Here is a 70,984-nt window from a genome sequence, read left to right as displayed (position 1 = left end):
GGGTTAGATTCACTTGGTGGAACAACAGTGAGAAGAAATGCTCGTGTTCACTCTCATCGCTGCCATTCACGCCCTGCTCATGTTCCCTGCCTTTATCACTGCTGATACTGGACATGAATGTTCCTCTGGCACGTGGGACATATCCTTTTCTATCTCTGCTGCCTTGCAGCCCACTGTGTGGGACACAACCCTGCTGTGACTACCGGCAGAACAGAAAATGGGGCAATCCTGCCACCTTTTTGCTTGTTTGTTGGTCAAGGGTTTTTGTTCTCTCTTAGGATAAGTACCCAGGAGTATTCAAGCTAAAGGGTGAGTAAACTCCTTAGAAAAAGCCATCATCAGTTTTGTTTGCAACATCTTCTATGTGCTGTCTCTGAATATTAAGAAACATAATAAAAATTTCCTGATTTGCAAAACTTTGATAGATACCCCACTGCATCAAAATAGTATCAATTAATGGCTTTAGGCACCTGGTAACTCTGTCTTGGATGTGGAGCAGAATCATCCAGGTAATCATCTAAACCCCTCAGTGGAGCTCAGCCTGAGAGTCCTCAACTGGAGAGAGAGAAACCTCCTGAAACAGCAGTGTTAACCTGCTGAGTTGTAACACGGATTCAATGCGCTTCACTTTTGTGCTTGTGCTTCACTTGTTCCGTGGCTCTGGATGAGTAGAAGTCCCTTGGAGCTCCTCAGTCTCCTCCTCCAGCACCATGTAAGGCAGTCTTCTTTTCCTCTAATGTAAATCATTATAGATAATTTCGAATTTGAGAAATCTAGTGGAATGGCACCAGCATAAAATTATTCCCCACATTTAGAGTCAGCAAGGTCAAGTTGTTAAGAAAATGTTATGTCTTTGTTGGACTAAGACATCACTGAAAACCAAAGAGATAATATTTTCAATATCTACATTCTTCCTAATTGCTTCCCAGAGAGCAAAAAGTTCAAGCTTCAAAACGTTCACAAGCAATATACTTTGCAGATAGCTTCTTAAGAAAATAAGGGATGTGAAGCCAAGAACACTACAAAAATGGGGGCAAAACCATAAAGACATGTTATGCAGGGGTTGAGAGGACTATTAGTTTCATGCATGTGACATAAATCTCTTTTAGGCTAGGTTTAATTTGAGTTTTCTGCAGTTCACTTTGTTCAGCATCCTGCAAGCATTCCTTCCATGTGGTCTGGCAGATCAAGGTTGCTTCTACACAGTCAGGAAGTTTCAATCAGTATTTTACAGCATTTCCTGAACTTTTAGAGGTGTTTAAAGTTATGTTTTTACTTCCTGAGAAGGCAGCCAGATGACACTTGCTCTCCTTTGTCATGAAAGGATAAACAGCTGTAAAAACTGTTTCTTCCTTCCAACCTGATGTGCTTTACGTCACAAAGAGAACTTGGAAGGGAGAGTGAAACTGTATTATGCAATTTAAAATATAGTGTCTGTGCATTTTAAGACCTTCACCTATTCTATTCTATTCTATTCTATTCTATTCTATTCTATTCTATTCTATTCTATTCTATTCTATTCTATTCTATTCTATTCTATTCTATTCTATTCTATTCTATTCTATTCCCATACTTATCTAATCCTAGGCATGATGACCTGCTCTGGTAAGGCACACCAGCTGAGCAAAACTTACTGGGGGGGGACACTTCACCCTCACATGAGCAGTCATGTGAGCTCTCAGTGTTTCTTTCTCTTCCTCTGTTTAACCTGAAACCTCTCTGATTCAGAAATGCAGAACTTTTGAGGTACTTTATATCAAAGAGGATACACATAGCACAGAAGCACCTTCAGCCACTGGGACCTGTACCTGGATGAACATAATTCTGACACTCCTCAGGCAGCCAGTTTAATTAAAGGTACTTGTGCTCTGTTCTGACTTTCTTGTTCTCTTCTTTCTCTGATATTTATGGGTAAGCAACATTTTTAAGTGTTTTGCCCAGAGGAATAGTCAATTTACACAAAGACTTCACGTTCTACTGGTAAAATTTTCCAAAACCCTTACTGCCACCTGTTCATTGCATACATTGCTTAATTTTATATATTTTTTTAAACTCTGGTCTTACAATCCTTTTGTAGAAAAGTCAAAAAAAATTTTCCCAGAAGTGGTAGCAGTACAGAGTGTATTAAAAAGTAATATTGTGATTTCTGCTGCTCTGTAGGGGAAAGCTGCTATAGAATTAGGGTTTATATGTCATTTATCCAGAGAGTGTACACAGCAAGTTGAGTGGGACAGGTGAAGAAAGAGATGATTCAGACAAGAAATCCCCGTCTTTTAGGCAAGCACAAACAGATGAAAATTCTGAGAGGTAACCTGTGTCACCCACAAAATGCATAATTCTGAAATATTAAATATGGCACACCCACTGCAATTCAGCATCTTTCACTCTTTAATAACCAAACGAGTTGGGCATTACAAGGAAAGCCAGGACCAAGTGCATCACTTTAACAGTGTCTCATTTTTAAACTCTATCTCCTTTTTTCAAACTTTCTAAGTTAATGCCTTTCCAGTTTATGCATTGCAAAATATGAAACCAGGACAATTTACATACTGACATGGGCCATAAAATAGTCACTGAATAACAATGAAGTGATAGCAAAGGGGAGCTGGAGCACATCCCTTGTCAGATGCTTTAACTTTGTATCTGCATCACTCGGCCCTTCTGCCCTAACATGAACATCTACTTGGCTTTTCTGTAAACAACATCCTTGAGTCCATCAATCACCAGGGAGTGGACAGCTTTTACAAGCTCATGATGGATTTTTCCAGGCTGACAAATGGGTCATGCACTGCTTTTCACTGAAAGTGCATTTTACAGGCTAAGGAATTAGCTGATAAAGTGGTTAGCAGTGGCTTTGCATAATGAAAGCCAGCAACTTTAGAAGGCTTGAACTTTCATTAAAGTAATTTTAGGAAAAGCCTATTTCTGCAAAAGCATTCTGTTTGGCAGGATTTCTGCTTTTATCTTTCCTGTTTTTCTTGATTTCTTTTCTTTTTGCAAATACAGAAGCTTCTGTCTGATTTTTTTGCTAGTTACTCACAAACTTGATGTTACTTAGGATTCTTGCCTTCAACAGCAAGCTGATGTACCTCAGTGATGATGCAGCCCTAAAAATTTGCAGTGTCCCTTATATATTCCCCTGGGATTGTGTTGTGAGTGTGAAGTAAGCAGTAACATATGAATTAAGACTGAGTGAACAAGGCAGTTTCAGTTCAATGCACTCACAGTAAGGTTTTCCACTGAAAATTGCAGGGTTTTGGTCACACCAGGCTTCTGCCATACTTTCTGTGGCATAGTGTGACATGTTTTATGTGGATTTACTCTTGAAAACCTGACTCCTTATTTCCTTTCCTTCTTCCCTGGTAAAATGTTAACTCTTTTTAGCAATGCCACGTCTCACAGGTAACTTCAATTATGGAGAGTTACGAAAGGCAGCACGGGTTTCGGCACAGATCCTGGTGATGTTCATACAATTGGGATAGTGCAGTGAAACTGTTTGTTGAGTACAGCAATCACAGGGAAGCTGATCAGCAGCTGGGGTTGTTGGTGGTGTTAATTCTTGTGTCAAGTGTTCTGCAAGATACATAAATACTCCAGACTGTGTTCTTGATTATTTGAATATCTGAGGACCGATTTTTCTTTGTTTCTAGAACTGGCTGCTTGATATACATTAAAAAAACACTCTGCCTTTGAGTCCAAAACAGAAAAAAAGAAGAAGACCATGTCCTGTGAGACAGTCTGGCTTTGTAATTTCTGCTTGTAGAGAAAGAAAAATGGGTGAATGAAGTGCTGTGATCACAGTTTTCACAAAGCACTGAATCACTCCGTCAGAAGCCAGTAAAATGTTTAGCTAAAGTGTGCTCTGCATAGTGAGTATCTTCCCTTTGCCTTGGGGCACGTTTACAAAAGTGCTTTGGGAAAGATGTGTTTTCAAGTTTTCTAACCACACTCACAGCTTCTTGCTTCCTTAGATTCTGAAATAAAAGGTTATAGCACTGTAGGCTACCAGATATTTTGAGGCAGAGAATCCTATGTTTTATCTGTTAATAAGTTTTTGAGGCCAGACAGTCTAATTAGATAACCTATTCTAACCTCTTTGGTAGAAATATCACGACAGAGGCAGTGTAAGTGCACTTACAGCAACGACAAGAGAAAGAATAATTTCTCTTCTGTCAAATATTTACATCTCTTTAATGTTCAAACATTGCACAGTAAAGATTCAGAATGGATTTCCAATTGAAAATAACAAAATGGGAAATGGAAACAAGAAATAGTAAATAGGAACAGCATTTTCTTCTCTGTATTTCCAAGTTAAATGGAAACTGAATAGGACATGCAGGCGTGAGATGCAGATGAGATGGGAAAGGGATAACTAGAATTGAAGATGGTCAATTGAGCAGGCCATTCATGTGCAGAGCTCCTTTTTCTGTAACTGTGAGAGGTGAGCATGCCTTCAATGTAAAGCATTTTGTTGCTTCCTGTGATAGACATTTATCTCATTTTTTTATTGGGAAAACCACTACTCAAGCCAATCTTACTACAGTAATGTACAATATATATGCACTATACTAACATGTAATAACTATATTTATACATATAAATACAAAATGTAGTAATGTATAATATAATGGGGAGTCTTTATTCTGTATCTACCAAATGCAGAGGAGTATTGTTTCTGTCTCACCTCACTTTAAAAAAAACACCAAAACAAACAACCATTTACACTGTTAAATAATAATAATAATGACTATTATTAGCACAATAATAAATTTAACACCCTTCTTGATCTGGACTTATGAGATTACTTTGCTCTCCAAGAGAATTTCCCGTTTATTTTTATACTATCTTGAAAGTGAACTTTTTCCAATCAGAAACCTCTTTTTTCCCAACTACTGTAAATATAATGGAATTTTACTTAGAGGAGGAGAAAGTCAGTAGTTCTGCTCCTGGGAACAATATCTGACAGCAGCACTTCCTTTTGTAGAGCTGTCCACCTGTTTTAGAGAATCTGAGACTGACATAACACAAGGGAAAGCAGCAAGTTTCAGTTTCTGTTTCACAGAGTTTAGCAAGCGATGCACAGGAAAATATAAAATAGAGAAAACCCTAGGAGCTCATTTTACCATTGAGTTCCACTGCCCTTCCTCTCCAACAGCTGCACTTGATCCTGCACTGCCTTTCCAGCACAAGCTCAGCAGAGTGGTTTCAATACTATAATTCTCAGCAGTGTATTTGGCCTCAGTGTGTAACTGCTGAAGAGAAGCCAGAACAATAAGGTGAATCACACGATCTGTGAGTCAGCACTGAGCCTGCCGTGGCTTCCGACCAAACGACGGGAGTTAAAAATGGGAGCAAATGTCTGACTTGTCACAATGGGCAAGAACTGCCAGAAACAAAATGGGAGCCTTCAGAAGGTGAATGTTAGCACCAAGGCTGGCTCAGAGGCAGCCCCTTGCAGCCCACTTGGACTGGTTTGTAGAGATGTGAGCGATGCTGGTCCTGGAGCAGCCCAAGGCCGTGGTGGTTTGTGTTCCAGAGCCTGTCCAGGCCAAGGGTTCTGAAAATGCTGTTGTGTGTTGCTGTAAATCTAATCTTTAGTGGCAATGTGGGATGGAATAGTTCTCTTTTAAAAGGGCTTTGGATTTAATCCTCTGCAGTTAGAGTGATCAGCAACAGATTAGGAGAAAGAAACAAAGAAAAGTTCATGGATTTTAAGACTCAAAGGTGCTTTTTACTGTACTGCCAAAAATGCAGCTGACAAAAACATACAGAGTATTATTGAAGTTTCTGTGAAGCCTACAGCCTGTTTTGCTGTCCTAAACTCGCAGTTTGGCCCATCATTTGCAGTTAAGTAACTGTGAATTTAAGAAGCCAGTGGGGAAGTCCCACATGACACGACACTTGGCTCACATGGTGGTAAAGTTGGATTGTCTGTGCTGAAGGCAGCAAATTAAACCTTCCAGATTCTGAACAATAAATTCTGAATTCCTTCAATGCTCTCCATCAGTGTTTTCATGCTGAAGAGTGCTCGTGGAGTACCACTGCTTCACTTGCCAGCCACCTGATGCTTCATGTTCCAGGCAGTAGCTCGTGTCAGGGTAAATTTTCACACTTTATCACTGAAAATTTGTAAATTTTGCCTTCTGTTTGAAAACATGGTTAGTAATTTTATAAGATTTTATGTGTTTCTAATGTTTTCCACCCTCCTGGAAAAACCTGGCTTTCCATCCCTGTATGCCCAGGACTTCTCAGGAGGTAGAACTTCTCTGTAGTAGGATCTCATGGGATCGATCTCATGGGAAAGAAGGGGAAACAGAAGAGCCCAAACCTAGCCCTAACCAGGCTAGTGAGCCCAAGGCTGCCGAAGGCCTTTATGGGGCTGTTGTCAGGAGGGGTTGTCAGGATGCTGTGCAAAAGGAAGGAATTTGGGTGTTCCCATGTCAGACTCAGCAGCACATTCCAAACCTTGGTCAGTTCATACTGAGCTGGAGCCTCTTCAAGTCTGTTTACTGACGTTAAAATGCACATTTTCCTTCACATTTTTGCTTTTTTTTCCTCCCACTTTAATGACACCATTTACTCAAATTGTTAAAGTATGGAATCATAAAATCATAGAATACTCTGAGTTGGGAGGGATCCACGAGGAAAGTCTAACTCCCAGCCCTGCACAGAACAACTGAAAGAATCCCACTTTGTGGGCCCAAAAGAATCAAGGTTCATAAAAATGTCCTTAGTGGATGAAGGAAGAATGTTAATTATCCATTTTGCATTGATTATTGGAATAAATATGAAGCTCACTTCAACCAGTCTTACTTGATAACAGGAATGTATTTGTATCTTTTTTCTTTTCTTTTCTTTTCTCTTTTCTTTTCTTTTCTTTTCTTTTCTTTTCTTTTCTTTTCTTTTCTTTTCTTTTCTTTTCTTTTCTTTTCTTTTCTTTTCTTTTCTTTTCCTTTTCTTTTCCTTTCCTTTTCTTTTCTCTTCTTTTTTCTTTTCTTTTCTTTTTTTCTTTTCTTTTTTCTTTTTCTTTTCTTCTCTTTTCCTCTCTTTTCTCTTTTCGTCTCTTTTTTCTCTTTTCTCTTTTCGTCTCTTTTTTCTCTTTTCTCTTTTCTTTTCCTTTCTCTTTCTCTTTCTCACTTTGATTCGTAAATAATTGTTCTTTTTGCTGATTTTCAACATTTACTGGTCAGAATGATATAACTCTGTCCTTACAGCAGTCTGACTCCAGCTAATCCATTACATGTCTGTCCTTGAATCTTCACTGCCAGAATTTGCACCAAAGGACCAAAGAAAAGACAGCAAGATAACTTAAGACACTCATCTTACTAAAAATTCAACATTCTAAATTTTGAGAATCAAATTAGTACCATTTATTGATAAAATGCAGACTTAGGAAAATAAAAAAGGAGGAGAAGGTCAAATAGCGGAACTTCTTTTCTAATTTTAAAAGAAATACATTTGTCATGCCATTCCTTTTGACATAAAGTCTCTTATTTTGAAAGAAAACAAAACAAAATGAGCATCAACAGGAAAACTAAGAACTATGAAAAGGTGTTAGAAAAGTAAAGTTAATTTTCCCAAGCTGTGTAGGGAGCAGAGACTTCTATAAAATATGTAAACACTATGTGTCTCTGAGGAGTTGAATTTCCAAAAATTAAGTTTTATTTCCTTTCACTGAAAAAAAAGCTGTTGTGCTGTCAGCTGCACAAGGAAAAACTACTGCTAAGCCATCTGTTCAGTTACATTTCTTGGTGTTGAGGGTAATGGACTAGTTGCAATTCATTGCTTAGCAGATAATTAAGCATCAGGTTATTTAATTATTAATATCAGTTTCTATAATTATTGAAATTAGATGTAGATTTTAATTCTCATACAGGGCTTCCTGTAAGGTATGCGATGGATTTACTGGTGTTGCAAAACCAGCTGTTTGTGGCAGACACGATGTGCAGCAAATGTTTAACAACTACAGAAACTGTGCTGTAGCCCTCAGGGGAGCACCCACAGAAAGTACAATGGGAGTCTCCACCAACAGCTCAGAAATTTTGATCTTTATGGCTACAGGGAGCAAAGGACAACTGAAATATCCCCATATTTCATTTTCACTTAGAACAGGTTGCTCTTCCAGCAATTCATCATCTCCAGCAAAATACTAATCACAACAGCTGTGGCTCCTTCTCAGCACCCTGCACCTCTTCTGGACCAAAACTCTGTTGACTCCAGAAGCTTTTCTGCATTCAGAATCAGCCCCACCAGCTCACTTTTTGAGCTGTGTAACACAAATAGTGTATACTGATAAGGCACTGACATTTATTATGCTGCACTGGTTAATTTGCAAGAACACGTATTTTTGGCTATCTCCCTTGTCCAGCCAACCCCAGCAATTTTATAAAAAGTCACCATGTGCATAGGTTCATTCGAAATGCAGTTGAATATTTTCATGCCATGTCATGAATCTGCTTATTTTTTCCTGTTCCTCGTCCTGCTGGGGTAGCACAGGCTGCCTGAGTGGTTCTCCTGTGCTCTGTGGTTCTCCTCTCTTTCTCTTTTCTGTTGCTCCTCTTTTACCACTTTTGTCCTTTACACCTGGAGGGCAAAAAAACTCGAAATAACATGCAAAAACTCCATTAAAACCAGGAAAACAGAGAGCCTTAGAAAGCCTGTGGCACTCTCAGATTCTCTGCATTGTGAAAGGACTTAAAGCATTTGTCAAACAGAAGAGACACACAGTCCATGCTCCTGTCCCCACTTCCCAAAAGGTGATGACCAGATGGAATCTTGGTTTAAGACAGTTTAAGGAGAGCACTCTGGAATGAGGAAAGAGAACAAGGAAAAGGAAAGGAAGCTTTAAATAAAGGCACACGTGTTTTCTCCACAAGCCCTGCTCACTGGTGGGGCCTGGATCTCCCTCACTGCCAGCAGCTGTGGGCTCCTGTTCCACAGGTGCTTTGTTCTGCAGCAGTTACTGAGGTCAGCTTTCCCAGCTTAAAAAAATCCATCCACATCTTCTTGCAAGCAAATATTTTCCTTTCAATCAAGCTGACAGATACAAACATTAATGTCATCACTTCTAAGGAAGTAACTCACACATGCCACTCTTCTCCTAGGACATGAGGGAGCCAGGGATCAGGTGCTCTTGTCTGAAGCACAGGTAAACCAAATGAAGCACATGGGCTGTAGCTGCAGTCATCTTACAAAAGAAATTCAACATCTTTCTTAAATTAGTATGATTTAAAGTACTGATGTGCTTTCAAAGTGTGACCCTCAAGCCTCCCTTTCCCTAGCAGTGGCTTAGTGGCAAATGAAAGCAATTATTCAGTTGATGGAACTGAAAATGTTGTCAAATTTATTGAGTAAATTATACAAGAAGTTGACCACACATTTGAGCTCGGGTGTCATCCTTTAATGTCAAGTGAAGACACAATATCAAAATATCAGATTTTTCTTAATAACCAGCAAAGATATGTAATTCAGTGTTGGCTGGGAAGCCAGCACAGTCAGAGAAGGTTTTCATGTAATGCTTCACAAGTGGCTTTGCCGGAATTACCAGTAGCATGCTGCTCCTGTAACAAGTGCAGGGAGTTTGCAGAATGTTTTCTCCTTGCAAAGGCAGAGTGTTCACAATCTGCCCAGCGATCTCTGGAGCGAGGAATCAGGCAGAGCCCCCAGGAAGGTGAACAAAACTCTGCTGCTGAGGCAGAGCTGCCCAGCAGGTCCCCAGAGCCACCTGGAGCTCGGGCAGCACCGACACAGCGTGGTGTCACCACTGCAGAGAGAGGCCATGGAAATCTGCTCTGCCTCAAACTGTCTCATCTTCCTTCTGTTTGCCCCAGCAGAGGGATGTCCCCAGAGTGGCCCTTTCTGCAGCCCTCCACACCACTGCTATGGCCACGACCATTAATCCCCGTGGACTCAACGTAAAAAACTCTTACATCAGTCAGAAACAAAAAGAGAAGGGAAGGGAGAGGAGAGGAGAGGAGAGGAGAGGAGAGGAGAGGAGAGGAGAGGAGAGGAGAGGAGAGGAGAGGAGAGGAGAGGAGAGGAGAGGAGAGGAGAGGAGAGGAGAGGAGAGGAGAGGAGAGGAGAGGAGAGGAGAGGAGAGGAGAGGAGAGGAGAGGAGAGGAGAGGAGAGGAGAGGAGAGGAGAGGAGAGGAGAGGAGAGGAGAGGAGAGGAGAGGAGAGGAGAGGAGAGGAGAGGAGAGGAGAGGAGAGGAGAGGAGAGGAGAGGAGAGGAGAGGAGAGGAGAGGAGAGGAGAGGAGAGGAGAGGAGAGGAGAGGAGAGGAGAGGAGAGGAGAGGAGAGGAGAGGAGAGGAGAGGAGAGGAGAGGAGAGGAGAGGAGAGGAGAGGAGAGGAGAGGAGAGGAGAGGAGAGGAGAGGAGAGGAGAGGAGAGGAGAGGAGAGGAGAGGAGAGGAGAGGAGAGGAGAGGAGAGGAGAGGAGAGGAGAGGAGAGGAGAGGAGAGGAGAGGGGAGAGGAGAGGAGAGGAGAGGAGAGGAGAGGAGAGGAGAGGAGAGGAGAGGAGAGGAGAGGAGAGGAGAGGAGAGGAGAGGAGAGGAAAAAATGTCCAATTTCTTCATTAGCTGACTTAAATTTCACAAATGCAAGAAGAAAGCAAATTAAAGATTCTTTCTCCCTCAAGCAGGGAAAGCAATGGAAGCAGATGTAGTTTTTGTTACAGGGTTTGCAGTACAGAAGGACTTGGTTTCTACTCCAAAATCCCATTAATTCTTTCTGCATTAACTCTGTGCCTTCAGTCATAGGAATAAAGGCAGCACAAGCCCCAGCACGAGCCTTGGGAGTGAGAAGGTGTGAAGGTGGTTGGAAATGATCCAGCTAAAGGTACCTCTGCAAATCTGTGAGCAGTTTTGCACCACAGGCACCATTGACAAAGCAGACCTTTCGCCAGGCAGGTACAGGGGCTGCAGAGAGAGCAGTGTTCTCCTGAAATCCACCAGTCCCTCTCCCCAGTGAGCCTTCCTGATCTGCTCTTCTTCCCAGCAGAGCCTCCCTTCACCCAAACACCACTTTGCAGGGACAATCAGAGCTCTGTGGCTGCTCACAGCACTCTCAGAGCAGATTCACAGAGGCAAAAGAAAGCAGTGTGCTTGATGTTCCTTGCGGAGATGCACTCCCATGGAGGCAGTGCTCCATTAAAGACTCTCCTTAGCTGACCAGCCCTGAGGAACTGCCCAGTGTCCTTCTTGGGAGAATGCTTTTTCATTAGAGAAAAATGAGAAAAATATTTAAGAGTGAAAAAGTCATTTTTTCCACAAAGTAAAACACAGCATAAAGGATAAAGCCATGCCCAGGAAGGGTAAAAGAGCACTCAAATAGCATCTGCAGCTCAGCCAGACACATCAGGCAAAGGGCCTCACTGCTGCCTCCAGCTCTGTAGTGAGCTGTCAGTTACTGAGCTCAGCCCTTGGCAAAGGCAGGCCACGGCTCTGGGATTGAGCACTCAGCTGCAAAGATGCTCTGCTACTGCTGCAGTGCTGCCAGTGCCCAGCTGTGTGTGAGGCAGAACCCAAAGCAGGCTCACAGAGGGAGTGAAGCCCAGAATGTGCCAAAACATGCCAAAATGTGCCAAACCATGCCACCTCTTCACAACCTGCAACACAAGAAGGGCAGCAGAAGTGGGAACTCCGGAAAGACAGAAGGGGTGCAGTGAAGGAAACAGCAAATGGAGTAAACAAAGCACATGGTAAGAAGGAATAAGGAGAGACTTGTGTCAAATCTTGAGAGAAAAAACTGGGGAGAAAGCAACAAAAAAGGCACATCTTGCTTATGACAGAAAGGTACAGCCAGAAGTGAGGGCTGAAGATGTGAGAGCTGCTGGGGGTTTGTGATCTCCAGGGCAATCCATCCCACATCTGTCTCTGAAGGCCCCACAGTGCAAAGGGGACATTTCCTCAGTCCCTTGTCGGAGCTGATTGACCATGTCCTGGCACAGGAAAAATCAATGGGTCTCAGCTACGTCAGGTGACAACTCTGCTTCTGAAATCTCCTTTCAGTGGGAAACTGCAGCAAGGAAGGCAAAAGACATAAAAGTTCCCATCCTAACTGGGCATGAGGGTTATGAGAGCTGACGAGGGGTGGTGACACTGCCAGTTGCAATGAGCCTTTGGAGAAACTGTTCTGTTTCCTTCTGTTCTGACTGCAGAGAGGACAAAGGGAGTCAGGCAGAGCTCACCAGCTGAATTCAAAGGCCAAAGTTGGTCAGACTAAAGAAAAAGACACTGGTACTGCCTACTTGATTACCTACCAGTTATCTGTGTCTAATACACTCCCTGATACAAAGCACAAGTGTTCCCCTTGGAGTCTGTCACAGAGCTCAATTCCACCTGGTTTTTCTCCTGTTTATGCAGGAAATGTCAGCTTGCTCAGCAGTTTACCTACAGCAAAACAAAACATGTGAAAGGAATCCCCACCAACAACAGATCCAGCTGAGAGGGACTTGTCCAGGCCAAAGCACTTGTATGGGATCCACCTCTATTCACCAAGTGGGAATATGCCTAATTGGAAAATTAGCTGGACAGTAACATCCAGGCACTATTTATGCCAACTTATATTTTCTCCATGCTGGCCTTGGTTCAGCTCAGTTTCCAAGGCTGCCTGTAAACACTTGCTTCCAAAGAAAAGCACTTTGTTTGACTGCAGTTCCCTCTCTCTTTATCGCTGTGTTTTCCTTTCTTCTCTTGGTTTTTAATTGCAGACTCACCAGTATCACCTCCTGCCTGTGTTAGCTCCCATCAGCAATGCTGGACTGGCTGCTATGGCTGATCTGCTTTCTGGCAGCTCCATCCTCACCCACACACATCCCTCTGCTGCCTGCTGGCCTCAGCCTGTGCTTGGCTGTCTCGAGGCTGTCCCCAGCCTGTGCTCCAGTGACTGCTCTTCACCGCAGCTCTTCCTGTCTCCAGTGCTGCTTCCATGGAATTCACACTCTGGTTCTCTGCCAAAGGCCCACCATAACCCCTGCAGGTCTGTCAGTGTCCCTACACCCTCTTCTTCACTCTGGGTGGCTTTGCTTCTTTACTTTGGTCTTCAGCTTCCGCTGATATACACGCACTCCTGTAACTCACCACACTTCTTCCCCCTTGAAGCTATGTCCATTTTTCTGCTCCAGTAGCAACCTCTCCCTTTCTTTGCTGAATTGACCTTGATGTGAATTATGTGCTTGTTTAATTCTTATTGTCTAAAGGAAACATTCTGGTTGCTAAGCAATAGTTGTGTCCTTACTAAAAACTCAGAACAATTCTGATTTACAAATTTAGTCAGTGATCGTTTCTGAGCAAGTCAAAAGAAGGTGCTTTTCCTTCTGCTAACAAACAGCAACTGGGTGTCTGTCCAGCTTTGATAATGTTTTGTTCCTTACAAAGTAGAATTTAATCCAGCTGCTGCCTGTTTTAGCACCACTGTATTGCTACAAACAAGAGCAAGTTTACCTGATAGAGGAATTGGGATGTCACCTGGTCTGGGGCTCTCTGGATGTGCCCTGGAGTTGTTCTTACTGTAATATCTGGAGATAGGTGTAAATGTAATGCCAAGCTGTGCCAGAACTGAGCCTCAAACTGACTTTGGTCTAAAAAAAGGAAAAGTTACATAGCTTGGCCTTCCTAGCTGGAAATCAGGACCAAGCAGCGTAGGTTTCTCTTCTGAGATGAGATTCTCTTTATGTCAGACCCACAAAAACTCCAAGCTAACTGGGCCCTCTCCACTACAGTGAAATGAGACTAGAAAAAGTGATCATGACAAAATCCCTATATAAATGCCTCTAAACCTTCCCTTTCCTCAGAAATAACCAAGTCCTACCCTCCCCTTCCCCTGTGCTTGTTTCTATAACCATTCCTGAGACACTGCTCAAAGGTTCAAAGAAATCTTGTTACACATTGACTCATCACATGCCAGCAGTCTGGATCAGACAACGCAAAGGGAACAGAAATTTCCATTTCTCCAGGCAGAAAATGTCCCACAGGCAGAGAAAAGGGAAGCTCTGAAGGGAGAATGCCCAAGGGTCAGAATTCAGGCTCTGGAGTTGCAGCTGAAGGCCCTAAGGCTGTAGTAATTTGCTCATCTTGGAAGTTACACTGGGGCTGAGTCCATCAGAAACCAGATGTCACTTCAGTCTGTCCTGTCAGTGCTAAACTCAACAGGGATGCAGAACAGCTGGGATGAGCATCAGCAGATTCCAGGGCCTGTGAGGAATCCCAGCTTAATGTGAACACTTTGTGTGCTTTGAGGTGGCTCTGCATTTCTCTCCCACCACTCAGGAATGCTGAGCTTTTTCTCTCATAGCACTTCCCAATGGTTTTATTTACCTTATTTTAATTTTAATGCAGATCACTGTTTCTCATAAGGGCAGTGAACTTGAGCAAATACTTTGTTATTTATGAGACAGTCCTTCGTGTCCTTTTGCAACTCCTTCCTATGTCACTTGACAAGGTCACGTGCATAAACCACCTCTGTCACATCTCTACTTCATAAAACAGCTTCAGAAGGAGCAGAAACTATGATCAGAGGAAAGCCATGCTATGGAAAGTATATTGCAATTTCCTGCACTGGACAAACAGGGGCTTTCTCTGGGGATGAGGGACCTGCTTTTGAGTTAACCTTCTCCCCACCCCTCCTTTTTCTCCTGTTCCCGACTTCCCTCCCTCCTTCCCACAAGTAGCCACAGGGGGACAGGGAAGGGGGCTGTGGTCAGTTCATCACACACTGTCTGTGCTGCTCCTTTCCCCTCATGTTCCTCCCTGCTCCATTGTGGTCTACAGTCCATGAACTCTCCGGTGTGGGTCCTTCCCACAGGCTGCAGTTCCCCATTAATTGCTCCAGCATGGGTCCTTTCCATGGGGTCACAGGTCCTGCCAGAAAACCTGCTCCTGCACAGGCTCCTCTCCATGGATCTCAGCTCCTGCCAGGAGCCTGCTCCAGCACAGGCTCTCCAAGGGCCACAGCTTCCTTCAGGGGCACATCCCCTTGCTCCAGCATGGGGTCCTCAAGGTGGTTGTCAGCTCCATCATGGACCTCCCTGGGCAGCTGAGGACAGCCTGCCTCCCCATGCTCTTCCTCATGGATTGTAGGGGAATCAGCTCAGGCCTCTGGAACAGAGACTTGGCTCTTCTTTGACCTTGGTGCTTGTTCCTTGTAGGAGCTTGGGTGGGTTGGACGGTCGGGACGGACGGAGACGAGAGATCTCTGAAGTCAGATCTTGGAACATGTGGTTTATTGCAAAGGGCGTGGGTACAGGGGCACTGCTTGGAGCTGCCAGCTGCAGCTCGGAGCAGGCCCAAGAGAGCAAGAATGTAAAGTAAGAGCAAGTAGGTAAGAGCGGAGTAAGAGTGAGCGAAGAGGAAGTAAGTAAGGGAGAGAGAGAGAGAGAGAGAGAGAGACCGAAGTCCTCTTTACAATACAATAAATCATCTTCTGTACTGAATATTCTAATTCTCACTAGCCAATCTAATACAAGATACAAATCCTATAGCATTTACATACAGCCTATAAGAGTTATTACAGTACCATAGAGTGTTACATTTTAACTCCTAAAAACTACTCTTTGGACCCCTTCACTAGGGTCTGCTCTGACCCTTGGACCTGTCTGCAAGCAGAGCATATTGTTCAATCAAGAGGGGATTACCTTCAGTCGGCCAAACCATTGTTTTCCAGTTGTTCAGTAACTAAGACTTGGTATCTCAAAGGTGGCTTTCATTTCGATGTCACTTATAGTTTTCATATTCCCAAAATCTTTTGTCAGGCAATCATATTTATAAGGCTTTCCTGTTTCATCTTCCCCAACATTCCTCTCATGTATTCTCTCTCCCAGTTGCTGCTCAGTAATTTTTGTCCTTTCCTAAACTGGTGATCCACCCCAACAAACCTTGCCATGTAAACCAAGTTCATGGTGTTAATAAGAAGATTTTGAAAACAAGCTCAGAGTAAAACTATAATTTGGCCACAGTACAAGTTCAGGTGCCATTTTCATAATCCTCTTACTAGGTGTATTTATGGAGTATGAAAGACAAGGGAACATCCAAGATGTAATGATTTTTCTGGACTTTTACCACCCTAGTGAATGTTGAAGACACTTGTGGCTTCAGAGATTTGTCTATGAGGTTTCAGGCTCTGCAGTACAGTCAGTAAGAGAACAAGAATGAATCATTTCTTCTGAAAGTCGGCTCTTCTAAAATCATATCCATAGAAGTATCTTGTTCACTTTCATTTCCAGTGTCCCTCTTTCTCTTCCCAGCCTTTGTCACCTGTCAGTAAAAAGAAGAAGAACTGTGCAATGTGCATCACTTAAAAACTCTCCTTTCGGGGGGAGAGCTGCAAGTTTCAGTCACTCTACCAATCCATGGATACACCCATTATCTCTTAGGGAGAAGCTACACACTGGTTAATTAGCTACACACTGGCACAATTAGCATGTAATATTGGATTTTTAGCACAAAGAAAGTAATTTTCTTTTAAGTGCATCACAGTGCTCGTTTATGAACAACTCAATTTAAAATGTAAGCTAGCTGGCATGTAAGAGAAATATGAATTAGAATACCAGTTCCAGGCAACTCATCCTGAGAGCAAGAGATTCAGTAGGATGGCATCTAATCCATCGAGAGAAGACATTCAGAGTGGCAAAAACAAATCACTGGGTTTTGGCCAGTGCGTTGCTTTCCAAAGAAAGCAGAGCCACAACAAACACCTTTATCCCTCTTTGGCAATTTTACTGATCTTTGTCAGGATAAGACTTTCCAGATACACTTTCTGGTTAGAAACACAGAATCACAGAATATTTTGGGTTGGAAGGGACCTCAAAGACCAGTCCCAACCCCTGCCATAGGCAGGGACACCTTCCACTATCCCAGGTTGTTCCAAGTCCCATCCAACCTGGCCTTTGGACACTTCCAGGGATCCAGGGGCAGTCACAGCTTCTTGGGACAACCTGTGCCAGGGCCTCACCTCTCTCATCATAAAAATTTTCTTCCCTAGGTCCAATCTAAATCTACCTGCTCTTGGTTTAGAACTTTTGACCCTTGTCCTGTTATTACGGGCCCCAGTAGAAGTACTAGTAACCTCAGTCTTTTGGGGTTTTTTGGGTTTTTTTCTTTCTTTCTTTTCTCTTTTCTTTGCCTTTACTTGAGTTTTCACACATACTTGAGTCTTTCCACTGGAATCGCATTGCAGCTCTACACTCACCATTTCAGAGGGGGGTCAGCAGCACTGTGTCATAGCTTTTCTAGTCCATGAACTTCATTAATAGTGACCACTCTCATTACTTTTCACACATTTTTATTTTGTGTCTTGCCTGTTGTATTTTTCTGTTCTCCTAACCCCATCAATTAACATCACATTCATTTGGTTAAGTGACCAAGTATTTGAAATGTGCATTCACATTCACTACACTGAACGTCCACCATTCTTCCTGCTTCCCCTTGAATTGTTTACTTGCTATGTTGATTTCAGAGATAAAAAGGTTGCATGCAAATAAAAAAAAAGGCAAGGTAAAACTCTAATAGCTAAAGAACATTGTAATCATTATTAAAGATATTCAGAAACTAAGAGCAAGAACCCAAGGCTAATTCTCAGGGCAGTATCTGTGACAAACTGGTAACTATAACCCCCAAGATTCAGTGAGGTGAGTAAATGTGAGCTCTGTTACTGTAAAATGCTAAAAAGCTGCTGTCACTTCAATAAAATAAAAAACACCCCTTAGTTTTAACAAAAATCTTGCTTATTCTGATGCAGTTTGAATTTTTCTCAATGCCTTCTACCCATCCAGTGCCCACCACATCCCCACTGTGCTACAACACTTAATTAACTGCAGCAATCAAAGATAAGCATGGACAAGTTTGTCATAAAACTCAGCCTTCTGAAAGAATGATTTCTGTTAAAGATCCATCAGCGCTTTCTGATTCAATCTCTCTCTTCTATTAATTCCAAGTTCTCACAAATACTACACAAATTCATCCTTAATGCAGGGCCTTGTGCTGACTGTCAGTTCTTGTCATGGTGAATGTGTTTCTTTATCTTGTTCTTGATTGAGTTGATTCTGAATTCTGCCTATTCATTTGTCCTACTTTCTCTTCATTTTCAGACTTCTCAGTGATAACTACAGTGCCACAACACAGTGTTCCTGACTCCATTTTGCCAAATTTCAGATGTGTTTTCAAAGATCAGTTCTGCATCTTTCACTTCACCTTTACTGCCTCACATTCAAATGACAGATGAACTTTTATCAGCCTTGCAAAATTGTAAAATCAGCTCTTCAGGAAGAAATCAATTACAAGCCTTTTCTGTATTTCCAACCTTCTTTTTGTAGCCTCTACATCACACATTCCACCTTTCAGGTTTGGAGAACAAAGTATTTTGAGAGTACAGCTTCAGAGGTGGGCTCCTCCCTCTGTTTTAACATGTAATAAATACAGATAAAAAGTACAGCAAACACTTCAACTGGCTTTCTATGGTGATCTGCAAAGACACAGATGGAAATGGTATTTGAAATTTCTTCCAATTACCTCTCTGCTTCTGTGGTTTCAGCTCAGGCACACCTGGTGCTGTTTAGCCTGTTCAGGGGATTAGTGCTTTTATATTTTACCTTTCTACCATAAAATGCTCAGGAATGACCACAGGGCACCCACTGATGCACACCCATTTTATTTGTCTCTAACCCAGCTGCCTTTTTCCAGCTCTGTCTTGTTCCTTCTTTACTTCCTGAGAGCCTCTTAAATAAAATCCTCAGCAAGGTGATTACAGCCCTTTGTTCAATCAAAAGCTTAGCAGGTCTTGAGGGCTGAGGCCCCGGGCTGGAGAGCCATGAGCCATCATAAACTGAAATGAGGAGCCACCAGCATCTCAGCAGAAAACACCTTCACTTCCCAAGGCAGCTGCCAAAGGGCTGAGCTTTCACTGAGCTCATTAGGATCCACTGTGGAAACAGCCTGAAAGATTCTTGACCACATTCAGGATTCCTAGGAAAAGCAGTTAAAATCTGTACAAACTGGGAGCAATAGAGTCCTTCTGAGAGAGGACACCAGGTCAAACACCAGGAAATAATGACCATGAGGAAGAGATGTGCAGCTGGAGCTCAGGAGAATCAGTGCCACAGCCTGGCTGCATTCACAGAGGCCTCTGCCAAACCCTTCTACACTCATTTCCACATTGGATGGATGGCACTTTGGATGTATTTCTTCCACTTCCTTTTTTTCCTATTTTCTTTTGAAAGAGAGAATTAGAAAAACAATAACAAATGTAAAACTTACCTTTTCTGATAAACCAAACACCACAACAAAATGAGTCTCTTGTTTTGCTTCAATTTTCACCCTTTTTAAGCCTGCAGGAATTGTTAGCAGTAAAAATCAGTGCTGGACACCTATTTTTAAGCAAATGAATGCTTGGCTTTATATCTGAAAAACAGTGCAAAAACAGAAAGATTAGTACAAAATCTCTTCTCAAAACCATGGATAATTGTGTAGATAAATTGATGCACATAAAAGCTGTTGTTCTTCATGTTTCAAATATGTTATATACAAGTGCAATACAATTCTATATTAGCCCCTGTCCAGTAGAAAATGAAATAAAAGAAATACACATATTAGCTGCATATACAATGACGACAGACATCCAATGTCTAGTTCTAAAAGGATGAAGTATGAAAATCATACAGTAACACCTCAGTTGCACATTGTCCTGAAGCAAAAGAAGTATTTCAGGAAATTAACATTACTTCAGGAAATAAGCAGTATTTCAGGAAAGCAATAAAGCAGAGATTAGACTTGGGGACACAAATATTTGTGCTAATATTATTAAAATACTTAAATCCACTTTGTTTACCCAATTCATAGGTGCTTGTCCATACCCTCCCCAAAATTTGCCAAAATGAAAGCACTGAAAGCACCAGAATTCAGCTGAACTCTGTGTGGGGAGAACCTGTCATTAAGGACCAACCCAACAAGCAACTCAAAATCATTTCTGACTTAATTTTGGTTACTCAGTCAGCTTCTTTTCTGATAGGTTTTCTTTAACTGATCTAAGATTCAATTTGCAAATCATTTTTGTGCTCCTCAGACTGTATTGCTTGGTCAGTAAGACTTTTATTCTACTGAAAAGGTAATTTAAGAAACAAAAGGAAAATACTTACACTAACTTACCATTTAAATTAAAAAGTGACATTTTGTGTGCAACTCTCAAATCTGACAGGATGAAATGAGCAGATAGTTGACAGTCCAGTGCAGCACCAGAATGTCCACATGGGAACAGGTTCCCAGAGCTGTTCTGCCACCATTGCCCATGCACGCAAGCAAACATAAACATGGAAAGACACGGCCACAGCACATCACAAAAGGAATATTCCTCACCACTTCACCTCTGTCCTTCATGAGAGCATTCTGAGGCACCACAGCTTGGATCGGGTGAAGAGAGCTAATGCCACAGGCACCTAAGAGGGCTTACTGAAATCATGACAAATTAATTCCCCGTTTGGGACTCTGGAATTCATTCCGACTTCCTGGACAGCAAAGAAAGATTCATCACTTGAGAGAGCAGTACCAGTAGCATAAAGCAAATAGGATGTGACAGGGAAGGTGTACTGAGGAAATGAATCAGCAGGTTCAGAATATAAAACGGATTGTTGGAATCAAAAAGGGCTCAGATGCAGTTTGGATTTCAGGGAAACAAATTCCTTGCTCAAAAAGAGTGAGAGAGGAATGTTTTCTTGGAGTTTTTGTGCACACACCCCACATGCACAGGGATATTGTCCAAGCTGAAAATAACTGCAAATGATTCCGTAGATTAGGTGTTGATTGTCCAGACAAAGGGAAATCTTTTTCTGGAATCAGAGAATTAGAAAACCAGAGAATCATTAAGTTCGGAAAAGACCTCCAAGATTATGGAGTCCAACCTTTGACTGATCACCACCTTGTCAACTAAACCACAGCATTAATTGCCACATCCAGTTGTATCTTGAACACTTCCAGGGATGGTGATTCCACTACTGCCCTGGGCAGCCCATTCCAATGCTTGACAACCCTTTCAAGGAACAAATTCTTTGTGACATCCAACCTGGACCTCTGCAGGTGCAGCTTGAGGCTGTGTCCTCTTGTCCTGTCACTGCCCGGCGGAAGAGGCCGATCCCCTCCTGGCTACAACCTCCTTTCAGGTAGCTGATCTTGCTGCTGTCATGGTCACTGGCATTGCAATAACCATAACAGAAGGAGAAAAATTTTCATCTGACCTTTGAAGAGGTAAAGGATGACAGAGTCTCTGGTCATGCTGACAAAATACTGGCAGATCCCCTTCAAGCCTTTTCGTATCTGTTCCTTAACACAAATGGGCTTGCTGCTGTTGGCAGTCAGCACGTTGGAAGTGGTTAACATAAATAGCTTGAGAGACCAGGAGGCTCTTGCCCCACCAGACCAGCAGGAGATATGTAATCTGTCCTCTGGGCTCTCATATCCTCAGTGTGTATTGTTTTGTCATAAATTGCTGGAAGACCTAATTTATACCACGACTTGGGGGTTTTTTAGCAACATAAGGAAGGGAAAGCAAATCAAAAATGTTGCGGTGGACATATCTGTAAGTCCCACCAAACAAAAAGGTCTGACCCTGCTCTGTCAAGGCTTGCCAGAGTAGTTTTCCTTATTCCCTGGAAGCAAACTGTAACCCAGCATCATGTACTGCAGAATGTCTGTAGGATGTTCCCTTGGAAAACTGCTGACAACCAGTTCATCTGAAATAAAAAGTTAAAAGGGACATTTTTCTGTAGGACCAGTTTTACTGGCTGGTACCGTCCTTCTCTCTTACATGTGTAAGTGATACAGGGTATTACAGAATAAAAATCCAAATACATAAAAGTCTCAGTTCCCTTCTCTGTGGCTGTCCTAGCTGTGCTCAGTAAATGTTACTTTACACTTTGCTAATTAGTAAATGACTCCTAATTTTCTGCATCACACACAATTTCATACATCACACAGGCTCTCCTGGCGTGCCCTTTCTCGTACACGAATTTCCAAGTACCAGATACCGGCCCAGGACTGCCAGCTGTGGGTGGTTCCTCCTCGTGCAAACGCAAGGAAGTCACTTAAATCAAATGTCCATCTGCCAACACTTTCAGTTGTGAGAGAGCTACAGAAGCTGCAGCCCACAGGGGAAAAATCAATGGAGTGTGCATTCAAAGCACGGAATCACAGAATGTTTGTTGTCAAACAGAAGTGTTTGCTGTCAAACACGTGCTAAAATATTGTGGAGAACTGTGGCTGCATTCACTAGACAGACTGGACTAGTATGTGCAGGCTTTGAACAAGGCACAAAGGGAAGAACTACCAGTCCCACTGAATGAGGCACTGAATATTCATCACCCCAGGATATGATAATATAGAACAACAGAATCATTTACACTGAAAAAGACCCTTAAGGCTGATAAGCAACTATTAGAGCATTGGCTTTCACAGGTAGTGAAATGTAAGAAATATTATGTATTAGAATATGTTAGGAAATATGTGCAAATATGTTAAGCATAGCTTTGCTATGCAGATATTAACTAGTTAACATTATAACTGGGGTCAAAGTTACAAGATGCTCATATAGCTTGAGTTATAAGATACCAATATAACCTGAATCATAACTTTCTATACAACGTAATAGCTAGTATATGGTTAACTAATCACTTAATGCTTAAATAAACAGAAACTCGCCAGGTGAATAATCTCAAAAATAGAAAAGTATAGCTAGATAGGGAAGCAGCAGGATGTACTAATGAGAAGTTGGCAACAGTGGAACCAATTAGCCACAAAGTAAAGAATTTAAACCAGTTGGATCCAGAAAGACCTAGGAACACCATAACTGCGCATGCTCCAAAGACAAAGTTGAAAAGTTCAAGATGTGAGGAAAACCTGAGCCTTCATCTGAAAAGACCCCCAAAGACCCTCATGATCACATTACACATGCTCTAAAAGGCAGATCAGGGGAGGAACTATGTTAATCTCTTCTAAAAAAAATGTAAATTAGTTCTCAGGGAAACTATGCACATACACTCTGGTTTATTAATATGCATAATGTTAAAGCATATAAACAGGAAGTTTGTGTAAGTGTGCGTGCCTCTGGCTATGAGCTATGCAGCCAGTGCTGTCCACTTGCTTTAAGTGACCTTTGTCCCCTATTAAATTTATAAAACCCCAAAAAGAGGAGTGGGCTTTGTTTCTCACAAGGCCAAGTTCAACCATAAAACAAATGTCTTGTTTTAAGTGTAAATCCAGTTATTTAAAGCTCAAAGTCTCCTTGAGGGAGGGAAAACACACTGCTTTCAAAGGTACAGGACAAATGCCCGTCGAAATGGCAAGCCAGCCGGTGCTGCTGCTGGCCATGGTCCTCAAGGTGAGTCCTCCTGAGCTGCAGCTGCAGCGGCTCCTGCCTGGGCCACCGTGCTCCAAGGCTCACCGGCAGCCCTTGGCATTGCAGGACTTCCTGCGAAGCATCCCCAGCAAGCTCCTCGTCACCGACCTCTACGAGGACTGGACGGCTGCGATGCAGATGGCCAGCAGGGAGGACAAGATCTGTCAGCTCAAAGAGTAAACGTGGGCAGCAGCTTCCAGCTCTGCAGCAGGCACTGCTGGAAGCCTGGCACTCTCCTGAAAGGGGACACTCTCCTGAAGGGGCTGTGTTTTCGGACAGCTCGCTCTTGCTGGCTGGCAGTCTGATTTTGGGGCAATGCACGGGGAGCGTTCCCTTGCGTGGGCTCGGGGGAAATCAGGAGCTGGGCAGCAACGCCCTGCATCCTTCCCGCGGGAGCGCTGGAGCCCTGAGCGCTGGCCGAGAGCGCCTGCGGAGCTCCAAGTGAGCTACTCTGGATATGTGGCCAAAAAGCCTATTCAAAGTTACCACCAAGATGGCGTGGAAGTTGCACCCTAGGGGCAATCCAACCAGGTTTTTTCCTGATATTGGAAGAAGCAGGACAAAATCTGGGAATTCCCCTTTACAATGAATTAAAAAGAACCAAAAGATACGCCATTGGAGGAACACAAAGGTGGGGTAATGAAGAATGGCCACCTGAGTGAATTTCAGAAACGTATGGACCGGCCACTTGGGACCAAGACAGAAGCTGGGGGTACAGAACTCCCATCTATATGCTAAATAGAACAATACGGCCACAGGCACTTATCGAAATAATTACCAACCAAACCTCTTCAGCTTGAGAGTTAGTGAGCACATAACAAAGTCAAACTAGAACTGCTATATATCAAAACCGACTTGCATTGGATTATTTACTAGCCAAAGATGGTGGAGTATGTGGTGAGTTTAACAACTCTGATGGCTGCCTGCACATAGATGATCATGGAGAGACTGTATTAAATGGAGCAAAGAATATCCGGAAAATCGCTCATGTTCCTGTCCAAAAATGGCACTCAATTACTACCGCCGAGTGGTGGGAAAATCTTTTTAGTGGCAAATGGTGGAAAAGGCATTAGTTATTATTGGATTCTCACTATTAGGCCTCATTTTTCTTCCCTGTCTAATCCCTTGTTTTATACAATTAATAACCTCTGTTGTCCAAAATATGCCTTTAATTCAAGACCTCCAAGCCAATCTTCCACCCCCAAAACCAGATAGATAGATATTAAACATCAAAGAAAAGAGAATGGACAGGAAAACTGCTGAAAAAGCAAAACAAATGTATGATAATTTCAGACATCTTAATACTATCCAAGAAGAATTATCAACCTTTGCCTAATGCAAAAGCCAATCAACCATGGCTAAAAGGGGGGAGTTGTTATAAATAAAAGTTGGAAAAGTTGGCTTTTGCATTAATGAATAATAGTTAAGTAGTTTGTGTTATTAATTAAAATTGCATAATTAAACAATTAATTTGAATTATAAAAGTTAAACTCTCTGAGTTTTATTATTGTTACACTTTTCAAATGTTCATGTTAAAGTTAAGCATTAATCAAATGTTCAGGTTAAACCGAAAAGTTCAGAATGTGCTATAAAGTTATATTCCTTTAACTAATCTATGAATTAAGTTGTGCTTCAGTAGAAAAGAAAACTCAAGAGGGATTTTCCAGCCAGCTGTATTTAGAAACCAACTGTTGGCCTGTCAGCAAGCTCCATAGCAATGCTGAATTTTAATGAGGAACTTTCCCGCCGAAACCCTGACAGCCTGATGACTCCACCCTGAGGAGGGAGGACCAAGAGACTGACACCCCTAGAAATGGACGAGTGATTGGACAAAGAGACTTTACTAGTGGAGTACCTCGAAACATCATTCCTAAACTTGAACCAATTAAACAGACTCTTACATGGATCCCACCAATCACTTCGGACCTCAAGGGAGGAAGAGTGGGCAGTGATGGGAGGGGCCATGAGGTGATAAAACCCCGTGTCACAGACTGAAGAGGTGTGCTCCTGCTCGGGACTAGCTGCAGGAATGTGTAGTGTTGCGGGTGCTGTACCTTGGGTTCATAGCTGAATTAGCTTAAAGTGTCTCTAATTGCTGTAACCCAGATGAGTAATTTCAATAAGGGAATTTGGCCTGTGACTTTAATAAATTAAATTATAAAGTTTAAATTGAGTGTGGCCTCATTCCTGACACCACACAAGTATCAATCTGCTTACATAAATACCCCTACACCTCTAATTATCCAACTCTACAGATCTATAAACAGAACTAAATCAGGAGGGACTGCAGACGCCGATGTTCCCAGGCTCTCCCTCTGTCTCTTCCTCCCGTGCAGAGCAGCTCTCCTGGACAGCAACAGCAGATGGGACATCTGGGAAGCAAAGGGAACACTGAGTCAGGATCGGGACGTTTCCCTTGGCAGCAGCTGCACTTCCATCGGGGAAGAGAAATCTCAGAGCCTCCCCAGGAGGCTTAGAAAGCAAAACCAGGCCCAGCGGGCCAGGCTGTGGCGAGCGCAGCCCCGGCGGGACCGTCCCGCAGCCCCCGGCAGCGCGGCACAGCCGGCACCGCTCCCGGGCCCTGCCGGCACAGCTGCCTTGCCCAAGGACAGCCCCTGTGCCGCCCGGGGCAGCCGCGCTGAGCGGCCCCAGCACGGGCAGGGCCCGCTCCTGCCCAGCCGGCCAGTGCCCGCGGCCAAAGCCCACGCCAGCCTCACGCCCACCCTGCCTCAGCGGCCCTGGGGCCTCACCCAGGCTCTCGGGCGGCAGCAGCAGGTCCCCGTTCGCTGCTCTTGCTGGCGGCCTTCAGCTTCTCCCTGCTGGCTCCCGTCACTCTCCGGCTCTTCTCAACGACTTCAGGGCAGCTGTGGCAAAAGTGGAGGCTTTGGAATTGGTTCCACAGCCTGGCAGAATCACAGTCCCAGACCCCTCTGTGCTCCCTGCTGGCCCCCTCCATCCCCTCAGCCCTGCCATGCCCTCAGCAAACCCCCAGTCCTGCCAGTTCCTGCAGGCCCTCAAATTTTTCTCACCCCCCCTCACTCCCTTCAGACCCATCGAGTCCCCTTAGGCCTGGCACCCCCTTCAGCCTGTGCCACTTCCCTCGCGGGACTTCTACCCCTCAGTCCCACCATTCATTCGCCACTTTTCCCAATTCCCTCAGCCCCACTGTTCCCCTCAGCTCCCTCTAGAGCCCTCGGTTCCTGCCACCCTGCTCAGTCCTCCCAGTTCCCTCAGTCCTAATGCCTCCCTTAGTCTGTGCCACTTCCCTGTCCCCTCAGTCCCCATCATCCCCACCCAGCAGCTCCTCCACACCTCTCTGCTCCACCATTCCCTTCAGCTCTCCCAGTCCCTTCCATCCTGACCACTGCCCTCTGCTCCCCCACACCCCTCAGCCCCACCAGCACCTCAACGTCACCGTCCCTTCAGTGTCACCTCTCCCCAGCCCCCTCTGGCTCACCGCCCTCCAGCAGCTCCTCAGGGCACAGTGCCTGCGGCCGCCGGCAGCTCCCACCGCTCCAGGGACACCGGGGCTGCAGCTGCTGCTCCGCCCGGCCCGGCCGCCAGCTCGGAGCCAGCACAGAAAGAGGGGACAGAGGGGGCACAGGGGCAAAAGGAGGAGGTGAGAGAGGAACCAGAGCAGGGAAAGAGCTTAAAAAGCTGCCTATATTTATTCAAAAATCAACCTATCTATCTAAAGTTCCATATACCTACAGACATATAAATATAACTGTGACCATTTATAACGTAATTAAACTTCTATAAATGCAACTGTGCACATCTATAAATACTACACATATAAAAAACAACTACAACTACTACAACAAATATACATCTACAACTGCCTATATCAATTTAACTACTCAGATCTATTAGTACAACTATATAGACATAGAAATACAACTATATAAATCTATAAATACAACTACATAGATACATAAATATAACTGTACACATCTGTAAGTGGAACTACAGAGGGATTGCACCTGCCTGATCTCACAGGCTCTCCCTCTGTCTCTTCTTCCCACTCAGGACAGCCCTCCTGGAAATGTCAATCAGATGGAATCTGGGAAGCAAAGGGAACACTGAGTCAATATCGGCCCTCATGCACGTTTCCCTTGGGCAGCAATGGTCCTTCTTCTGAGGGACTGTTAAAGATGGCCTCAAGGCAGACTCTCACTTGGGAATTTGAAGGTTGCTCTTTAAAGAACAGGGATCCTTTCAAGTTTTCAAAACCTCCAAAGGTTTGAAGTGTCCCAATAGAGTCTCAGCACGCGCAGTGCAAATGGCACCCACGAGAGCTTGAAGCACAGACAGTCCCAGCTCCCACACAGAAGCCCAGCCTTGTTCCTCCTCTGTGCTGACAGAGACACCTCAGTCCTCACTGAAATGGCTGAAGCTGACGGGTGCTGTGAGCTGAGTTACGAACCAGCACCGTTCCCTGCCATCTACAAACTGCCCTCTGCAGTGAGCAACAGCGGCTCCAACTCGACCATCAGCTCTGGCAGGAAGAGCTGGGAGGGAAAGAGCTCCCCACGAGGCCTGCAGGCAGCACCAGCTTGGCTAAGGAATGGATCCAAAGTGCTCCCTCTCTCCTCTTAGGTCCTGCTGATCTGGGGTCATTCAGGGTTTTCCTTTTGTGACTGGATTTGTGATTTTTCAATGGGTTGGCCTCTGATGTTCAGCTCCTTGTTTTTCTTGTGTCTCAGGACAGATACCAGCAGACTGGTACTACCTTCAGTCAGTGATTTGAGACCAAACGTTTGGACTCCCAGCCTGACTTTTTGCCCTTTTATTTCCCCTGTTCCTTCAAGAGTCCCTTGGCCCAGCCTCTACCCTGCAGCAAATTCATCCAAGGACTTCAGCGCAAAATTGGGACAGCCAGGTTGGTGACACAGCTCCCACAGGCTGGGTTTATTCACTGCTCTCTGGCCACAGCACAGCACTCGGTGTCAGTGCCTCTGGAGAAGCGTGGAGGGCAGGGCTCGGGGAGGCTGTGCCAGGGCAGGATTTGACCTAAAGGCACCAGGAAGCACCAACCCTGCAGACAAGAACTCAGCTCTTCTCATCTCCCTTCCTGCCAGAGGCAGGCTCAGAGCAGCCACCTCAGAGCTCTCTAAAGCAGTGGGGGCTCTCTCCTTACCAGGCTCCTCAGGCTCTGGGGAACTGTTCCCGCAGCTCTCGGTGCCCGGCAAAGCTCCCTCTGCTGCAGCCCTGTTCCCGGCCTCCCCTCCTGAAGACTCGGCAGCAACATTAGCATTCCCCTTGGAAGAGAGCCAGAAAGAAAGAAACCCAAAGATCACTCACTGTTTTCTTGGAATGACTTCAGGGATACGTCAGAGCCTGCCACATTTCCTTCTCTTGAGGAGGAAAATGCTTTTGAAAACTGCTGTGTGTGAGTTTCCAGAAGACAGAAATTCATCACACTTGGCAATGAGATAGTGGGGATCCCAAAAAAATCCCACTCACCACCTTGACTCTGCCCTTCCTGGCTAATAAATCTGCAGTGGGTCTGCAAATTAAACAAAACAGAGAAATTCTTTGGCAAAGTTGCATAATAATGCACAAAAAGGCCTGTGCCAGCACAGAAACTGAAAAGTCCAGACACGTCTGGGAAGAGGCAAGAGTTCAGAGCAAGGGGATTCCTAATCCAAAGAGGGAATCTGTCAAACACGAGGACTCATGGTCCCTGACTGCTTTTCCACACAGAAGAAGCCCCTGGGCTTAAAGGAGTCCTTAACTCTTTCATGTCCAGCATCATCATTTTCCTGCTCACCAATCACACAAGTCATGGGGCCTCAAAACAAACACATCTGCCCCCTAAAAGCTCCACTGCTCACACACTTTCATCCCTTGTTCCTAACAGTAAGTCTGGTCCCCAAAGGCCTTCAACAGTGGAGAAGACTGACTTCTCAAACACAGTCCAAAAGCTGCCAAAGCTTCCACTTCATCACCACAAATGCCCCTGCACCAGGGATTCTTCCCAGCAAAAGGAGCACCCAAACGTGGCCACCACAGGCTCACACCTCTCATCCTCACTAAGGGGGGAGACTTTGTTATCCCTCTTCTTTTAGAAATCTTGCTTGATCAACAAGAATTCAATCACTAAATAATCATGAAATCAACTAAAGAAGCCTTTGCAGCAACGTTCAAAAGCTCTCAGCCCAGCCCCTTCATTCCCATCCAGTGGGGTTACCTGAGCAAAGGGAGACCTTTCAGCCACGGATCTCCTGATCTCCTGAATCATTGCCTCGACCTGAAGGCCCAGATCCGCTGAAGGCAATTCCTCTTGCCCAGGTGCATTCCGTGTCTCGCTGGAGGCCGTCGATGCTGCACAAGCAGCACTGCCAGCTGGAGCACTGGAGGCTGAACTGCCCGGTGTGGCTGCAGGAATCCAAACACATTGGTCAGGCTCCAGAATGTGGCTTTGGGACACAGAGCTCTACTGCTGCCTTGCAGTAAACATCACAGGAAGCACACAGCAAACTCAATTCCAGAAATGTATTCCAACTTCCCAGGGGATTGGAAGACTGATTTCTTCCTCTCAAATAATGTTTCTTCTAATTGATGGGTATGTATATTAAAGGATGGATTGTAAAACTGATCTACACACACACACACACAAAGACTTCATAATCACAGCCTTTTCCATTTCCCCAGCAGCTTTTGGATGTGGCTGCTTCTGAGTTTCTCATCACAACCGACCACAGAAAGTGGATTCAGGAAGAGCCCAGATCTGCAGACACACATGCTAAAATTCAACTGTGATTGTATCGTAAAAAGCAACCTTGTGGGTGAGGCTGTATTCTGCAGCTGCAGCAGTTCTGGGGAGGCACAGAGCTCACTGAAATTTAATAGCCTTCTTTGCAGGAGAGACAGTCTGTAAGCTCTGCAATATCCTATCAGCATCCTAGTTTGGGCTTCATTCAGTGAAAGATGGGAGTTCACCTAACACTGAGCAGTTGTGGACAAATGCTTTTTGCCTCACCACTGGCAGTTCCTTCCATTCCCATCAGTTGTGGGCAGCCAGGACCTGGGGCTGAATGTGCTGCTTGGCCCGGCCCGGCCTGGCCCGGCTACCTGCCCAGAGTCTAGTATGGCCAGAGGGGACAGAGGCAGCAGAGTGGGGACAGAGGTGGCAGAGCAGCAGATGCCTCGACAGGTACCAAGAGACGTACCTAATTATCCATTGACATAGAACATGTGAAAGAGCGGCCTCTAGAATGAAAACCTTAGCTTGATAGGTGTCACTATAAACATCTACAAGCGGAACTAGAGGGAGAGAGGTTCCAGCTGCCCCACCTTCACAGCCTCTCTGTTGCTATCTCGAGCTCTGCAGCTTCTGTGCCGGAGCACAAGGGGTTGTGATCTCTTAAAAGCATCTTCAAAGCGAAGCGGCTCAGCAGGATCAGCTACACACTCACACGCGTGCACGCACAAACGCACGGATAGCTTCAGTAATAAGGGTCGACGGCAAAGAGGCAGGAAGAATCTTTGTGTAGAGTTCCACAGGAGCAGTTCATTGCTTCCACACTGTGAAGAATTCCAGAGGCCACGATGAGAACAATGGAAAGCTCAAGTTTAAGTACGGGAGTGGGGCAAGCGCCAGAAACCAATGGTCTGTGGGCATGGAGGCAGTACAAAGGCGGGACTAGGGAATGGAGACTAATAGTGAAGCTCTGGGGGAGTGGTGAGGGGCAGAGGCCAATGGGGGGAACCTGGAGTGGAGAGCTTCCTATGGAACAGGTAAGGCAGCAAGGGGGCGGAGCAGCCAACAGCCAACCGGGGAAGCAGAACTGGGGTAGATGACCGTAACAGAACAAAGCATTTTGGGAAAGGCTTCTCTTCTCACCCTAACTGGTCTCTGGTACTAGGGACTGTCTTACTCTAGAACTCTCTTTGTCCTTTGTGCCACAGGCTAACTGGCCACCACAGCTTTCCCTGGGCTGCCCCGCCCAGAGCTGTCCTCCTGCAGAGGTTCAGCACGTGGGCATGGAGGAAGCCAAGGGCTGCAGAGCCCCTGCACAGCTGCCATGGAGCTCTTGCCAAGCCCTGCCCAGCACCAGCCCCTGCCAGCCCTTGCCAGTGCCTTGGGCTGACTCAGGGCGGTGTGGAGAGGAAGGTGGGCAGCAGAGCCTGGCACATCCATACCTGGGCTTCTTGGGCTGCCGGAGCTTCCTGCGTTTCTCCAGTCTTCTTTGGTGTGTCCTCCTCCTTTTCTTTTCCAGCTGGTATTCCCTGTCTACTGGCCAGGCCTCTGCTCGCTCTCTTTTCCTTCTCTTTTTCTCTTCCTGGGGCTGGCAGCCTACAAGCCTTTAGCCACAAAGTTGGATTAGAGAGGCAAAGGCGGGAGGCACGAGCGCAGCCCCTTCTTGTTGGAACCAATGTGGGCTCCTTTTACCTTCCTGACACAGAAAGGCTTGTCAGGGCTTCAGCCTTGGCCAGCGACTCTGGGGAGCTCTGGTGGGTGTTTGGAGACAAAGCTGGAGGTGCTGGAAGCAGAAATTCTGGAGGTGAGAGGTGGCAAGGGACAGCCTGGAGGAGGAAGGGAGTGATTTCCAAATGGCCCCCTTAGCTCCACAGAGAAGATGCTGCTTTGCATCAGCCCCCTCTGGCACAGTGCAACTGCCCCCAAAGAGACTGGAGGGAGCTAGGATGAGCTGGGGTCTGAGCAAAAGGCCTCTCAAGTGACAGCTCTCCCCCTGCCACTTTAATTTGCAAGTATTTTGTACATTGATGAAGCACGTGCCTAAGGCTGGGGGGCAAGCAACGTGTGGAGTTTTCGTTAGCATGTGCCAGTGTGGGGGGCAGGAGGGAGGGAGGGAGGGAGGAAAGGAAGGGATGAATGGAGGGAGGGAGGAAAGGAAGAAGGGAAGAAGGGAGGGGGAAGGGAGGGAGGGAGTGTGCCAGTTTGGCCAAATTTAGAAATACAACCTCTGAGAGAAGGCTGGTTATAAACCACCCCTCCCTCACCAGGTTCAGGAAAAAAAGAAACTTTTTCCTTGAAGGAAAATGAAAGAGATAAAAACTATTTATTTAACAAACACACAGGAAAAGGATAATACTGCTAAATAATATAATCTCTCACTGTGGAGAAAAACCTGGGAAAATTTTAGAGTCCTCCCTTTGGTCTCCCTCCTCCTCGGAGCTGGGACTTGGCCCAGGGCCAGGCCCTCTGTGCTCGGTGGAAACTCCTCCCGCTGTGTTCTGATATTGAAGCAGTCCAGCAGAAAAAGGGAAAAAATCAAAAATTCCCGGAAAAACAAAGTTCAACTCTCTGGAGGGGAAAAAAAGAAAAAAGAAAAATGGCTGAACAAGCAAGCAGGGTCCTTTCTCCGCTCCCACTCTCCCAGCCACAGAACACAGAAGCCAAAAAAAAAAAAAAAATGCTGAGAATGAGAGTGTGCTATCTCTGTCTGCATCCTTGAGGGTTTTTTTTCTTCTCTCTCTGCTCAGGCTCAGTTTAAAAGCATAGAAAGGTATATACACCAATTTCTGGGCATAATGCAGCCCAGATAGGGAATACAACATCAAGTCACTCCAAGACAGGACGGACGGACGGAAGGAAGGAAGGGAGGAAGGCCAAAGGCTGCAGAGCTGCGCTGTCAGGAGGAGGCACAGCAGCTCCTTGGCCCCATGACAAACTGCCCTCCTCTCTGGGACGCGTTGTGCCAGGCTTTGTGCAGCTGCCATAACCTCTGTTCTTTGGGCCTCCAGCACCGTGACCTCTTCTCCATCTCCCTGCCGGGTTGCAGGCAGAGAGGGGGGTGCATCCAGATTGCTTTCTGCCTGGGGCTTGTTGTCTTCTCTTCCTACAGCGCCACTTTCGTGTTCCTGGTGCATCTCTAGAAAGCAAAAGCACGTGCAGCAAAGTGACGACTTGGAAGACAAGAACAAAGAAACCAAAACCCACAGGCAAGCCCTACACTGCTTGGCCTCTTGATGCTGAGATTTCTGGGCCCCCGAGTCCCAGGCTGCGACAAGGCTCTGTTCCTGCTCCTACCTGTGCATAGCTCTGTGGGTGCTGGTGACTCGTTGGGGCCAGCCACCTCTTCCCCAAAGACATCACCTGAGTCCTCCAGCGTGATGTCCACCAGAGCATTCGCCTGCACACAGGAAAGCCTTGCTCTCAGCTCAGAGGCCCGAGAGCGTGCCAAGCAGCCCTGGCCATCACGGCTGAGCCTTGCCTCTGCACAGAAGGAAGGCGCTGGCTGGGGGGCAGCTCTTGCAGGCAGCTCCCGCAGCAGCCTTGGCTGGACACAGGGGGCCGCCAGGCACAGGCACCTCTGGGCAGCCAAGTTGCCTTTGGCCAGCAAGGCTGCAGCCGGCTGCTGAAGCCAGCCTTACCTGCTTGTTCTCGGCCAGCATGGCCTCGAGCTCCAGCTGCTCCTCCTGCGGTGGGCTCAGCAGCTTTGGCCCCAGGCAGACGGCCAGGCTGCTGCAGGTCATTCTGCTGCTGGACACGTGCTGGCCGATGAGTCGCAGCAGTGCCAGCAGCTGCCTGAGGAGGAGCAGCTTTGCTGCGGGCAACTTCTTGGCCCCCCTGAGGGAACAGGAAGGCAGCGTCCATCAGCAGGCCCACGTTGCCCACGCCCGCCCCCAGAGCTGGCCCCAGGCAGGGGGCAGAACCAGGTTGTATGTTTGTTATAGAGGTTCAGTATTTAGATATCTGGGGAAGAACAATGTAAGGTTGACTTTTGTTTCCCAGCATTGGTGTAATTGTTCTGTTGGGTGTATGATACAGTTTTTTCCTCATAATTTTTCTTGTGACCAATAGAGTTCCAGTTCCTTTGGAATCCACCTACTTTAGAGCCATCAGTAACAATCATCCATCGTGTATGTCACAACTGTCCTTCAGTTTGCATTTTATTATCCTTTTCTTCCTTTGCTTGTTCCTCCTTCACATCCTCCCCAATGCTGCTTGTTCCTTTCTCACAACCTTCCCATGGACTTTTTCCCCTGTGTACGTGCTCAAGTCCTTCTGTCTTACGTGCTCTGGTTCTTCTATTTTATGGCTGGTTCACGATATGTCCATTTTCTAGTAAAAACATGGTTTCCACATTTCCCCCTTTCTTTCCTTGAACCAGCCATATGCTATGTATTGATTTCTGCACCATTCTAGAAATGCAAGTGATTAAACATGGCAAAACAATCAATAAACAAATAAACACACCCCCTATAGTGAGGATTTGTTTGACAATATCTTTCAACCACCCAGTAAGCCCGAATCCTTCCAACCATGTGTCTAGTCCGTGTCCTGTCGTGATCTTTTTCATGTTCTCCTGTATTTCATTAAGCCTTCTATGGATGGATACACAATGATCAGATAAATTCATACAATATGTTCCTTCAAAGTCCTCACAACCATGTCCCTGTGCTAGCAGCAAAAAGTCAATAGCAGCCCTGTTCTGTAATAATGCATGCTTACACTGTCTACATCAACTGACACGTCAGTGATAATGTTCGATGTGATGTTTTAATTGCTTGGCTGTCCAGCAAGCCAGCTTTTCTAGGTTATGTAAGGCTCTGGCTGCAGCGACACCTGGTGTTAAGAAGGAAGTAATAACCCATGATGGTGTTGACCAAAACTGAATCTTTCCATTACATTCCGGACCTAACTGAGACACACACTTCGTCGTGACCATTCTTTGTAGGTTCTTTGTAAAGTTCCATACAGTGTGATTTAGTAAGTCTGTCTTGGAAGGTGTGAACAAAGTAAGTTTTCCCAAACAACATGGTCCTCCTATCACTCATGATGGTATCCCTTGCCATGGCCGATCCCCACCAATTAAAAATATGCCAGGTGGTAGCTGTTTAGCTGTATCATTGTTCCAAAGAGCAGCAGATGGATTGTTTAGTTCATGCACAAATCGGTGTGGGCAAAACAAATACTCATTCTGCTGGCACCCTATTTTCCGAGTTTGATATGGAACACATTGATGGTGCTTTGGGTGAGATGTTTTGGAAATAGCCATAATTTATTTCCTGGTCTTGCTGGCTGGTTCTATTAAAATGTGCCAGGACACCGTAAACATAACCAAATTCAACATAGCTGCCATTCTTTCCCATTGAACCTAACAGTGTAAGCTCTTGGGGCTCTATTGAAGTTGCATTACGTGCCAAAAGCAAGTCCTTCGTACAATTAGCTATGGCTCCTGCTGCTTGGGAACCAGCCGATAACGTAGCATGAAGCATTGTAGCATTACAGGCAGCAGGAATTGGTCTATTTATATATCCCTTAAATTGTTCAGGGTTAAAGTCAGGTATGCCTATCAAGCAAGTACGGAATGAATCCTGCTTAGTAACATCAGCAAAGGTAACCCACACATTGTGTTGTGGCACTACTTCCAGAATATCATGTGCTTTGACTGCTGTCATAAGGTGTTGCAGTGACCGCTTGACCACAGCCCAAGCTAGCTCCGGCGGTGTGCGGCAGGAGTGGGGAGCAACCAAAGGCGCGAGGCTTTAAAGCTGCTCCTCTGGAGTCCAGCTCTGCCCAGAGGAGCTGAAGCTCCAGTTGTTGTGGCTGTCAGCAGCCCTCGAGGAAGGGAAAGATAAAAAGTAGCGGGGAGGCTTGCCACGGGATACAATCCAAGCTTTATCTGAAGAGGATCCACAATGAACAAGCAAACCGTTGCGGGGTTACACCACCTTATAAAGGGGGGTTGAACAGGGGGAGCAGCTCAACTAGGGACCAAAGGCAGGATTAGAAGGGGGGGCGTTGGAGGGGAGTGCCTACACCTGGTCCAATGGTCTTGGTGGGTGGAGGAAGAGGGCTCACATGCCCCAATGGGGCGTGGAGGTTTAGAGGATTTCCAAGGGGGAGGTATCAGAAGGGGCAGGTTCTCAGGGGATTGACAGGGACCATATAAGGGCAATTTAGGGAGGGCTTGGGTGATGGGCATAGAACAGTCCAGAACTCTGGGGGCGGGGGTTTGGGTGATTGGCAGGGAAGGTGCCAGAACAAACAGAGAGGATAACCATTAGGAGCACCAGGGGAGCGGTTTGGAATTTGGGCAGACCCACTGGGAATAGGGGTGGGGGAAATAGGGACAAACCACTGTGGTACAGAGAACATGCAGAAATATAATAAAACATTGCACCACCACAAGAAGGCTTAACAGTAAAAATGTGATCACTGAAATTTTCCCACGAGACCCCATTTTTCCTGCATTCTCTCCTTCCAGTGTGCTAAAAGCCATGACCAGTCATCCTCAGGTACCCACCAATCTTTAGCCTCTTTTGGCAAAGGAATCTTGTTCCAACACAAAACTTGTTCTACTCCTACTTTACATTCCTCTGCAGAATGTATTTCTTTACATTTTTTCGTAACAAGATTAATACTACTGCAATACCATCTTGCATCACAAGCATACACACAATACCCACGGTTTACACTTTCCACAGTCTGAATCAGGACATTTGAGCTGTAGCTGAGGTGAGATTTCAGTTTTCGGCATCAGCACACAGGTTGGCATCGCTGTCTTTCCCCAGCCGTGGTTTCACCCACTTCACAGGCACCCAGCATGATCCTGTGTCTGTGGAAACACATGCATACCCCCTTCCCCAGGTTAGTAATTGCATTGGTCCTTCCCATTGCCCTGTAGCCCCATTTTTTACCCATACTTTCCCGCTCTCCCGTGGAGTTTCATTCAAGTCTCCTTTTAGTCCTGCCCCATGTTTTACCGCAGGAGGAACAAGAGTATCACCTAGGACACGTCGATAATTCACTACATAGACAGCTTTTTCCAAGCGGGCTTGAGGCAAAGGGACAATTCTCCCCCTTCTTCTTTGTGAAGCAATTGCTTCAGGGTATGATGGGTACGCTCCACGATAGCTTGTCCTGTGGGAGAATGTGGAGTCCCAGTGATATGAACGATACCCCATAAATTACAAAAGGTGGCAAAATTACGACTGGTATAACCCAGGCTGTTATCAGTTTTTAAGGTATGTGGAATCCCAAGGGCAGCAATAGCTGTGCATAAATGTTTTAGAACATGTTTCGTGGTTTCTCCTATTTGTACAGTGGCCCAGACTGCAAAAGAAAAACAGTCAACAGACACACGAATAAACTGAAGTCGGCCAAACTCTGGAAAATGCGTTACATCTATTTGCCATAATTCCAAGGGTCCAAGTCTTCTAGGATTAACTGCTGTTCCCAATGGCTGATGAAGCTGTTGACAATCACTGCAAGATGCCACAACAGCTCGTGCATCAGTCCAGGAAATGTGAAATTGTTGGTGCGGGACCTTTGCTGATTGGTAAAAAAAATTGATGCAACTGCGCCGCTTATTAAAACTTATTTCCAGCAGGAGCAGCCCAGGCAGGAGAAACTGAGTAATCTGCTGGTGCATCGCCTTTGGCTGGGCTACCCTGGCACTTCCAATGACTGCGAATGTGAGGGACAAAATAAACACAGTGTCCCTTTGATAAAGCAAAAAGCAAGCAGCGAAAAAGCAAATACAGGTCATGGTTATTCAATTCCTTTAACAGTGCATGTTCTAAGCGACAACTTACTCCTGCCACATAAAGTCAATCACATACAACACAAATTGGCTGATTATTCCATTTTTCAAGTACTACTGCTACTGCCAATAATTCTAAGTACTAAGCAGAGTGGCTGTTTGTTTCATGTAAAAATTCCTGTTTCCATTGCCCTTTCTCTCTCCAAACATAAGCAGCCTTCCCAGTTCTGCCCCTGGCATCTGTGAAAATTGTTGTTCCTTGAACCGGCTTAGAAGAACAAAGGGATTTTGAAATCATCTCAGTATTTGTTACAAATGTGAACATTTTATGTCCTGGCATATGAACACCGAGTTTGCCTGTAAACTCCAAAGTAGCAATTTGCAAGTCTCTGCTATGTTTTAGCATCCAATTTAAATATCCTCGAGTGGTTGGCACAATAATTTCTGCAGGCTCGGATCCAGGTATTTCTATTACCCGGTTTAGGCTTTTCATTATAATATGGGCTAATAATTCCACAGGTGTCATTATAATTTTCTTTGGTTGTGCTGGCAAAAAGATCCATTCTAATATACACAATGGATCTGGCTGTTGGGCCTATTGAAACATAACTGCAAACACATGAGCTCTTTGGCTAAATATAGCTACTGCAATATTCAGATCTGGATTCCAGCAGGATGTATAGCCTTGTACAACTTTTTGCCCAATATTTTCAAGAGCCTTTTGAGCTGCTTCAGTTAAGTTTCAAGGAGCATCAACACTTGCTCCTCCTGACAATAAATTTAACAGAGGTAGTAAATCTGAATTGGTGATAACACATATTGTCTGAACCCAATTAATGTCACCTACTATTTTTTGAACATGGTTAAGTGTTTTAATAGTAGGGTTTAACTAATTTCTGTGGTCTTACTGTGGTGTCATAGGTTAGCAAGCATAGTCCCGGAAGGGATATCCTTGCTAAGGGGTGCTTACAGCTTCCTCTGGGACCTGATAGAACCTATCAGCTGGCCAGTTTGAATATGGACAATTCTTTAGGCCACTTAAAGTTGTGACCGCCTCTGTGATACACACTTAAGAATAGACAAACTCCCACCCCAGCTCTCTCTCGTTTCCGGCTCTGGGACAGGTGGCTGCAGGCCCCGTGCAGGGGCCAGCAGGCCCGGCCAGGCCCTGCTTGGGCCAGGCCGGGCCGGGCCACAGCCAGCCTGGAGCCATGGGCCTGTTCCAGCCATGGAACCCCCCCACTGCCTTGCCGTGGGCAGCCAGAGTAGCTCGGAACCCCCCCCTCCACTGCGGGCCGAGATTCAGCAAAGCGGCACCTCTGTCCGGCAGAGGTCAGGGGACCAACTGCGATAAGCCACATTCCAGCTGCAAGGCCGAGGTGAGATTAACCCTTTTATTGCTGTGAAGAGCTGCAAACCTGAGGGAAGAGAGAGAGGAGATGCTTAAAGCTGAAAGTCTGTTGTGAAGCTATGATATATCAGAGTATCCCGTTGTAATTTCATGAAGATATGGGGGGTGGAGTGTTCAAGTCATAAGCAATAGGCAGATGCTGCCACAGCTGTAATTTCATGAGAAGTTTGGACAGAGAGAGATGAACCAGATGAACCAGATGAGGACTTTTGCTCCAAAGAGGAAAGGAGAAAAACCTCAATTCCTAGAGATGCTTCCAGAGATAGTCTTAAAGATGAAGATGACCCTTTGCTCCCAGGGAAGGAGAAGGGCCTCTGTTTTTTTTTGTTTCTGAACAGCTCAACCTTAAAATTATACCCCAGAAAACTTTCAAGAGTGGACCCTCGAAAGCAGTTGCGGGAAAAGCTGCAAGTCGGGGGAAGGGACTCACATCGCAAGCAGAGAGACTCTTCTTCCTGAATGGACTGAACAATATTTGGAAGTGGGTGGCTGTCTCGGTGTGATACTGTTTTCATAGCATGAGCAAAAAGAGACTTCTCTTTCTAATGGACTGAACAAGGTTATTATGAAAGTGGTAAACAGACTGAACATCTTAAGGGTTGTCTTTACATTGTCAGTGGGAGAAGGGAGGAAGGTGGGGGGAGGAGGAGAGTTCTAAAGGTGGTATAATTTTTTTTTCCTTTTCTTCTTTTAGGTCTGTTAATAAACTTCTTTATATTCATTCAAGTTGGTGCCTGCTTTGCATTTCTCCTAATTCTTATCTCACAGAAGATAAACAGTAATGAGTATTTTAGACCAAACCACTATATGTGGTTTGATCTATTATTGAACCCAAATATTTCCAAGGTGGCATCTGTTGCATTTTTTCTGGTGCAATAAGCAATCCCTTCATTTTTAACTGCTGTTCTAATTCTATAATAATTTGTTCTCTGTCCAGTTGCATTCCTGCAATCAAAAGATCATCCATAGAATGATAAATAATCAATTCTGGATGCTGTTGCCTGAATGGTGTCAACACCCAGGCCACAAACAATTGGCACATAGTAGGGGAATTTTTCATACCTTGTGGCAAAACAGTCCATTTATATCTCTTGTAGGGTTCTTGCTTGTTAAGAGGGAACAGAAAAAGCAAATTTTTCTCAATCTTCTGGATGCGGTGGAATAGTGAAAAAACAATCTTTTAAATCAATTATCAATATTTCCCAATGTTTTGGAATCATATTGGGGAATGGTAATCCTGGCTGAAGTGTTCCCATGTCTTCCATTACCTTATTTACTTCCCTTAAATCATGTAACAAACGCCACTTTTGAGGAATAGTAAAAATAGGTGTGTTCCATGGACTTACGGATGGTGCCAAGTGTCCTTTCTGGACTTCTTCTTGCACCAGTTCTGTTATGTGGGCCAGTTTTTCTGAACTTAATGGCCATTGATCTATCCAGATTGGTTCGGTCACTTTCCATTTAAGTTTTAATAGAGGAGGATGTCCACCCTCAATGGCCACCCCTAAAAAGGTGATTTTGTTACCAGGGTTGCACCCAACTGACTTAAAACATCCCTTCCCAATAAATTCAGTGGGATAGGCATAACATATGGCCTCACGGTACACTGGCTACCATCCGAAAGCCTACAGGATACAATATCAGCACTTATCCAGGTATTTTGCTGTCCACCCACACCCCCAGTCACTCTTTCTGCATTTCTTATGGGCCATTTGTTCGTCTAGTTGTTAATTCCAATTATAGTGACACCTGCTCCTGTATCAACTAACATTGTCAATTTGCAAGCACTCCCATCTTTCTATGTTAGCAAAACTTTGCATTGTGGCTTTGAATTTTTTATATCCATTGCTAGGTAAATTTGTGGACTACCGGTGGATCTGAAGCCACCTGTGCCACGCAGACATTTGCTGCCTTAGGTACCAAAGATTGGAATGGTATCAATTGTCCAATTTTTTCTCCCTCCGGTATTCACACTGGAGGATTTGGAGCCCAAACCATGATGCGTATGACCGCCCTGATAGTCTGCGTCAATAACCCCTGGCAGCACAAACACTCCTTGACGGGAGGTTGACGACTGGCCCAGCAAAAGTGCACTTAATCCTTTCCCTAATGGTCCCTTTGCATTGGTAGGGACAAACTGCACTTGTGAGTCAAGCAATGTTACTTCCCGGGCTGTGGAAACGTCCACTCTGGCACTCCCTGAGGTGGCGGCGGAGAGGCGATCCAAGCAGCCCTCTGCTGCCTCCCTGTGTTGCTCATCGCACCGGGGCCCCTGCGCTCTTCTTCCAGTTTCCCAGTGGGCTACCATCCTTTTTAAAATTTGACCTGCCCTCAAAGGCCCGATGTCCAGTTTTCTGACAACGACTGCAAACCCCAGAAAAGGTAACTTTTTCAGTTTTAGGAGCTCAGCACTGTGCTTTTACATGTCCTTGTTTCCCACATTTAAAACAACGCAGTCCCTTATCTCCCTGACCTTGTTTTACAAGCGGCTTTACAGCCGCAGCAAATGCTTCAGCCATTAAGATAGCATTTTCTGCCAGCATCCCAACTTTCTCACATGCCTCCATCATAGCTACTATGGAAGCAGTGCGAGGGAGTGCCATCAGAATTCTTTTGCATGCTGAATTAGCATTTTGAACTGCTAGGGACGTAAGGACAGAATCCCTTGCTGCTTCAGGAACACCGGACCTTTGAATGCTTTCTCGCAATCGATCCAAAAAGGACATGTATGTTTCGGTTGGTCCTTGTGTTACTTTAATGAAAGGTGGCACTATTTTGCCATCCTCAGGCATTTGCCTCAGAGTCTCTCGAGCTGCATGGGCTGACTGATGTAAAATCTGTACGTGCATTCAGCTCTGTACTTGAACATCAGTAAATGCGCCTGTTCCTGTTAGCATTTCTACAGATGCAAATTTCAAAGGGTCACCATCATCCCTGTCTAAGTCAGCTACAGCAGCTTGCTGACATAAGTCAGTCCACTTAGACTTCCACAATATATATTGCATCCCTGTGAGTAATAATTGCATTAATTGTTGACAGTCATAAGGACAAAGAATATTGGACCCAAAGATGTTATCAAAAAATGACTGTGTGTAAGGATTTTGCAACCCATAATCACAAACTGATTTTCTAGCTTCTTTAATTACCTCCCAAACAAATGGTGTCCAGTGATTAGGTTTACAGCCCCCGTCAGGATTTGAGCCTCCCAACACTACTGGATAAGCCCCAGGAATAAATTCTCCCTCTATTATGGCATTCTGTATAACTCCAGCATTTCTCAAAAGAGCTTGGCCCTGACCCATCACTTGGCCCTGATCCACCACCCCCTGATCCACCCCCCCACCCCGTTTGTCTTCCCTCTCTCCTCCATAACTCTTCTGCTTCCATTTCCTTACGTCTAATCCACTGCAAACGATCCCAATCTGACTCTCCCCCTAAACACTGAGTTACGTGGTTAAGTCTTTCCTCCCGTCTGATGTTCCGCACGTCTCTTTCCCGTAAGGTTCGCAGCAGTCTCTCCCACTCCGCGTTCTGTTGTTCTCATTATTGCTGTTCTATTGCCAGCCGTGCACTCCCCTGCTCCTCTATCTTCCGAAGTCTCTTGAGACCCCAGTCTGCTGCAGCCGGCGGCAGTGCGGGAACAACACTAGGTGGTGGAGGTGGAAAAGAGAAGTCTCCCCATGGAGGGGTAGGTGGCAGAGGTGGATACTCAGTGTCAACTTCCATAGGAGCCGCCGGAGGTGGCTCAGATTGTGTTGGGGCTGTAGGCACAGCAGGTAGCTCCTCAGGGGCACTTGGATACGGTAAGGGAGGTTCAAAAGCCGTGAGAGCAGGGCAGGCTATTGGGGTTGCCGCAAATGCCTGTGTGGCCCCATCAGCAGCTGCCTACTCCGCTTTCATATCTTGCAAGGTCACACAAACTAATTTCTACGCTGTAGACAAAGAACGGGCTTCCTTATCCCCATTGCTAACCACATCCCACAGGGGGTCATCCACTCCCTTCCAAGGTTCTGCATCAAAAGCCGTACTTGGCTCAGGTGCAGAGCCGTTTTGCCGGCACCATAGCAACAACCATCTCAATGTGGGCTCCTCATATTTCACCCTCTCGTAGAAAGGATTTTTAACCGTAACCTGACTATGGCCCCTTCTTCTGCAGAAACTTTCTGTCCCATAGCCACACCAGCTGCTCACCTCCAGGGTGTCCTGTCGCGACGTACTTTGATAAATCCTGGAGCTCTTTGCTCCCCTGACTCACAGTCCAGCTGTGCCAGAAGCTCCAGCTGGTCTTCTCCATCGGGGTGTATCCTCCCCTCCTTTTGAAGTATCATGTCTGGCATCACCATCTGCGGAGAGAAACAATGGACTCTACACAATTCAATGGGAATCAAGCAGAAGCCATTTTATTGATGAACTACTGTCCCTAATATACAATTCTTGCTTTCCCTACATGTGATCCTGCATAATTATTACTGGTTAAGGCCTATTTTCACACGCTACTTGATGCTTTATGATTGGTTCTTGTATGTGTGTCACATCATCTGTCGTGTATGTCACGACTGTCCTTCAGTTTGCATTTTATTATCCTTTTCTTCCTTTGCTTGTTCCTCCTTCACATCCTCCCCAATGCTACTTGTTCCTTTCTCACAACCTTCCCATGGACTTTTTCCCCTGTGTACATGCTCAAGTCCTTCTGTCTTACGTGCTCTGGTTCTTCTATTTTATGGCTGGTTCACGATATGTCCATTTTCTAGTAAAAACATGGTTTCCACAGAATACTATTGGTGGGACATTTTTCTCGGATGGACTCAATCATCCACAATGACCCAGCTCTTTAATTTCTTAATCCACCCACTTTTAATTTTGTCACTAACAACCATAGCCCTCACGGCTGTAAAAATATGGATGTGGTGTAAAATATGGACCTTAGCATCCCAAGTGTGGACAACATCACAACTGCAAAAGAATTTGCAAAAGATACAAAAAGAATGGGGGGACTTGATACACAGGACTCCTTTAAACACAGGACTCCTTTAACATATGAAATATAGAATTCTTTTAACATAGGTGCTTTAGTATAAAGTGTAGATTAGGAAAAGTTGGGTGTTGGCTGCTCTGCTCGACTGCAACTGCTTTTGCAAGACAAGGAGCCTGGCCCTGGAAAGGGGCTATGATGATCAGTGAATAGGAAATTATGTACCTAACGCTAACTGCTCTTGAAAAAACAGACCCGAGCGGACTAGGACGATAAGGGAAAGGAACGCGAGCTAATGGGTTTGGCTCTCCGCTTGTCTGCAGAACAGGGGCTGAGTCCCTGTGGGCTGAGCGATAAGGAGGAAGACGCACGCTAACTGCCGTTTTAATGACACACAGAGGAACGGGCACAAAGGGTGGAGAAATGGAACAAGAAAATAGGGATATAATCAATACACAGTTATACATGAAGTGGAACTAATATAGTAACAAAGTGTGTAACAGTAGAATTAAGTGTGTATTAGCAAAATAGACAGAATAAATGTATTAAGAATAGTGTGCTGTGTTTGTAACCCTAAGATAAGGAAACCCCAAATCATGCAGGACCCACTAGGACTGTAACTCTAGATAGCTAGTGACCAAAGCAAGGGCGGATGACAAACTTGTACACGTATAACAACGAACTTGTAAACGTAGAATGACAAATTTGTAAACGTATAAAAAACCTCGGTAAGATAATCACGTCGGACACGCATATGGAGGAGTTTACCCCAGCGTGCTCCCAGCTTGGCCAATGAAGGTGTGCTTTACTTTACACCTTGCTGTGTAACCTTTACCTTGCTGTGGAGTTGATTCTTTTGAATAAATCCAGGCACGGCACAGCGTGGGGACAGAGCCCGCCGCTGCTCCCAGTGCTCTCGCCAGGGGCTTCCCGTGCTGTGCCATGCCGTGCCGCTCCGGTCCGTGCCGCGCCCGGGCAGCGCCCCGGGAGCCGCCCCGCCCGCGCTGTGCCCGCAGCCCCGGCTTTGTGCCGCTCGTTCCCGCGCGGGGCCGAGCGCAGCGCCCCCCTCAGGCCGCGCGCCGCCGGTGCAGCCGCGGCCGTTGCGCTGCGGCCGTTGCGGCGCCAGTGGGCGACAGGCGCGATGGCCGAGCTGCCGCTGCCCGCCGGGCTCGACGCCCGCACCTTCCCCGCCAAGCTGTGGCGCCTGGCGAACAGCCCCCGCGTCCGCTCCGTGCGCTGGGACAGCCAGGGCCAGGGGCTGCTCATCGACCGCGCCCTCTTTGAGCAGGAGCTGCTCAGCCCGGCCGGCGTCCGGGGGCCGGCCCCGCGCACCTTCAGAGCCACGCGGTTCCGCAGCATCGTGCGCCAGCTGAACCGCTACGGCTTCTACAAGGTGCCGGGCCGGGCTGGCGCGGCTGTGCCGGGCGATGCCGGGGCGTGCCTCCACTACAGCAACCCCTGGTTTCGCCGCGACCGCGCCCACCTCCTGCTGCGCATCAGGCGCCGGAGCACGGCCAACAAGCACCGCAGGCGCTCGCCCTGCGGCTCCCAGCGGCGCCCCCGGCAGCGGCCGCGGCCGGCGGGGCCGGAGGGGCGCGGGCGTTTCCAGCCGCTGCCTCGGGAGCGGCCGCCGCTGCCGGCGGGGCGGCCTCCCAGCGGCTTCTTGCTCCTGCACAGGGAGCGGACGCTGCCGGACGGGCGGGAGCTGCGCAGCCGGCGGCCCAGCCGCTTCCAGCAGCCCCCCAGGGAGCGGCCGCTCCTGGCCCGGCGCCCGCCCTGTGGCTTCCACCTCCTCCACAGGGACCGGCCGCAGCCGGCCCGGCGGGACGGGCCCAGCCGCTTCCAGGAGCTGTACGGGGAGCGGCCGCTGCCTGCCGAGCGGGAGGTGCTCAGGATCCCGCCCTGCGAGCTCCTCGGGCTCTACGGGGAGCCGCTGCTGCCGGTCAGGCGGGAGGGGCTGAGCCGCCTCCAGGAGCTGTACGGGCTGCAGCCGCCGCCGGCCGGGCTCCCGCCCTGGGCTTTCCAGCAGCTCCACACGGAGCGGCCGCCTCCGGCCGGGCGGGAGCTGCTCAGGATCCCGCCGTGCAGCTTCCAGCAGCTCCAAACGGAGCAGCAGTCCCCAGCCTGCAAGCCATCAGGTAGGAAAAGAGTTCTCCCTTTGCTTTTCCCAAAGGTCGTGAAAAGTGACCGTTTGAAGTATTTCCCCACAACGCTCTGTCATTCTCAGACAGAAATTGTCAAACCTGCTAGGAAGGGGGACCTGGAAAGCCAGAAGAATCTCTGTCTGGTTTTCCTGTGTGCTTCCTGTGATGTTTACCTCAAGGCAGCAATAGAGCTCTGCATCCCAAAGCCACATTCTGAAGCCTGACCAATGTGTTTGGATTCCTGCAGCCACACCGGGCAGTTCAGCCTCCAGTGCTCCAGCTGGCAGTGCTGCTTGTGCAGCATCGACGGCCTCCAGCGAGACACGGAATGCACCTGGGGAAGAGGAATTGCCTTCAGCGGATCTGGGCCTTCAGGTCGAGGCAATGATTCAGGAGATCAGGAGATCCGTGGCTGAAAGGTCTCCCTTTGCTCAGGTAACCCCACTGGATGGGAATGAAGGGGCTGGGCTGAGAGCTTTTGAACGTTGCTGCAAAGGCTTCTTTAGTTGATTTCATGATTATTTAGTGATTGAATTCTTGTTGATCAAGCAAGATTTCTAAAAGAAGAGGGATGACAAAGTCTCCCCCCTTAGTGAGGATGAGAGGTGTGAGCCTGTGGTGGCCACGTTTGGGTGCTCCTTTTGCTGGGAAGAATCCCCGGTGCAGGGGCCTTTGTGGTGATGCTCTGTAGGTTCTAAGAGGCTCTGTTTGATGGGAAAGAAGAGAAGAGTGTGGGGAGAATTGCCACTGAAGGTAAAGGGTCCCGTGCAGGGAGGGGCATGCGAGAGGTGCCTCCCTGACAGCAGCAGCAGACGTGGGCTCTGCCTGTTTTGGGTGGGAAGGCCAAGGCAAAGCAAGGGCTGGGCTGCAGCTGCTGCTGCTGCTGTGTGAGCCGTGCCGAGCGTGCAGGCGCTGCCAGAGCCGTGCTTGGGGATGGGCTGGAGCTGCAGCTTTCTGCTCCTTTTGTTTGACAGATGCAGTGTTGGGATTAGGAATCCCGTTTCTCTTAACTCTTGCCTCTTCCCAGACTTGCCTGGAGTGTCTGTGTTGGCACAGGCCTTTTTGCAGATTGTTCTACATGTTGGCCAGAGAATGTCTCTCTTTCTATTCATGTGCAGCCCCATTGCCTGCAGTAGATTTCTGGCTGAGGAAGGGCAGACTCAAGGAGGGGAGTGGGGCTTTTTGGATTTACCAATGTTATTCTCAAGTGTGATGTCTTCCGTAAACTCTCACACAGCAGTTTTCAAAGGCATTTTATTCCCTAATAAAAGGAAACATTGCAGGCTCTGAACCATCTTTAGAATCTTTAGGATTCTGATGGGCAGGCTGTTGCAGAGGAGATGAATATTCTGGAAGTGGTCATAGTGAGAATATCTTTCTGTCTAAAGGTAACTTGCAGGTGCTTAATATTGGGCATTTCCTTCCTCAGTGGAATTAGGAAGCACAGCTTGGTTGTCTGGCTTTTCATGTCTTTTGGGTTGGTTTTTTTTTGTACCCTCCAGATGTACAGACTTTTGGCACTGGAAAATTTGATGCTGGAAATACCCGAGGTCCATAAGTGTTTGCCTGGATCATCCATATGGGGCAGCAGCAGAGGGCTCCAAAAAGCACCGCCTTGTGTTGATGGTCTGAGCGGCTGGGTGGGGGGTGGTGAGAGTGCCAGGCAGAAATGTGTGCTTTGAGTGTGGCTTTGCAGCACCCAGCCCTGGGCAGTGCTGGCAGCGAGCTCTGCCCCTGCCGACGGCCGTGTTGGGAAGCAGGAGGGCCCCAGGCTTTCTGCTGGCTGATTTCTTAGAGCTGGTGGGAAAAGCCAGGCTCCGGGTGTGAGGGCACATCCCCTCCCTTGGTGTCTCCTGGTTTGCTGAGTTCATGGTTTGCCTCCAAGGTCATTTTGTAAGAGCTTCAGTTGCACCTTGGCCACACGAATCCTGAGTTTCAAACAATTGTCACATGAACCGTGTGGGCAGCGTTTCCCTCCTGATGGGAGTGGAGAAGAGTTGTTGTATCCCTGAAGTCATTCCAAGAAAACAGTGAGTGATCTTTGGGTTTCTTTCTTTCTGGTTCTCTTTCAAGGGGAATGCTAATGTTGCTGCCGAGTCTTCAGGAGGGGAGGCCGGGAACAGGGCTGCAGCAGAGGGAGCTTTGCCGGGCACCGAGAGCTGCGGGAACAGTTCCCCAGAGCCTGAGGAGCCTGGTAAGGAGAGAGCCCCCACTGCTTTAGAGAGCTCTGAGGCGGCTGCTCTGAGCCTGCCTCTGGCAGGAAGGGAGATGAGAAGAGCTGAGTTCTTGTCTGCAGGGTTGGTGCTTCCTGGTGCCTTTAGGTCAAATCCTGCCCTGGCACAGCCTCCCCGAGCCCTGCCCTCCACGCTTCTCCAGAGGCACTGACACCGAGTGCTGTGCTGTGGCCAGAGAGCAGTGAATAAACCCAGCCTGTGGGAGCTGTGTCACCAACCTGGCTGTCCCAATTTTGCGCTGAAGTCCTTGGATGAATTTGCTGCAGGGTAGAGGCTGGGCCAAGGGACTCTTGAAGGAACAGGGGAAATAAAAGGGCAAAAAGTCAGGCTGGGAGTCCAAACGTTTGGTCTCAAATCACTGACTGAAGGTAGTACCAGTCTGCTGGTATCTGTCCTGAGACACAAGAAAAACAAGGAGCTGAACATCAGAGGCCAACCCATTGAAAAATCACAAATCCGGTCACAAAAGGAAAAGCCTGAATGACCCCAGATCAGCAGGACCTAAGAGGAGAGAGGGAGCACTTTGGATCCATTCCTTAGCCAAGCTGGTGCTGCCTGCAGGCCTCGTGGGGAGCTCTTTCCCTCCCAGCTCTTCCTGCCAGAGCTGATGGTCGAGTTGGAGCCACTGTTGCTCACTGCAGAGGCCAGTTTGTAGGTCCCAGGTAATGGAGCTGGTTCATAGCTCACAGCACCCGTCAGCTTCAGCCATTTCAGTGAGGACTGAGGTGTCTCTGTCAGCACAGAGGAGGAACAAGGCTGGGCTTCTGTGTGGGAGCTGGGACTGTCTGTGCTTCAAGCTCTCGTGGGTGCCATTTGCACTGCGCGTGCTGAGACTTTATTGGGACACTTCAAACCTTTGGAGGTTTTGAAAACTTGAAAGGATCCCTGTTCTTTAAAGAGCAACCTTCAAATTCCCAAGTGAATTCCCAAGTGATGGCCTTTTCAGGCCATCTTTTACAGTCCCTGATGAAGGACAATTGCTGCCCAAGGGAAACGTGCATGAGGGCCGATATTGACTCAGTGTTCCCTTTGCTTCCCAGATTCCATCTGATTGACCTCTCCAAGAGGGCTGTCCTGCATGGGAGAAAGAGACAGAGGGAGGGCTTGTGACCATCAGGCAGGTGCAATCCCTCTGTCTCTAGTTGCATTTATAGATATGTAGTTATATTTATAGATTTATGTAGTTGTATTTCTATGTCTATATAGTTGTAGTTACAGATCTGAGTAGTTAAATATATATTTGTAGTTGTAGATGTATGTAGTTTTTTATATAGGTAGTTGTATTTATAGATGTACAGTTGCATTTAAAGATGTGCAGTTACATTTATATATGTATATAGTTATAAATGGGCATAGTTATAGTTATATTTCTATAGCTATAGTTATATGGAACTTTAGATAGATAGGTTGATATTTGAATAAATATAGGCAGCTTTTTAAGCTCTTTCTCTACTCTACTTCCTCTCACCTCTTGCTTTTGCCCCTGTGCCCCCTCTGTCCCCTCTTCCTGTGCTGGGTCCGAGCTGACGGCCGGGCCGGGCGGAGCAGCAGCTGCAGCCCCGGTGTCCCTGGAGCGGTGGGAGCTGCCGGCAGCCGCAGGCACTGTGCCCTGAGGAGCTGCTGGAGGGCGGTGAGCCAGAGGGGCTGGGGAGAGGTGACACTGAAGGGACGGTGACGTTGAGGTGCTGGTGGGGCTGAGGGGTGTGGGGGAGCAGAGGGCAATGGTCGGGAAGGAAGGGACTGGGAGAGCTGAAGGGAATGGTGGAGCAGAGAGGTGTGGAGGAGCTGCTGGGTGGGGATGATGGGGACTGAGGGGACAGGGAAGTGGCACAGACTAAGGGAGGCATTAGGACTGAGGGAACTGGGAGGACTGAGCAGGGTGGCAGGAACCGAGGGCTCTAGAGGGGAGCTGAGGGGACCAGTGGGGCTGAGGGAATTGGGAAAAGTGGGGAATGAATGGTGGGACTGAGGGGCAGAAGTTCCGCGAGGGAAGTGGCACAGGCTGAAGGGGGTGCCAGGTCTAAGGGGACTCGATGGGTCTGAAGGGAGTGAGGGGGGGTGAGAAAAGTTTGAGGGTCTGCAGGAACTGGCAGGACTGGGGGTTTGCTGAGGGCATGGCAGGGCTGAGGGGATGGAGGGGGCCAGCAGGGAGCACAGAGGGGTCTGGGACTGTGACTCTGCCAGGCTGTGGAACCAATTCCAAAGCCTCCACTTTTGCCACAGCTGCCCTGAATTCCTTGAGAAGAGCCAGAGCGTGACGGGAGGCAGCAGGGAGAAGCTGAAGGCCACCAGCAAGAGCAGCGAACGGGGACCTGCTGCTGCCGCCCGAGAGCCTGGGTGAGGCCCCAGGGCCACTGAGGCAGGGTGGGCGTGAGGCTGGCGTGGGCTTTGGCCGCGGGCACTGGCCGGCTGGGCAGGAGCGGGCCCTGCCCGTGCTGGGGCCGCTCAGCGCGGCCGGCCCGGGCGGCACAGGGGCTGTCCTTGGGCAAGGCAGCTGTGCCGGCAGGGCCCGGGTGCGGTGCCGGCTGTGCTGCGCTGCCGGGGGCTGCGGGACGGTCCCGCCGGGGCTGTGCTCGCCACAGCCTGGCCCGCTGGGCCTGGTTTTTCTTTCTAAGCCTCCTGGGGAGGCTCTGAGATTTCTCTTCCCTGATGGAAGTGCAGCTGCTGCCAAGGGAAATGTCCCGATCCTGACTCAGTGTTCCCTTTGCTTCCCAGATGTCCCATCTGCTGTCCCCATCCAGGAGAGCTGCTCTGCACGGGAGGAAGCGACAGAGGGGAGAGCCTGGGAACATCGGCGCCTGCAGTCCCTCCCGATCTAGTTCTAGTTCTAGATGTTTACAGTTGGAGTGGGAGAGCTAGAAGTATATGGATCTTTACATGTGTAAACTGATATTTGTATAGGTGTATATGTATGGATGTTGTTATATTACATCTGTAGTCATATTTCCATACTTGTTCAGTTGTGCAGCTGTATAGTTCTGTTGCTGGGCCTGTATGGATTTTTTATTGGTCCATTGATAGTTGTATGTTTAGAGATAGGTTTGTTATGTATGGAATGTATTTTTCATGTTAGATGTCATGATATATGTAATACATAATTAAATCTATATTGTTATGGTTATATCTGTATTTACTTGTATTTTTATATATATATGGAGTTGTATAGTTCTATAATTTTATTTATTCTGGTCTGGGATTCTTTAGGGAGGGATATCAATAGTTCTGTATTCGTATATGGGCTGTACAGTTATAGTAGTATGTAATAAATTACATTGTTAAACTTCATATTTGTGTATAGTGAGTGGTTGTAGAGGGTGTCAAGAAAGTAATGTTTTTAACTGAAGTTGATCTCTATATATTTACATAGCATGATTGTAACAATAAATTAGTTTTCTAAACTTCAACTGATACTTGTATGTTGATATATTGGCAGCATAGGTGTATCAATTTTAAATAAATGTCATTTTTAAACTGAAGTTGCTTTTTGTGTATTTGTACATTAGCAGTACAAATGTAACAATCTGCAATAAATTCAGTGTTTCAACTGAAAGAAGGGTAGATTTGTGCTGTCCAAAGGACTGGGCAGATGTAAACGGGATGCTGCTGGAGGATTTTGGCCATGAAAATCTCCAGCCGTGCCCAGCAGATCCCCCCAGCTGCAGCCAAGCTGGACAAGGGAACGGCACATTTGGGCTGCCAGCAGAGCCACACGTTGGCTACAGACTCGCTGCAGAGGCCTGCTGAGCAAACGGGACTCCCCTGAGCGTAGAACTGCAGCCAGGAGCCAGCCGGGGAGGAGAAATCCACCCCCGTCCCACCGGGAGCTCTTTAGGGAGCGCTCCAAGTGTCCCTCTGAAGGTCATCCTGGAGAGCAGCAGCAACCTGGGATCCTGAGCCAGCTGCGCTGCCTTTGGCAGCACTTTGGCAAAGGGTCTGGAGCCAGGGCGAGGGAACAGTGACTGTAACTGCTGCAGGGCAGGGATGAGGGAAGGGCCATTGACCCAAGTGCTGAAATGCTCCAAAATCCAGAAGGATGCTGGAGAACAAGTTCTCACTGTTGGGGAAGATGAAACAGGAAAGCCTTATAAATATGATTGCCTGACAAAAGATTTTGGGAATATGAAAACTGTAAGCCACATCAAAATGAAAGCCACCTGTGAGATATAAAGTCTTAGTTACTGAACAACTGGAAAACAATGGTATAGCCGACTGAAGGTAATCCCCTCTTGATGGAACAATATGCTCTGCTTGCACACAGGTCCAAGGGTCAGAGCAGACCCTACTAGCTCAGCTGAAGGGGTCCAAGGAGTAGTTTTTAGAAGTTAAAATGTAACACTCTATGGTAATGTAATAACTCTTATAGGCTGTATGTAAATGCTATAGGATTTGTACCTTGTATTAGATTGGCTAGTGAGAATATTCAGTACAGAAGATGATTTATTGTATTGTAACAAGGACCTCGCTCTCTTGCTCTTAACTCTTTTACTTAGCTCTCTTAGCTCTCAGCTCTTAGCTCTTGCTCTTTACTCTCTTGCTTTTAGCTCTTAGCCCTTAGCTCTCTTGCTCACTCTCTCTCTCTCTCTTACACCGTGGGCCTGCTTGGAGCTGCAGCTGGCAGCTCTAAGCAGTGCCCCTGTACCCACGCCCTTTGCAATAAACAGCGTGCTCCAAAGATCTGCTTATAGAGATCTCTCGTCTCCGGCCGGCCGTCTCCGGCTGGGCCGCACCGACCAACCCACACCCACCACAGCTTCCACACTCACAAGCGCTGAAATGATGGAAGCCCTTTGAGTGAAGTTCCCTGAAGGAACTCGCAGGGGAGTTGCTGCTGGGATCAGCAGGACCAGGAGACAGCAGGATCTGCTCATTTTGCTGGATCTGTTTCCAGGACACAGGCTGTGATTGCCCTGCTCACACAAACCCCGTGCCCATGGAGCCTGCAGGGTAACAGCAATGCCCTTCCAATGAGAGGCTTTGCAGCTGAAGTCACTGCCCTCGTGTTTAGGGAATGAATGCCTCCCGTGCCAAAGCACTGGCAGGTCACCAGGGCTCCGTGAGGCAGAGCCTTTAGAGGGAAAGAGGGATGAGGTACTCCCACGCCAGAAACTCCTTCAGCTCTCTTATTTTGTGGAATGAGAAATAAGAACGCTGAGGAGAGGGAAATGCAGTCCTCTCAGAAACCATTGGGACAAACAAGTCTTGTGGGAAAAGAAAAGTAGGTAAGAACTTTGCCTTGTTTTCCTGGGCTGTGTCTTCTGCAGAGGAGACAATGGCATGTACAGCTACCAGGAACAGGAGGCACTGCAGGGAACTGTGCACGTGCTCAGCAACTCAACCCTACTGGTGCACTCTGATGCCCAAAAACTAGGCCAGAAAACACTACTCCATAGTATAAGGCCTACAGAGCAGGTATTTGTTTATTCAACGGCGGGAGTGAGTGGGATAACTCCACCACAAACTCACTTGTCCATTCTTCAGCCAGTAGTAGCTTTTCTACTTTTTTCCTTAATGTGCACATTGTACTTTCCTATCCTTCATATTGCAACACATTTTCTAATCCCATGGTTTTGCAAGCCCTTGCAGCACATGTGTGGTTTCTGCATGAGGTGGTCATCAGCCTCCTGGTGGTCGTTTCTGATGAAGGCTCGTAAGTCTTCCTCGGGCTTGAACTTCTCAGCCCTGTTCCCTGTGCATGCTCTCTAAGATTGCCAGCTCAAATAGCCAGTGGTTAGCTTTTGCAGTTAGCCTGTTCTGCTAAATGTGCTGATTTCTCCAAGTGCTTCATGCACATCCCCTGTTACAGACTACTTCTTTCTGCGTAGCTACAGCTTTTTGCAGAGCTCAAGCAAGATCTTGTTGCCTTGGCATCAACTTTGTAAGGACACAGGCAGCAATTGGATCTATGTAGCCACACATTAATCAAGTATTGTTAGCAATAGGATCTACGTATCCGCTCCTTGGGGAAACAGGTATTTACCTTTGGCCACACCTGGGCCTGTCTGGGGGTGTAGGATCCAAGACAACTCCTTTGCTTCCTCCTTGAGGCCTGGGCAGGCTTGGGGAGAAAACCAAGAGGAGAATGCAATCAGGTTCCCTGCACTAGAAGTTCTGTCAGATGCTCCTGCAGCACTGTCCAAGCCGGGCTACTCTCACAGCGCCCTCGGAAGCCTCGTGGCCGGCAAAGGTGGAGGCACCGCAGGATGTCCCCATTCCCGGCCGTGGCTCTGCAGGGCTTTGCTGGGACAGCTTCCCCCAGCTGATGTGCGGATCTGGATGAAGGAGAAAGGAGTAGGGTATCTGGAGATGTATCTCTCTTAATCACTAGAGGCAACCTTTTGTAGTAATGATATGGTAGAGTGCTTAACTTAGCCTTTTTTGGATCACTTTTCGGCAGAGCTGCATTACAGTAAATTCCACTACTCCGTGCTGGGGTCCGTGCTGGCAGCGGGGCCGGGCCGAGCAGCGCTTTCAGCCCCAGGTCCCGGCTGGCCGCAGCTGACGGGAGCGGCGGGAAGCGCCGGTGGCACCGGGCACCGTCCCCCTCAGGGGCCGCGGGGCTCAAGGCACCGGGGAGCCGCTGAAGGGCCGGGAAGGCTGAGGGCACCGGGGCTGCCGCAGGGACAGCGCCGCCCAAGGCCCCGCGCTGCTGAGCTGCTGCTGGTGCCTACGGCACTGAGAGGCCGCTGAGGCGGTGGGGGCCGAGGGGAAGCAGCGGAGCTCTGCGGGAGCTGAGGGCGATGGCGGCGGAGGCCGAGTGGGCAGGGAAGAGGCGCGGGCTGAGAGGGCTGGCGGGGCTCAGGGCACCCCGGACACTGCGGGCGATGGCAGCACTGGGGGCCGATGGGCTTGGAGGGTCTGAAGGGACTGGGAGGGCTGCGGGTGTGCTGAGGCTGTGGCGGGGCTGAGGGCACGCTGGAAGTGACTCAGCATTCCCTTTGCTTCCCAGATCTGCGTCTGCTCTGCGTTTCCAGAAGGGCCGCTCTGCGCGGGCCCGAGCGGGCGGAAATGGGCCGGCCGCGTTCCCTCTCTCTCTTATCCCACCCATCCGTGTACCCAGTTACCTTTGTGCCTGTCCACAGCTATGTTTCTGTATGTCTCGAGGTCTGTTTCTGTACATACAGAGCTCGATAGCTACACCGTCCTATTTCTTGACTTACACTTGTATGGAAGTTTAGATGGGGACACTGGTGTTTGGATAGTTATGTAAAAGTTCACTCTGTGTAGAGTTGTTTTTATACAGGTATCAATATATTTATATACCATAGATTGTTATATTTATATATGTATAAAGTCCAGTGTACACACGTGTAGTATTGTACAGTTTAGTTCCTGCTCTGCGGACATTGAGATCATTTGGCTCCTTATATATACACATACATATACATATACATATACATATGCATATGCATATACATATACATATATGTCTATAAATACAGAGGCACTGCTTTGTAACCTGTAACATACTTGATTGTGGGAACTGAAATGGACATTTGTATCTTTATCTATAGTCAGCAGAGTTGTACCATTCTGCAGCCAGCTTTTAACTGAAATTGGTCATTCTATATAAGCAGTGCAGTCATAGCAATCTGTAATAAATTTCCCTTTTAAGCTGACATTGGCTTTGGGGCCCTTCTCATCTCCAGGATTAGTGACCTCATTGATGTTTGTCCCTATTTCTTCACTGATCACAGGATCACAGAATCGCCAGATTGGAAGAGACCTTCAAGATCACCGAGTCCAACCCATGCCCTAAGACCGCCTCAACTAAACCATGGCACTGAGTGCCACATCCAATCTATTTTGAAACACATCCAGGGATGGTGACTTGACCACCTCCCCAGGCAGACAATTCCAGAACTTTATCACTCTTTCAGTAAAAAACTTTTTCCTAACATCCAACCTAAATTTCCCTTGGTGCATTTTAAGACCGTGTCCTCTTGTCCTGTCAGTTGTTGCCGGGGAGGAGAGACCAACCCCCGCCTGACACCTTTCAGGTAGTTGTAGAGCGAGATAAGGTCACCTCTGAGTCTTCTTTTCTCCAGGCTAAACAACCTCAGTCGTTCCTCACAGGGCTTGTGTTCCAAGCCCTTCACCAGCCCTGTTGCCCTCCTTTGGACGCCGTCAAGTGTCTCAATGTCTCTCCTGAACTGACGGGCCCAGAACTGGACATGGTACTCGAGGTGCGGCCTCACCAGTGCCAAGTACAGAGAAGAATGACTTCCCTGGTCTGCTGGCCACACTATTCCAGATACAGGCCAGGATGTCGTTGGCCTTCTTGGCCACCAGGGCACACTGCTGGCTCATGTTCAGCCAGCTGTCGATCAGTACCCCCAGGTCCCTTTCTACCTGGGCACTGTCCAGCCACACTGTCCCCAGCCTATAGCATTGCTGGGGGTTATTGTGGCCAAAATGCAGGACTCGGCACTTGGACTTGTTAGACTTCATCTTACTGGACTCTGCCCATCTATCCAACCGTTCCAGGTCTCTTTGCAGAGCCCTCCTACCTTCCAACAGATCGACACACGCTCCCAGCTTAGCGTCATCTGCAAATTTACTCAGAGTAGACTCAAATACCCTCATCCATGTCATCAAAAAAAATATTACACAAAACTGGCCCCAGCACAGATCCCTGAGGGACACCACCAGTGACTGGCCACCAACTGGATGCAGCACCATTCACCAGCACTCTCTGGGCGCGGCCATCCAGCCAGTTCTTAGCCCAGCAAAGAGTGCGCCTGTCCAAGCCACGGGCTGCCAGCTTTTCCAGGAGTTTACTGTGGGGAACAGTGTTAAAGGCCTCGCTGAAGTCCAAACAGACAACATCCACAGTCTTTCCCGCATCCACCAGGTGGGTCACCTGGTCATAAAAGGAGATCAGGTTGGTCAAACACGACCTACTCCTCCTAAACCCATGCTGGCTGGGTGTGATCCCCTGGCCATCCTGTAGGTGCTGTGTGATGGCACTCAAAAGAAACTGTTTCATAACCTTACCAGGTTCCGAGGTTAGACTGACTGGCCTGTAATTTCCAGGATCTTCCTTCCTACCCTTCTTGTGAATGGGATTCACACTGGCCAGCTTCCAGTGTAGCGGGTTTGGGTTTGTAACCGGGCAGAAACACCAATTTAGTGTAGTGGTTTGGTCCAAGATACTCATTACTGTTTATCTTCTGTGAGGTAAGAATTAGGAGAAATGCAAAGCAGGCACCAAACTTGAAAGAATATTAAAAAGTTTATTAACAGACCTAAAAGAAGGAAAAAAAAAATTATACCACACCTTCAGAACTCTTCTCCTCCCCCACCTTCCTCCCTTCTCCCACTGACAATGTAAAAAGACAAACCCTTAAGATGTTCAGTCTGTTTACCACTTCCATAAAAACCTTGTTCAGTCTATTTAGGAAGAGGAGTCTCTCTTGCTCGTGCTATGAAAACAGTATCACAATGAGACAGCTGCCCAGGTTGGTTCCCTGCTCGCATGTGACTCCCTTTCCCCTCCCCCCCCCCCCCCCCCCCCACCTTGCAGCTTTTCCCACAACTGCTTTCAAGGGTCCACTCTTGAATGTTTTTGGGGTACAATTTTAAGGTTGAGCCATTCAGAAACAAAAGTTCTCTTCACCCATCTCTGGGAGCATTTCATCTCTAAGAACAGAGGCCCATCTCCTTCCCTGGGAGCAAAGGGTCTTCCTCATCTTCATCTTTAGGACTATCTCTGGGAACATCTCTAGGAACTGAGGTTCTCTCCTTTCCCATTTGGAGCAAAAGTCTTCATCGCTTCCATCTCTCCCTGTCCAAACTTCTCATGAAATTACAGCTGCATCAGCATCTGCCTATCTCAGCACAGGTGCTTTTGCTCACAAGCACGAGTTGAACACTCCACCCCCCATATCTTCATGAAATTACAACGGGATACTCTGATATATCATAGCTTCACAACAGAATTTTAGCTTTAAGCATCTCCTCTTTCTCTTCCCTCAGGTTTTCAGCTCTTCACAGCACTGAAAGGGTTAATCTCACCTCGGCCTTGCAGCTGGAATGTGGCTTATCATCGCAGTGGAGAGGGGGGGGGAAGCCCAGCCGCTCTGGCTGCCCACAGCCCTGCTGGGGGGAGTTCCACGGGTGGAACAGGTCCATCCGCTCCAGGATGGCCGTGGGCCGGGCCCACTGGCCCCCGCACGGGGCCCACAGCCACCTGTCCCAGCACAGAAACAAGAGAGAGCCTCTGCCTCAGGGTTTCTATTCTTAAGTGTGCATCACAGAGGCAGTCACAACTTTAAGTGGCTCAAAGAATTGTCCATTTTCAAACTGGCCATCTTACAGGTCCTGTCAGGTCACAGAGGAAGCTGTAAGCACCCCCCTGCAAGGACATCACTTCCACGACTATGCTTTGCCAACCCATGACACCAGTCATCTGGAACCTCACCAGTGAGCCAGGACTGTTGGTAAACGATGGAGAGCGGCTTTGCAAGCTCATCTGCCAGCTCCCTCATCACCCTGGGATGGATCCCATCTGCTCCCATAGATCTATAAACATCCAAGCAGCTCAGCAGTTCTCTCACTGCTTCCTCCTGGATAACAAGCGGAGCATCCTGCTCCCTGACACCATCTACCAGCCCAGGAGGACAGTTGTCCTGAGCAAAAACCGTCTTTCCAATAAAGACCGAGGCAAAGAAGGCGTTAACCACTTCTGCCTTCTCCCCATCTGCGGTCACTAAATTCCCTCCCGCATCCAGTGGAGAATCGAGGTTGTTCTTACCCTTCCTTCTGCCATTAATATATTTGTAAAACCGTTTTTTATTCTCCGTCACAAAAGTTGCCAAATTAAGTTCTGAGCTTTGGCCTCTCCAACTTTTTTCCTACACGCCCTAACAACCCCCTTAAATATTTCCTGAGATACCGCACCCTTCTTCCTGCTTCCTTGGTGATCTGTGCTTTGTCTTTAGAAACTCTGTATCCACTCTGTCCTAAAAAGTTTAACAGACTTACAGTGAATTGGATGAAGTCATCTGTGGTCTTAGCTGCAATCAAGATGTCATCAACATATTGAAGAATAACTCCTGCTGGCTCTTGTCTCCTCCAATCTTCCAATTCCTTTGCTAGCTGGTTTCTGGGGCTTTGTTGAGACGGACGTAACAGCACACACTTGTTGTAATCCAAAGCTGTAAAAGTTTTTCTATTTTCTCTACTGCTATTCTTATACCTCTTCACAATTGCAGTGGCTTATTGAGATTGGCTGCTTAACAACAACAAGGCTGTCTAACATACAGTGACCATTCAAGCAGTAAAACAATTAGCTGTACAAGCCAAGGTATAGTTGTGACATATTATCCGCAAGTTCTTCCTTGTACAGTCTTAATGTCCCATAACAAGAACATCCTCTCCTTGTGTCCACAACACCTTCTCTCACTGATTATCTTCTTGGCTTTCTCTGTGGGTTTCACTGAAGCTGCAAAATGTCACTGTAAAATTCTCATGGGTAAATTCTGACCGATTTCAGGTCTGACTGTGTGAGGCCCCCGGAGCAGCTGTCAGTCTCCTCAGGTTTCCAACTATTGTTGGGCTATTCTTGAAACCCTGGGGTAGGACTATCCAAGTAAACTGACTTTTCCTCCCTGTTTTGGGATTTTCCCACTCAAAAGCAAAAAGCTCCTGGCTGTTTTGATGTACAGGGATGCAGAAAAAGGCATCTTTCAGGTCTACAACAGTAAACCACCCTAATTCGTCTGTCAGCGTGGTCAAAAGTATATAAGGGTTTGCTACCACTGGGTGTACGTCCTCTGTAATTCTGTTACTAGCCCTCAAATCTTGGACTCACTGATAACTCTTGCCATCAGCTTTCTTTCCTGAAAGGATTGGTGTGCTATACTTGGACTCACATTGCACTAATAACCCATGATGGTGGAATTTTTCAATTATAGGCACCAATCCTCTACCACTTTCTAATTTCAGAGGGTATTGTTTTTGCTTTACCAGTGTGGCTCCTGGTTTGAGTGCAATGCTCATTGGTTCTGCCTGTTTGGATCTTCCTGGAACATCACTGGCCCACACAATTGGATTGACAGCATTTTCAACTTCAATGGGGATTTCACCACATCTGCCCTGCATAAAAAGTGCAGCAACTTCGACAAATTTAGTTTCTGGAATTATAACTCGTGCAGCTTTCCCTTTTGTAAATTCAATTTCAGCTTCCAATTTCTCCAACAAATCCCTCCCCAGCAATGGTTTAGGGGAGTTAGGCATGGAAAGGAATTGGTGAGTTACCCAGTGCTTCCCCGGTTTCAGTTTCAAAGGTTGGAAGAAAGGCTGTGTTTCAGTTACCCCTGTTGGCCCAACGACATGAACAGTATCTTGACTCAGTTTCCCTTCTAAAGCATGTAACACAGAATACGTGCACCGGTGCCTACCAGAAATTTGATATCATCTTTCCCCAGCTTGGCTATAACCGAAGGCTCTGCTGGGGGGAGGCGGCAGAGGCTGTGCTGGGGCTGTGGAGGGCCCAGGCCTCAAGGCAGGAGCTATTAAGTCCATTTTCACCCCCTCCCTACCCTCCCTCCAATGGGTCCAATGTGGACTTCTTATCCTTCTTCTCTTCTTTCTTTAAAAGCAGTATGCGTTCTCTTTTAGATCTTTGTAACTTGGATAGAACCAAGAAGAGCTTCGCATAATCTAGTTCTAAGAAACAGCGATCTTTTTGGAGATATGATATTAAACACGGTATTCATTTTTTATCTAGGCTGCCAAATTCCGGCCAAGTCTGATGGTTGTCTAATTCATAAGATGGCCAGACTAATCTAGAAAAGCAAATTAATTCAGATTTTGGAAGGGCTTTATCTTTGCCAGTCAATTTTTGCCAGTTTTCTAATACTAAACTCAAAGGCGAGTTCTGCGGTATTTCATTCCCCATACGAGAAATATTACAGCCCATGGTTTTATGCTTATAAACAGAGACGTTCACAGAAATAAAGCAAAGCGATCTAAACACACACTAATAAGCCGAGAAAGAAAAGTGGAAGAGGCAGAGATCAAAGTCACAAGCCCCAGGGTTTCAGACTGTGGGTGGAAGCAGGTTCCAAGCCTCCAAGCCTCTGCGCCGCCCGGCTGTATGCCAAAGGCTGTGGGTTCACACAAGCTAGCAACAAACTAACAGAGGGAAAATCAAGCGAACAATTGCCCTGGAACTTGGAGCGGCCTTGTCAAGCCTCTAAAGGGGGAAATGATGCCTTAGGTTTTAACTTGGCGTATTTTTCAAATCCTGTACTGCCTAGTGTGTAACGCTGAAGTTTCTTGTAGCCTGCTAACTTCTGCTCTCTCATGCTAGGTAGACATAACAAAGCCTCTCCAGGCCTGCTCTCCAAGGACACTCTGACTGTCCTAGGCCCAAAAAGTATAAGCCAAAAGCCTCTAAAGGGGGGGCAAATGTGGGGAAATTACATCATTAACTGAAGCTCTAGTTGGAGAATTAACCCTGATAGGCAAATGAACCAAACCTATAAAAGTGTGAAGAACTCGTGACCTGGGGTCCATCTTGGGGTCCATCTTGGCAGTAGCCTCTGGCTCCCCAGGATGTACCTTTGAAGGCCTTTCAAACAAATACCTACCTTTATTCCCTTATTCTTGTCTAGTCTCTGTTTTCAGGTGGCCACTTCAGGCATCACTGCTTCGACACTTCCCCGGGGCAGCTCCTCGCCATGACAGTCCGGTGCTCCAGTGTTTCCCTGATGGAGCAGCCGCTGCCTGCACCCAGCGCGCAGCCACCGCCGTGTTTCCCGCGTAGCCGCAGCACCAGCCCGCAGCACCAGCCCGCAGCACAGTGTGATCCCATTGCTGTTCTCTGCGGGCCACTCACCATCACAGCTCTGAGGGACTCCCGTCTCCGGGAAGACATGCCGGCTGAAGAAATGGCTGAAACCAGCTGAAGCCCATTACTCTCTTTAACATTCTTTTCTGGTTGTCTGGATTTTATGCTCTGCGTTCGGCTGAGTCACACACATTCACTCCGCCTGGGCTGGGCTGGCTAATTAGGGAGACACTTATGCTTCTTTAATGAACTCAATGAGAAAAATTTACATCACTGATCCACTCAACTGTGGTAGAGGGAGTTGATGTTACACAGGAAATCTGACTTAGTACAGCAATACAAAACATGTATCGCATAACACGTTACAGATCTCAGTTAGACAAAACTCTTTCCTTGAAATGAAGGTCACTTTCTGGTCCCATTTGTTTTGAGATAAAATGAGGGTTTTTTTTTTAATTTGCACCAGCTGTGTTGCCACAGCCTGCATTTTCCCCTGAGCTTGAAGCATGTCTCTCTTGAGCATCTCACTCATGTGAGCCTAGCACATGGACTGAGAGTTGCAAATGCAGCTAAGGCCAACCAGTCTTCAGTCAAATGTGGAGGAACTGTATCTTTTGTTTGGTTCAAGCACCAACCCAAAGAAATGGTATAGCTTCTGTCTGGAATGAGCCCCTGTTCCCTCCACAGCTTTGGCAGCACTGTGAGCTGGCTCTGTAATGTGTCATGGCAGTGCTTGCATTCCTTGATCCAAGGCTTTCTTTTTAAAGCCTCAGGGACAAATGGGGAACAAAATCCCTGTGTTGTGACCCAATGAGTTTGTGCCCTCTTTAGTGTGTTGAAGAAAACTGCTGAGACTTGATAAAGGAATTTGTAAAGGATTCCACTTAATGAGAGGCATAGCCACTGCAAAGCTGGCTCGTTGAGCTCAAGTCAGTTCTAGTTCCAGAATTCCACAAAAAAGGGAGTGATGTCTAGTTCTGGAAGTCCTCAAAAGGCCAGTGTTGTGTGTGTCACAGGGCATAGTGCAGCCTTGTCAAGATCCACTAATACAAGCGAGGGTCGTGATGGTTCGTTTATGGATCTCAGAGTGCAAAAGGACACAAGGGATTTCAGTTTTAATCAGAACAGTGTACTTTTATTAAGTGCCCACAACACAGTAATGCGATAGAGGAGAGAAAGAGAGAGAGAGAGAGAGAGAAAGGAAACAAAGTAAAAGAGTAGAGAGGAAGAAGGTGGGGGAAGTAGCTACCAATGGATGAGACAAAGTCCTCGTGGTCTCCTGCCAACAAATTCGCCTTCTTTCCGTGGGGAGATCTCTTCTCAGTTATCTCAGAAAGTCCCTTTATAGTCCTTTTCAGAAGCGCGGGGCAACTGGCCAAGACCATATCTATGTTTCGTAATAACATTGCAAAACTAGAAGCTAGCACTGACTATCACAGGTACATACCAAGCATGCCTTTCTCCTATGCTAACTACTTCATTATAGGCCGTACTGCCTGCCATGGTTTGTGGCCTAGCAGCGTTAGCGCGTCTACTTCTGACATGAGTTTAGCAGTGCTGTCACTTCTGCTTTCTAGCTGTATCCCCACATCTCCCCCTTTTCCCCAAGAGGTGGGACAAATCTACAGCTCTTGTTATGAGGCCCGTTGCTTTGGGAAACAGGTCCAGGACAGGTGTACAGGACAGGTCATTCCTTTCTGCTTCAGCGCAGTTCTTCCCGCCTGGCCAGCAAGAACGGCGCAGTCCATTGTGACCTGCGCTAATTTTCCTCCTCAGGAAAATTAGTTCCCAGTGGGCACACCCACAGGCAACACATGACAGACATCCCACCTCAGCCAGGCCAGGACTCCTGTGTTCAGTCTCTGTCCTTGGCAATGATCGTGAGGCAGATGAGGGATCTTTGGACCATCTCTTACAAGCCTACAATAGCCTTTACAGCAATGCAGAAGAGACCCTGAATTCTGGCAGGACTTTGGATGATGGATGTCAGGGAGAATGAGAGAAAAACTTTGTAAGTGGCTGGAAAGGCCAAAGGAAGAAGTGAACTGCAGAGCCAGGAGCACGTGGAGGAAGAGATGTCTCATTCTATAGTCATGACCTCAAACTCTGCCTGAGGAGTTCTTGCTTCCCAAAGAAAACTTATTAAGCTGCTGCTTGTAGATGAGGAGTGTTAATTAAATAAAACACATAACTAAATAACAGCATCTCCTTTCTCTTCACCCTTTCTGATAGTTCTGAACCATTATTTACTTGGGATCTTCTTGCTGAGCCAAACAGGTAGCAAAGTTGAAATTCAAAAAATAAAAAAGCTGTTCTTGTCATCTCAGCTTGTTCACATATGGTTTAAATCTTCATCGTCTTTCTGAAGATGACATCAGACAACAGAATGGCAAAGCCAGGGCATGGCCCTGTGTGACAGTGGCCCCCTGAGATGCAGTGCCCATAGGAAACAGAGGCCATTGTGACACGGGGCCCTGCCCTGACAGTAGTTAAGGAGCAGAGAGCCCTGGGGTGCCCAGTCCTAGGAGAGCAGCTCTCTCGGGAGGCAGCAGCTCTCCAGGGCAGCAGTGACAGGTCTGCGGCAGAGGACGCCAAAGCCAAGCATGGAGGAGGAGCGGCCGGCAGCAGAGCCGGCACAGGCACGCCGCGTGTCTGTATCAGCTTCCCCGAGCAGGGGTGCAGATGCAGGCACAGGCCACCAGCAGCATCCGGCATGGCAGGACCAAGCAGGGCTGTCAGTGCAAATTGAGTGCCACCAAAGCACTTCGTGGCACGGGCCTGTTTTGAAGGAGGTCATCGTGTCCTTCAAGAGGAGGCCTTTGGAGGAGCCGCGCAGGAGCGTCTGGGCCCACGGCTTGTGGGAAGCCACCCTGCTGCAGCAGCAGGATGGCCTGGAGCACAGAGAGCCACAGAGGCAAGGACAGGGCTCCTTGCTGAGGCTCTCCGGGAGGCTCGATGACACACCTGGGCAGGTGAGTGCCAATGACACCATGGGACAGCCTGAGACCGGACGGGACAGGGCCACCAGCCTCCCATGGACGATTGGCTACACCGCACCACAGCAGCCACAGGTGACACATCGGAGATTCACTGAGGGCACCCTAAACAATCAGGTGATACTGGAGAGGCTAGGAGCCCAAGCTCCAAGCAGTGAGCCGGTGGCCTGGACCGAGGAGCAGGAGTGTGAAGACGCCATGGGTCCAGAGCTGTCTGAGGAAGAGGAGTGGGAAGACGCCCTTGATGTTCAGCTGTCTGAGGAAGAGGAGTGGGAAGACGCCCTTGATGTTGAGCTGTCCGAGGCAGAGGAATGGGAAGATGCAATAGACACAGAGCTGTGCCAAGGGACAGATGACATTGGGTCATCTCCTGTTCACCACCGGCTCAATTCCTTGGGCCTGCAGGACAACAGGAGCTCCCACCCTGGTCCTAAGGCAGGCCCCAGCTGCCACATGGATGAGGGAACAGTAGCAAGTACCACAGCACGAGGATCTGAGGACAAGGAATGTCTCTCAGGTGAAGACCATGAAGGAGAAGGTAGCACAGCCACTGTCACCCCAGCAGCTCAGGAAGAGCCCTCTCAGGTGGGGGAGCAGGCAGCAGCTCACCCAGATGCAGGCCAGGCCCTCACCTACACCATCCCTTTCTCTGCTTTCCTGGACGCCCTGGTTGAAGGGAACCAGACGTGGCGCAGGAAGGCGCTGAGCGTTCTGTGGAGGGCCTTAGCTGCTGCCCAAGGCAAAGGAGAGCAAAAGAGGCAGCACCCAGCAGGCTGCAAAGAGGCTCTGCCAGAGCTGGCCCAGTCCATCAGGGCTGAGGGCCTGGACAAGGACCACCCTGTGAAACAGGGTCCTGGCCAGCAGCTGGAAGAAGCAGAGCCAGACCTGGAACTGAGCATGAAGGAAGCAACAGAAGCAGGAACACCTGCAGGACCTGCCTTCAGATCTCCTTCCCCCACAGTCATCGATGCCCTGGCTCAAGAGAGACGGACGTCCGTCTTCAAGAGTGCCCCAAGGGCTCTGCACACGGTCTTCACTGCAATACACAAGACAGGGAAGCAGGAACAGCAGCAGCCCACAGGCCATGCACTGGATCAGCTGGACACAGGCCAGTATTTCAGCAGTGAGGTCCTGAGCAAGGCTGCAATTGTGATCGAGAGACCCAACAAGCAGATAGAAGAGCAAAGGCACCTGGAACACAGCACAGATGCAACACAGGCAGTAACAGCCAGAGCAGCAGGGGCAGTGAGCCCGGCACATGCGCCGCACAGCCCCACAGCTGATGGCCTGGCTGTCCAGGACACAGCCCAGTACATCAGAGACGAGCTCCTGAGCAAAGCTGTAATTGTGATGCAGGGATCTGAGGGGCTCACGGAGCAACAGAGGGGCCTGGAACAAGGCACTGCTGAGGGGATGAGGGTAACAGCCCCAGTAGAAGGGACAGAGAGGCCAGGACATACCGAGCAGAGTCGCACAGATGATGCTCCGGTATTCCTGGATGCAAACGACTGTATCCGGACAGAGGTTGTTAAAAAGGCTGTGCTTATGGTCCAGAAACCCTTTGAATACCCAGAGGAACCGCAGGATGAGGAGCTGAGCCCAGAGGAATCAACAGGAGCAGAAAGACCTGCAGGATGTGCCCAAAGCCTTCCTGCGCCTACAGTCATCAAGATCCCGGCTCGACGGAGGTGACAGAGCCTTGTCTGGAAAGGACTGAGGGCTCCGCCCTTGACCTCCACCGCTACATCCAGCACAGGAGGGATGAAGAAGAAGAAGAAGACTGAACACCTGACAGCTGATGCCACAGATGTGCTGGATGCAGCAGGGGCAGAGAGGCGAGCACGTGAGACCAGCAGTCCCAGAGATGATGCTCTGGTCTTCCTGAATGCAGCTCAGTACATCAGGATCAAGGCTCTTAAAAATGCCATTCCTGTGATCCAGAGACGTTTCAAGGAGCTAGAAGAATTGTGGCTGCAGGAACAAAGTATAGATGAAGAGCTGGGAGTAGAAGCTGGAGCTGCAGAGCCAGACAGCCTGGCACATGTCCTGCAGAGCCCTAGAGCTGATGGCCCGGTTCTCCTGGACACAGCCCAGGACATCCCAGCCTCAGCAGAAGGGACAGAGGGCCCAGGACATACCGAGCACAGTCATCCAGATGATGCTCTGGTATTCCTGGATGCAAATGACTACCTCCACACTGAGGTAGTTAAGAAGGCCGTACTTGTGGTCCAGAGACCCTTGGAAGAGGCAGAAGAACAGTAGGAGCAGGAAGGGAAGCATGGACGGGGCAAGGGCAGCCAGAGGCAAAGCAGCAGAGACAGAGAGCCTGGCACATGCCCTGCACAGCCCCACAGTCCGTGACGCACCTGTGCTGGACACAGCAGAGTACCTCAGGAGTGGGGTGCCCCTCCCTTCTGTGTCTCCTTCTCTTGTAGGGCTGTAACGGTTAGTGGCCAATATATATATTCACCTATATATATACACACATACCCATGTCTATATTCATATATACCCACCTATGTACAGATCCATACATCTATACCTATATAGATATACACGTATATAGCACCCCTAGGAGTTAGTAACTCTCAGCACATAGATTATTTAAGGATCATCCGTGACTATGGTACTGGTATGTGAAGTTTATCTACACTCTCTGCAAATTTCTCTAGTGCGTAAACAGCACCCTCATGTAGCTAAAGTTGACTTCTTCACCCTCACTCACCTTCAGAAATGTCCTGCACAGCAGAAACAGAGTTGAAAAAATACAGGAATTTGTTCAATAAATGCATGTTTTCCGAATGTTCTGAAGTCTGCAGGAGCTTTTTTCACCGCAATGTACAGGAATCTGGGTGTTTGCTTAGATGAGACAGACAAGAGTGTTTGTACAGTGACTGTAAGTTTCCTTCATGAGGAAGCCTCGGTACTGTTCCATTTGCTTTTCTGAACGCAGCCTTCTCAGTGCTCAATGCAATTTATATCCACAGCAAGGCAAAGGATTTTTCTGGTACATTTGTAGGGCCAGGATAACAAACCAAGAGACTACCAGCTAGCTGTGGGGGTTGAGGTCTCTTTTTTATGGGGACCCAAACTCTTGGGAATTCTGATGCAACTTTCTCTGAGGAAGTTGTGGAGGTTGGTTAAACTGATTTGGGGTTGATTTGGGGGTTAAAGAGCCAGATTTGGCAGGTTCAAGTCCTGAAGCCAATTCTGCAGCTCCTGTCTCGTGGGTAGCACCACTTCCCCCTCCCCTGCCCCCTGCAGCTGCTGCTGTGTGGGGTGGTGGTGTCCCTATGCAGGCTTAACTTCAGGGGAAAATGCCTAAATGCCTGTCCCGGGTGGTCAGTGCAAAGAAAATATTTTGTTGTCCTTCCTTGGTTACTTTGTTAGTCGTCTCTCTCCCCCTGGGGTGGACTTGGTACAAAAAAATTGGGATACGGAGCAATTGGTTACTGAAAAGATGATTGATTACAAAAAAAGGGATTGGTTATCAAAAAAAGGCTTTAGGCAGTGGCATTGCTTGCTGCCAAACTCGATAATCACTGGAACAAAAGGAGCGATCTGATACGGCAAACTGCTCCAGGGCGAAAAACAGAAACCTACTAAAACCCTGGGAAAAAAAGAGCAACGCAAATGCCTCATTCACAGACTGCAACTCTTGGAAAACTTTTAAAAGCAGTCTCGCTCCCTCCGCTGAACAATCAACCGGAGGAAACCCCTCTGAAATCCTGTGGGAAACAACAAAAGTGGTCCAACGAGCACTTCATAGAATAAAAGCTCAAACTTCACCTAAATGAATTAATGCAATTAGCAACTTGTTTCACTCTGAAAGGTTTTGCCAGGGAAGTTTGTTTCTTGTCTTTTTTTTTTTTCTTTTTTTTTTTTTTTTTTTTTTTTTTTTTCCTAGCAATGACAAACATCCCTGCGTTGAAGATAAGGGAAAACAGTTTGGGAGCAGAAAAACTGCAAGCAGCAAATTCACTTTCTTGTTATAGGAACCTACCAAGACATGAGATGGAACTGCATGAAAACCAGTGAAATTTAAAGTGGCATTAGACTTGCTTGCATTTTCAGTTTGTTAATGTTTGTAATTAGTTTGTGTTTTCATTGCAAGTGACTTGCTAGGAAATCAAATATTAGTCAAAGTATTCTACATATTCTTAAGTCTGATTTTTATCTGACTTGTTTTGTCTTTTTACTGAAAAAAAGTTGTAGCTAAGGTCTTATGGATGTATAATTTGTCTCAACCAATTTTATCCTGAGAGCTGGTCTAAGAATTTATACATATTTGAAATCATACAAGTTCTGCCTCAGAAGGCTTCAAAATTATTAGCATTTGGCTAAATTTTTCAGATTTACTAATTAGTGAATTAAAGACTCTTAAAGAACACAAGCAAAAGTTACATGCAAAAGGACTGAATCCCCCTTCCTAAATCTGGAGGGGTAGCCATGGACTGCAAATAGGACATGAATAAAATACAAAAAAGCCTTCTACCAGGTCTCAAACTAATGAGCTGTTGAATTTCCTGCCCTATGTCCTAAAAGAGTATTTTAACTTTGTCTCACTTCTCCTATTTATGCCAATCAGTGTAGTGACTACAGCACATTCTGCAATGCACGTGCTTCTCCCTTGCAGGTGCAGAATGTGATGAGAGCAATTTGCTCACTGAATTTCAAAAGAAAAAAGCTACTTGAGATGATACAACTAAGTTGAAAAGGGAATGAATTTCATTTCTAATCCCACCAATAATAAAGCCACAGTTTCTATTTTGTGTCAAGATTAAATTACAAGAGTGCTATAACCTGTCTCCTGAAAAGCATAGTCCTGATGGAAGGATATGTTTGCATGAGAACATTTTGTGGGAAAATGGTTTGTGTGCTAATTTTGGATCATAAAAACTAATCCTTCATAATGCATAGAATTGTCCAGCAGAGTAGGAATATTACCAATGAAATTCTTCTAACTATATGTGAATGCAGTTAAGCAGAAAACACACGTCCTCGACAAATCCATTCACATTTATTCCAGGATGCAAAGTTAATAAATTATCCTACAAGAGCTAGAAATCCTCTTGAAACTCAGCTGATGGAGACATGTTAATACATGGACCTGTCGAGGATACACTCCTGTGGAATTTAAAAATGAAGACCCGCTGTACAATTCTGTAACTGATTTCAAAACATATTGAACCACCATCTAAGAGATACAATATTGTGATATCCCTCACACCCACTACGCATTTAAAAACACCGATTCCTGGGATTCACGGGGTGGGGGCACTGACTAATGAAAATTGACTTGATGATTACAACTGAATTTACATTTTGACATTTCAAACTGTTGGACACTGTAAGATTACTTGTGTTATTGCTTCTGCTGTTTCTATCCTTTCTCCTGTTACCTCTCCTCACCTCCGTGGACAACCCATAAAGTGAAGAAGACCTCTAGGAAAGAGACATTTATTCCAATGTTTGAGCCACAGGGTGGCTGTCAGAGACTGAAAATAGTTCATGCCTCAAACACTGATAGAAAGTTCTGCTCATTATAAAGAAGCTACAACTGAAGAAGCTTCCCTGAAGAGTGGGACTTTGAACTG

At 47.1% G+C, this 70,984-nt stretch overlaps 1 protein-coding gene and 2 long non-coding RNA genes across 3 annotated transcripts; 1 reads left to right on the top strand and 2 right to left on the bottom strand.

The window, feature by feature from the left end:
* Positions 1-24,945: 24,945 nt before the first annotated feature.
* Positions 24,946-27,002, bottom strand: LOC138102621 (uncharacterized). The gene is made up of 3 exons (XR_011147462.1): positions 26,831-27,002; positions 26,124-26,237; positions 24,946-25,745 (listed from the first exon to the last, which is right to left on the bottom strand). It is a non-coding gene; the product is annotated as an uncharacterized lncRNA (long non-coding RNA).
* Positions 27,003-27,365: 363 nt separating this feature from the next.
* LOC138102623 (uncharacterized) lies at positions 27,366-29,751 on the bottom strand. Its single transcript, XR_011147463.1, has 3 exons — positions 29,567-29,751; positions 28,514-28,634; positions 27,366-27,436 (listed from the first exon to the last, which is right to left on the bottom strand). It is a non-coding gene; the product is annotated as an uncharacterized lncRNA (long non-coding RNA).
* Positions 29,752-45,359: 15,608 nt separating this feature from the next.
* LOC138102608 (uncharacterized) lies at positions 45,360-50,204 on the top strand. Its single transcript, XM_069000330.1, has 4 exons — positions 45,360-46,356; positions 46,610-46,797; positions 48,436-48,556; positions 49,637-50,204. The coding sequence occupies exons 1-4, from the start codon at positions 45,360-45,362 to the stop codon at positions 49,645-49,647; spliced, it is 1,317 nt and encodes a 438-aa protein (XP_068856431.1). The 3' UTR covers positions 49,648-50,204.
* Positions 50,205-70,984: the final 20,780 nt, after the last annotated feature.

The sequence above is a fragment of the Aphelocoma coerulescens genome, unplaced genomic scaffold (genome assembly GCF_041296385.1).
Source record: "Aphelocoma coerulescens isolate FSJ_1873_10779 unplaced genomic scaffold, UR_Acoe_1.0 HiC_scaffold_94, whole genome shotgun sequence".
NCBI lineage: Eukaryota > Metazoa > Chordata > Aves > Passeriformes > Corvidae > Aphelocoma > Aphelocoma coerulescens.
The sequence above is the reverse complement of the archived record's forward strand: the minus strand, read 5'-3'. Positions and strand labels throughout refer to the sequence as shown.

Bases quoted from the DNA above. Each gene is read 5' to 3' on its own strand.
- LOC138102608 (XM_069000330.1), top strand. From the start codon at position 45,360: ATGGCCGAGCTGCCGCTGCCCGCCGGGCTCGACGCCCGCACCTTCCCC. The intron at 46,357-46,609 runs GTAGGAAAAGAG...GGATTCCTGCAG, and splicing joins CCCAGCCTGCAAGCCATCAG to CCACACCGGGCAGTTCAGCC. The intron at 46,798-48,435 runs GTAACCCCACTG...TTCTCTTTCAAG, and splicing joins AAAGGTCTCCCTTTGCTCAG to GGGAATGCTAATGTTGCTGC.